The sequence below is a fragment of the Ipomoea nil genome, unplaced genomic scaffold (assembly GCF_001879475.1).
Source record: "Ipomoea nil cultivar Tokyo-kokei standard unplaced genomic scaffold, Asagao_1.1 scaffold2036, whole genome shotgun sequence".
Lineage (NCBI taxonomy): Eukaryota > Viridiplantae > Streptophyta > Magnoliopsida > Solanales > Convolvulaceae > Ipomoea > Ipomoea nil.
The window spans coordinates 836,832-908,920 of record NW_017618464.1 but is presented as its reverse complement, the minus strand read 5'-3'; the positions used below and the strand labels follow the sequence as shown (position 1 = coordinate 908,920).

Genomic DNA, 72,089 nt, shown 5'->3' with positions numbered 1-72,089 from the left:
CGAGAAAATAACAGAAATAACAGACGATGTCAACTGCCTTGCAACTACTAGGGAGGGTGAGATGATGCCAAGTGTCTTCCATCCGTGTCTCCTAAAAGCCTCCCGCAAGCTGGATTGTATAGATTAAGTAATCCAAGCTTGAAAACATAACTGAAGAAGGAACTAGGACAATAGGCTTTGGTGAAAACATCAGCCAATTGGTTTCCAGAAGTAACATGAAATAGCTTGATAGTTCCCTTTTGCAGCTTCTCCCTGATGAGATGGCAATCCAACTCAATGTGTTTTGTTCGTTCATGGAACACTGGGTTCTCAACAATAACTATAGCTGATTTGTTGTCACAATAGATAGCTGCAGCCGTGCTATGGTATATGCCAATTTCAGTTAGGAGATAAAGCAGCCATTGTATTTCACATGTGGTTGCTGCCAAAGCCCTGTATTCTGCTTCTGAGGAGGATTTAGATACTATGACTTGTTTCTTTGATTTCCAGGATATTAGAGCTGGCCCTAGAAACATACAAAAGCCAGAGACAGATCTCCTGGTATCCACACATGCTCCCCAATCCGAGTCAGTGAAGGCTTTTAACTGTAAGTTGGATGAAGCTGGAAAGAAAAGACCTTGGCCAGGGGCACTTTTGATGTATCTTAGGACCCTATGTGCTGCTTGTAAGTGTAAATGAGTTGGCTTCTCCAAGAAATGAGATAGTTGCTGGGTTGCAAAGGTGATGTCTGGCCTTGTAATGGTTAGATATAATAGTTTTCTAACCAATCTCCTGTATTGAGAGTTATCATCTAACAAATCACCTTCAGTTTTGCTCAGCTTTTGTGAGGGGACAGTTGGACTGTGAACAGGTTTGAAGTCCATGAAACCTGTATCTTTTAGCAACTCAAGGGCATATTTCCTTTGGGAAACTGAGATTCCTTTCTTTTGTCTAGCCACTTCCAATCCAAGAAAGAACTTGAGAGGCCCTAGATCCTTTATTTGAAAGTTGTCATTGAGCTGTAGTTTGATTTGCTGTATGAGTTCCAAATCAGCACTAGCTACCACAATATCATCAACATAGACTAATAGTGTCACAAAGGACTTCCCTTCACCTTTAGTAAATAGGGAATTATCAGAAATGGCTTGCTTAAACCCCATATTCTGCAAAGCACCACACAACTTGGTTTTCCATTGCCTGCTTGCCTGCTTTAAACCATATAATGACTTAGTTAGTTTGCAGACCTGTCCAGCTTTATTACTTTTACACCCAAGAGGAAGCTGCATATACACTTCTTCCTCTAAATCTCCATGAAGAAAAGCATTGTTCACATCCATTTGATGGATATGCCAATCTTTGGCTGCTGCTATGGCCAATAAGGTCCTGATTGTTGTCATTTTTGCCACTGGGCTGAAGGTATCCAAGTAATCAATTCCAAGGGTTTGGGTGTATCCCTTTGCCACAAGCCTAGCCTTGTATCTATCAATGCTTCCCTCAGCTTTGTACTTGACTTTCTTACATCCAATAGGGATCTTGTTGGGAGGTAGATCAACCAGCTGCCAGGTATTGTTTTCTTCAAGAGCTGCAATCTCACTGTCCATGTCCTTCCTCCAATACTCATGTTGGACTGCTTCTTTGAAGGTCTTTGGTTTAGTGTGATGAATGATGTTCATAACAAATGACTGAAAATTTGGTGATAGCTTACTGTAGCCCATGACTTTATGGATATCATGAGGAGATGTTTTTATCACAGAGCTGTGACAGACATAGTCCTGGAGATAGGCTGGAGTTTGTTTCTGTCTATTGGACTTTCTAGCTAGCTGATCACCCTCAAGATGTGCAGGCTGGAACTGGTTCTGATCAACAGGTTGATTGACTTCTTCACTTCTATCAACCATGATCTGTGAGTGATTATGAGTCTGAATGGGGATATCAGCAGTCTGGTTCTGCTGTCGAGAGATTTCAGTAACTTCACAGGGGATATCAGCAGGATTGTCACTCATAATAGGAAGGATGAGTGAAGGTGGCTCCATTCCAGGATTGTTACTCAGTTGAAATGGGAAGATGTGTTCATAAAATGACACATCTCTAGATAGAAATACCTCTCTGGATTGCAGATCATATAGTTTGTATCCCTTGGTGCCATTGGCATATCCAATGAATATGCACTTTCTTGCTCTTGAGTCAAACTTGGATCTGGGGCCTAATGTGGCAGCATAAGCCAGGCAACCAAAGACCTTTAGATGTTGATACTGTGGAACCTTCTTGACCAGCACTTGATAAGGGATCTGGTTATTAATGGCAACAGAAGGTAATCTGTTAATAATATAGGCTACATGTAGAGCACACTCACCCCAAAAACATTCTGGCAGCCTTGCTTGGAACCTGAGAGCTCTAGCAGTGCATAGAAGGTGTCCATGTTTTCTTTCAACTCTGCTGTTTTGCTGAGGAGTGTAAGTACAAGTGGTCTGATGAACTATCCCCTTTTGGTGGAAAAATTCCAACATATCAAATTCCATCCCATTGTCAGACCTTATGCTCTTGACATGAACTCCAAACTGGTTTTTTACCATGTTGCAGAAGCCTGTGACTAAGCTCTTGACCTCAGATTTTCTCTGCATGAGATGCACCCATACTGCTCTACTATGATCATCCAAAATGGTAAGAAAGTATTGGTGACCATGAATAGTAGCCTTTTTGTAGGGACCCCAAATATCCATATGCAATAGATCAAAACAATTAGCAGAAATAGAAGTACTAGACTGAAATGAAAGCCTTTTTTGCTTGGCAAAGTGGCAGTAATCACAAACCAATTCTTTATTCATCTGTATTGTAGGTTCTACATTATGTAAAAGCTGTAGTTTGGCAAAGGAGGCATGTCCTAATCTTGCATGCCATAGACTACATTTATTCAAATCTGAGACTGTATTACAAATAGGGGCAGAAGTAACAGGAAACTCTAAGTAGTATAATCCATTCTGAAGCCTAGCCACTCCAATCATCTTGCCAAGTGTAGTGTCCTGTATAATGCATTGATTAGCTTGCATTGTCAAGGTGCAATTGGAGTCCTTAATGAGAGCTCCTACAGAGATTAAGTTGTAGTGGAAACCAGGAACATATAGCACATTATGTAGTGTGAATTCAGCTGACAGACATACAGAACCAGTGTAGGTAATGGCCACTTCTTGCCCATTTGGCAAGCTGACATGCATGTTGCATACCTTCTTCTGGTTTTTTAATAGACTCTCATGACATACAATATGGTGGGTTGCTCCACTGTCAATTATCCAATCAGCTAAATTATGCCTTACAGAGTTGAGAGAGGGAACAGTACCTTCAGTTTGAAGTGGCAGCAGCTTGGCTGATATAACATTTGCCTGCGGTGACTGATCCAGGGGTGTGTTCAAGCTTTCTTGTGGCTTTTGTGATTGAATGAACCCTAAGAACTTCTTGAAATCATCTTGAGTAAAAGACACACCACCAACAAAATTTTTCTGATTTTCTGCCAAAGGGCCTTGTGTCTGATTTGCTTGAACTTGACTTCTTGGTCTTGGTTTCCAACCAGGAGGGTACCCATGTTTTTTATAGCACTTGTCCTAAGTATGCCCTGTATACCCACAATATGTGCACAAGGGCTTCTTGTTTCCTGCTGAGAATTTTCTGTAAGACTGATGAGCACCATCATCTGCTTTGGTAAAGAAAACATTGTTTTCTCCTGATTGCTGCAACTGGCTTTCAAATCCTATGATATGAAATTGTCTCTCCTGCTGTGCAATCATAGAATAAGCCTCACTGACTTCAGGCAAGGGTCTCATCAGCATAATCTGGTTTCTAGCACCACTGTATTTGTCATGTAAGCCCATCAGGAATATGGACAGCTTGTCCATCTCTAACTGACTGTTTATTTCATCAATCTGCTTCCCACACACTTAGGATCACAATTGCATCCTCTAAGAGGTCTTAGGATTAGTAGCTCATCCCACAGTAGCTTTTGTCTGGTAAAGTACTCGTTTAGGGAATTATCTGCTTGTTTAGCCCTGTAGATTTCACAGTTGATCTCGGCAATCCGAAAAAGGTCATGCTTGCTGAACCTTCGTTTTAAATCATTCCAAATCCCGTAGGAAGTGTTTATCTATAGAACACTGTAGCCAATGGAAGGAGTCAAGGATCAAACGATCCTAGAAACCACAATGTTGTTGCATCTCTCCCAGGCCAGGAATTTCCGATCATTCATCGGAGGTTTAATTTAGTGATAGTACCATTAACAAAAGCTATCTTATCTTTGCAGGAGAGAGCCACTGACATCGCCCTGGCCCATTGATGGTAATTCGAACCATCCAGGGGTTGAGAAACGAGTTCTAGTGCAGGATTCTCGTTCACATTGAAATAATAGGGGTTCGAGGGTGTTTCAGGTTGAAATTCTACCTCGATTGAGCTTGTTGCCGTCGCCGTCGTAGTCGGGGGAGGAGCTGTCTCTCCACTTCGCGTTGTGTCGCCTACTGGAGCTGCTTGTCGCCATGCTTCGACCACCAATTTGACGCTCTTAATCAGAGAGCTCTGATACCATGTTGCTGATTCAAGATGAAGGAAGAAAAAGGAGGAAGAATTATGTAAAAGGGAAAAACTGTTGCATTAGAATGAACACAGAGTTTATATACAGCTTGGGAGAAGCGGGAAAATAACAGAAATAATAGACGATGTCAACTGCCTTGCAACTGCTAGGGAGGGTGAGATGATGCCAAGTGTCTTTCATCCGTGTCTCCTGAAATTGCAGCATTAATTCACCCACTTCAAGTTTATAGCTAATGTAGGGGAGAATAAATTTGGGGAGAATTCATCTGCAAAATTGAGCATAATAATGCAGAAAAAGAAGAAAAAGAAAAAAAAAAAAAAAAAAAAAAAAAAACAAAACATGGGCTGCTGTGCGCGTTTTGCGCACAGCAGTCAGCCCGAGGGCGCATCAGGCGCGCTGTGACCCTTCTGTTTTTTTTTTTTGTTTTTTTTTTTTTTTTTTGTTTTTCCTCCCCTTCCCACAATCTCTCTCCTAATCACTCTTACATTATCCTCCAATTCTCCCCAACCATTGTGGATGCTCTAAGTTAATGTTTATTTCATTTTATCTAGCCATTGTATAATATCAAGAAAAAAAAAATTCTTATAGCACCAATAACAATCTATATTAATTAATTTTGAAAAAATAGTTATATATATAATTTATTTCGATTTTGATTTCACAATTATAGTTACATTTTCTTTTTTTGATACTTGACTTAATTTATTTATTTTTTACTTTAATACTTAACATTAAAACACATTTTACTTTTTATTAATAATAAACTCACTTTGTTAAAATTTCTCCTTTTTTGCATTTTGGAAATTATTACTCCAATTGTTATACAGTGGACCATAGTCCACATAGTGTTATGTGGATCACGATTGTCGAATGAAACTGTAGTACAATTAAAATGATATTTTAGTGTTGTTATAATGGAACTAGTATTCGACCAAAAAAAATAATGGAACTAGTATGTGTGAAAAATAAAATTAAAAAATAGAACTCATTCAACAACGTAGTGGGGAAAATGAACCTGGAGTGCAATATTGTTAAATAACATATATATTGTCAAATGAACATGGAGTGTAATTAAAATAATACTTTAGCATTACTATAATTAAACTAATATAATGTATGGGAAAAGTGAAACTACAAAATAGAGTTCATGCAATAATGTATGTTGTTAAATAAAATTGTAGATTTGTAGTAGAATTAAAATGATACTTTGGTATTGCTATTATGAAACTAGTGTGTGTATAAAATGAAACTAAAAACAAAGTAATATTGTCAAATGAAATTGAAATGTAATTAAAATGATACTTACTTTATGGAGCACACTATTACATGGACCATGTATCTATAAATATATGCTAACTACAAGTATTATGTGACTGCATTTAATGTATCTATAAATATATGTTAACTACAAGTATATAATTTATTAACTACAAGCATATAATATGTTAACTCGATATGCATAATATGTTAATTGTAATAGACACATAATTTATTAATTGAAAGTACATAATATGTTTAACTGCAAACACAAAATCTAAAAATTATTTTAAACTAGTGTCCAGGTCCATGGTATAACAATTGCTAGCTACCTACATACCAATGAGGGATCCCTTTTTAAACACTTGAGATTGGCTCAAAATGAGGGATCCCTTTTAAGCCTTCATTTGAAGCTCAAGAAGAGTAACTTTTTCATTTTACCCTTCTAGTCTTCACCTATAAAAGGAAGAAAAAGACAAGAGATGTCACATGGTACAACTCAATTAGTCAAACAATTCAAATAAGTTGAGAAATTTTACTTGGTCAAAAGTCACACGGTGAAAAGTTTAAATTTTACTAATTTTTTATTTTTTGCTTTTAATAAGGAGGTATGAAATTGGCTTTACATTTTACATATTCAACCATCTCCTTGGCAAAAAGGGTAAAGAACTCTTAAGTTATTATATCATATAGTAAAATTCTTGACTTGGCTTAGACCAAAAAAATTAATAATTTTTCCTTTTCAAGTTTTCACGCTAAAATCGTTGTCTTGTACTTCTACGATGTTAGATTGGACTTCTACGATTAATAGAAACCAACATGCTTATAATGATGCTTGAATCAGAATTAAAATGTTCAAAAAAACAAAAAAAAAACAAAAAAACAAAAAACAAAAAACTAAACACTATAAGTGAAATAATTCAATATCAAGCACCATTGATGCAAATATTATCTTATGAGATCGAAAGTAAAATAATTGTAACAATGTGTCAAAAAAAATAAAAATTACAACAATCGTAGCATTATGCCCACGCACGTTATTGGATATGTTTATTTCGTGCACGTATTGACGTATTGTTCAACGTTATTGACCTATATACATCGAATCTTTAATATTTTACGTATGGAATATGGGAACTTGATCTCTAGAGTTATTGTATTTTTTTTGATACATCCAAAACATATATATGAGCTAAAAAATAAATGATTTGGGTACAATAATTTTTAAAATTATATATTATATATATATATATATATATATATATATATATATATATATATATATATATATATATATATATATATATATATATAGCTCCATATATAAAAGACTCTTTCTATTCCATTTTATTTGTCAAAATAAGATATGACTAAAGTTATTTTTAATTTAAATAAAGCTTAAATAAGTCATCGAACTACACACGAAATTGTAATTGAGTCATTAAGTTTAAAAATTTACCATTGGATTCTTGGACAACACAAAATCATGTAATTTACCAGGGAGGGGGTGTAGTTTTTTTTTAAAATTTTTTTTAATATTATTACAAATAAAAATAAAAATAAAAAACATTTTTTTAATTTGGTAATTGTCATGTCAGCCATCAACAGGTAAACATGTCTGTTTTGGATCAATTGCCTAATTTTGTGTTGTTCAGTGACCCAATTATATTTTTTTTTGAACTCGATAGCCTAATTGCCAATCGTTATGTTGTGGATCCGTATGCACCATGCATGGTGCATACGGATGCTAAAACGACGTCGTTTTATTAAAAAACGCGCGTCTCCCCTTTTAAAAAAATTCAGGTTCGATTCCCAGTAACAACATTATATTGTTCATTCATTCTGGAATTTTAGTTCATAGATTATGGAATTATAGTTCATTGATTATGGAATTATAGTTCATCGATTCTGAAATTTTAGTTTATAGATTATGGAATTTTAGTTCATTCATTCTGGAATTTTTAGTTCATAGATTAGATTATGGAATTATAGTTCATCGATTATGGTATTATAGTTCATCGATTATGGAATTTTAATTCATATGTTGTTGTTGGGAATCGAACCTGATTTTTTTTTTAAGGGGAGACGCGCGTTTTATTAAAACGACGTCGTTTTTGCATCCGTATGCACCATGCATGGTGCATACGGATGCACAGCATAATTTGCCCCTAATTGCAGTTTCAAGTGTATTCTATGACCTATTTGACCCTGATTCCTTTTTAATTCAATTTTTGGAGGTCTAATTCCGCGATAAAAGAGGTCTGTTTCCAAACAGACATAAAGGTTACAAAGCCACTCGTCCCTTTTAATCCCTGCGGCCTTTTATCATTCGCACACTTAGTTATCTAACCCTTATAACCTATGAAATGAGTATTTTATAAGTACTTTTTCAATTAGTTCAGTCGCCTCTGATGATTGGTTTGTCAACCACGCTTTTTCTCCCTCAAAACAATACTCACTAATCTAGCGGCTTGTTGAGCATTTGACAAACTCACACCATCCATTTCAAATAATAGGATTTGTCTGTTCATAAACCACTTTTGCCTCGGTTGTATGTAAACCACCCTCAACATTTTTGGAAAACAATCGAATCGAGGGTTCGGAGCAGAATTGGTCATTCAATTTTGTGAACTAATCGAGTGCAAGTTTCCCTGCATGTGGCTCGTCTGTGCTTTCCGAGACGCTGCTTGTGACTCAACATGGGAGAAGAGGGGCGGAACTGCACACTTTCGTGTTCAGAGCATTGTCTGAGTGAGTAGGCAGCGCTTGATCCAGAAAAAAAAATTCCAATACTAAGATCGGCGAAAACAAGCTTATAACCAAAAGAAATTACTAAACAACTTAGAAAAACGGATATAATATTCTTCCAAAAGGCTGAACCCCAACCCTAAAGGCCCCCCACATCCCGGCCCGACAAAACGGATATAATATTAAGTTTACTATTAGTATATAATATTTATATATTTAGAAACTATATTAAAATTATTATTAAACACACAAATTCCATTTTTAAAAATACAAACAATAATAAGCAAAGAAAAAAATGTTAATTTAATTAATGAATAATAAACATGACAAGTAAAATAGATGGTGAAAGTACATGTTTGTACTAATGCTTAATTATAGTGGTACATATCTAAAAACATTATATGTGAATTCAGTTATATCTTTGATTTTTTCCGTATTTTTAAGGCTAATATGATTATTATTAAAATATTGCACATCACATTTTATCATGACAAAATTACCCCAAATCCGTTATAACACTGTTTATCTTCATTTAAAACTATTTAAGGAGTATTTATTAAAAGTAATAGAGCAAATACCAATTTTAGTCCCACGAGTATGAGCAAAATGACAATTTTAGTCCACATGTTTAATTCTTACCAATTTTTATCCACGACTATTGTTTTAGTACCAATTTTTATCCACGGTTATTGTTTTAGTGTCAAAATTCATCACGCCGGTCACCCCTTCGTTTAAGACATGCCAAAATATGAAAGTATTAAGGGTATTTTCGTCCTTTTCAAATTAAGATCTCAATATGAGTATGAAAAAAGAGATTTAAGCCTTAACATTTATCCCAATTCGCAGTTCTTCTCCTTAAAATTTATAAATTTCGGCATGTTTTAAACGAACGGGTAACCGACGTGATGAATTTTGACACCAAAACAATAGCCGTGGATAAAAATTGGTATTAAAACAATAGTCGTGGATGAAATTTGATAAGAATTAAATATGTGGACCAAAATCGTCATTTTACTAATACTCATAGAACTAAAATTGGTATTTGCTCAAAAGTAATATTATAACAATCTATTTTAGCATACTATATTTATTAGTCATTTAATTAATTGTATTCCAAAATTATTGGCTAGCATATTTAAATTACTTCTCTCTTTTTTTTTCTTTTTTTTTTTCTGTTTTCATTATAAACATAAATAATATGGTAATAATTAATTCATATTCTGATATTCAGCAAATTGTATATCTTTTTCTAAAATATAGAACTTTTACGACAACTATTACTATGATGATTTAAAAATAACATTTTAAAATTATTTTTATTGATAAATATAATTTTTTTGTGTGTAATACATTTAAGATTTTAATATTGAGCTCAAATCTTCGTGCACTGTGCATAAAAATGATTAGTAATATTATACAATTGAATTTTTTACATGTCAAATGATTTAGATTATATCTTAGTGCGATTTACTTTTCATGTGTAATTTGTGAATCATTACACAAGAATAAAATTTTTTTAGTGCACATCTTCAAATAACGGCCACAAGTTTTCCTGGTAAAAAAATATATATTAAAGTGCAATAGGTGGTCCAGATTCCAGATGGAATTGAAGCCAGTGAATTGAACCAACATCACCCAAACCAACCATTTGGCCAACTACCTCAGGCAAGTTCAAATATAGAAGTCTGAACTATCACTGTTCATTTAATTTGTTTGGTGGCCGGAAGTGTCTGATTTGATTTAATTTAATTTAATTTAATTTTTTCTGTTCACTAGTAGGAATGAAGTAAATTTAGGGGAATGCAAATCACTCATTTTAAATTTATAATGTTTTTAGAAACTAATTTGACTTTTTTCTTTGTTACATCATAGTTAAAGAAATTCAAACTCCATCATTATGTGTAGTATGGTTAGAAAATGAACAACATGCTTTCTTAATTCAAATCTTTCAAAAAAATGTGTTAAAATAAGGTTTGGGATGTTTGAAAATGAAGGGATCATTTCTCAACTAATTTTGCCAATATAAAAATACAATGCCAATTAAAATGCAAAGACATCTATGTAAAATTAAAATAGTTTTCCAATAGTATCTTATTGTAACTAGATTAATATATTGGATTGTGTAATTCTTTCAATTTAATATCTGCAATGACCATAAGGTCAAACACTTAACAAGTAATTAATTAATATCATTAAAAATAATATTAGAGTGCGTAAGGCCGAGCTTTACTAAATCCCGTGTAATCTTTTCTTGACATAGTATATATATTCCATGAACATAAAATTAGATGCATGCATGTTATCTTCTTTAGTCAATTCCACCTTAACTCATTAGTAACCATTTCATATTTTGCAACCCAAAGCTTAGTAACCATTTCATACTTTGCAACATGCCAACATACAACTGCAAGTCTGAAATATAAACTCGATCTATAAGCATTAAATTGCAGTGGGTAGTCCAGAAGGAAGCCAGCCAACTAACATCACCCTAGGAATGGATATGCACAAAACCAACCATTTACCCGACCACCTCAGCCTAGTTCAAACGTAGGAATCTCAACTATCACTTTTTATTTCTTTGGTGCCCGGAATTGTCTGCTTTAATTTCTTTTTGTTTTTTATTACACAAGCTAAGTTTCATGCCTTTGTCGGTCTATATCCTAAATCCCATGAACCCATCGATCTATCATACATAATCAATCTAATTTTTTAGACTCAACACCTAACTGTACACTCCTGCACACAAGAAATCCATCCCAAATTTAGTGAGAAGGTAGAGAATTCTAATCTAATCTAACCTAAAAATCTAGTGAGAAAAAAGATTGAAAAGATTAAGGAATAAGGTTCAAATTGGCCACTGAACGTAACCTGAAAATGCAATTAGGCCACTGAACGAAAAAAAAGTGCAATTAGGCCACTGAACACTTCAAATATGTGCAATTTCACCTGATAGCAGGTTACCCTCAATTTTAGCAGGTTATCTGTTTACGTGGCAACTGAGTTGGCATTTTTAATAAATTTTAATTAATTTTTAATAAATTTTAATAATATTTTTTTATTAAAAAAATTTTTTTAAAAATAAAAACGACTTTATTTTATTTTTTATTTAATTTTTCCAATTTTTTATAAAATTTATTATTAAAATTAATTATTAAAAATTATTTAAAATTTATTAAAAATGCCAACTAAGCTGCCACGTAAGCAGGTAACCTGCTAAAATTGATGGTAACCTGCTATCCGGTAAAATTGCATACTTTTGGAGAGTTCAGTGGCCTAATTGCACATTTTTGAGTGTTCAATGGCCTAATTGCACTTTTTTTTTTCGTTCAGTGGCCTAATTGCATTTTCAGGTTACGTTCAGTGGCCAATTTGAACCTTATTCCAAAGATTAATAATGATGATTATGAATTCAGATCTGAAATTTTCAAATAAAAATCTGGCCGAAAATTTCGGCCTCCCAATTACACCGTCATCGCTGTGTGACGCCTCGCGTGATTGGGGATCTTGACACGTTCTTCGCTGAATTTGACTGTCAAGATGTCCGATTAGCCTTTGTGGTCTTCATGAAAGTTGTATCTCTTTGAAATGCTGATCCAATGTCACTTAAATCACCTCATTTGGACATCCCTAGCTCCAGCTATGCTCAAATTATCGAACTTTCGCCAAAATGTCTTGAAAATGTCAATATTTTGTTATTTTCTACAAATGTAACCACAATTAGTCATTGTGCCTAACTTTGATCAAAATAAGCTATTCTAAGCATATAGTAGGCTTAAAGAACTCTAATTATAGCAAAATATGACTCCCAAATACCCTATAAAAGTGACACAATTTAGCACTTAACATATGTGCTTAAGGTGCATGGTTTGTGTACTTAAGGCGAGTGGTTTGTGTTCTTCATTAAGGTGCTTTGTTTGTGTGCTTAAGGTGCGTGAGTTACATGTGTACTTAAGGTGCGACATGTTAATGCTTAAGGTACTTCAACCGCATGGGAAGCATCACCCGCATCTGAACTCATATATATATATATATATATATATATATATATATATATATATGTATGTATGTATGTATGTATGTATGTATGTATGTATGTATGTATGTATGTATGTATGTATGTATGTATGTATGTATGTATGTATGTATCACGGATCAGATGTGAAAATTTGCTCAATTAAAACATAGGGTTAAATCTCAGCCATTGATATAATCTAAATCAACAATTCAGAATGAAGAAAAATAAAATAAAAAAGTGATGGCATTATGGTAATTTTGGATAAGTAAGTTCATTTGTTCTTTGTCTTTGGGTGTATTATTTTGCTTCTTCGAGTGCACATTTTCCTTCTTCGAGTCCATATGTTTGTATCTTCGAGTGCATAGTTTCTCGAAGAATAATGCATATTTTTATTGACTCTATTACAATGTAGTATATGTTCATACATACTTTCTCAACCTACTTATTAGGACTAGTATTAGGACTTTGTATTTTAGTCATTATATGACTCCCTATCCTAGTCGTCCTATGTTTCCTCTTGTATATATACCCCCTCTATGTATAGTTGTAATCACAGTTCACATAATACAGTTTCTCTCAGTTCTCATCTGGTATCAGTTAAGCTAGGGTTTTCTTCCTTTTTTCTCTAATGGCTGACGGATCTGTTAACTCCTCCGAACGAACCGTTTCCAATGCCCCTGTTTCATCTTCCACTAGCTCTGCTGTTACATCGCTTTCTACTGCTCATCACTTTGTCAGTATTAAGCTCACTCATCCCCTGTTTTTGGAGAACTCAAGTCGTATCGTTTCTTAATGGACATGGTCTCATGTCATTCATTGATGGGACCAATCCCAGATCACCGCGCTTCCTTCCCGCCGTCGAAGGAGGCTTGCCGATGCCAAATCCCGATCGTGCAACATGGTTTCGGCATGATCGGGTTCTTATGTCTATGTTGATTTCTTCTCTCAGTGAAGAATTATGCACCTCGTCGTTGGTCGTCGTACATCACATATTGAACAATCTTTGGCTTCCGCATCTCGCGCACGCTCGTTAAATCTCCTTGGCCAACTACAGCCTTTGAGCCAGGGAGATTCCACGGTTACTGATTATATTAGTCGTGCCCGTGTTATTTTGGAGGATCTTGCTTTGGCTGGTAGGCCAGTTGGGCTAGACGATATGGATCTTTATGTGTTTTGGGGGTTATGGCCGAAGTTTCAAAACCTAACCGCATCTCTCTCAGTTCACGGTGAACCCGTAACCCTAGGTGAGCTCGCTGATTTCCTTGGTGCTCAAGAGTTCATCCAGGGGACTGTTTTTGGTGGACCGCCAGCGGCGTTTACCGTCAGCGCGGTAGCGATCAAAACCGCCGTGGTGGTCGCAGTAATAACCGAGGCGGCCGAGGTCAAAATTACGGCGGTCAACGTGGAGGCAGCGATGACTGGTCGAATTCCGACAGAGGTACTGGTCACCGTGGGCGTGCGGCAGTGGTGGTTACAATGGTCCGGTAGTTTGTCAATTATGTGGTCGTATGGGGCACTCGGCTGTCACATGTTACAACCGTTATGATCCTCCTCCACAAGCAAATTTGATGTATCAAAACACCAATTCAAACCTTAATGACTCACAGACATGGATTCCTGACACTGAGGCTACCGATCATGTGGTTCCAGATATTGCAGCCCTATCTACATTGGAGGAATACACGGGTAATGACACATTGCATGTTGGTGATGGTAAGGGTCTTTCTATTAGTCATGTAGGTGATGCTTTCTTTAATACCCGGTCTCGTTCCTTCCAATTGTCTAAATCCTTCATGTTCCTAGTGTGTCTACGTCTTTATTATCTGTTCACAAATTTGCCTTAGTTAATAAAGTATTCTTTGAGTTTCACCCATCTTTTTTTTTTTTTTTTTTTTTTTTTTTGTGAAGGATACCAACACCAAGGAAATTCTGCTTAAAGTCTATAGTCATGGGGGCCTTTACAGACTCCCAATTACCAAAACATCTCCCTCCGCTCTCCTTTCAGCTCGCACTACTTTGTCAGTGTGGCATGATCATTTAGGACATCCACATCATCGTGTTTTACTTCGTATTCTTCAGTCTTGTCCGGTTAGTGGGTCTAGTAATTTTATTCGATGTAATTCTAGTCTATGTAATGCGTGTCAATTGGGCAAATCCTCTCGATTCCTATTGGCACGTGTTGAGTCTTCTAGTTCCAGTGTTCTTGACTTAATATACACAGATACTTGGGGTCCAGCTCCTCTTTTATCAATTGATGGCTATCATTATTTTGTTATTTTCGTGGATGATTATACTCACTATACTTGGTATTTTCCCATGAAATTAAAATCCGATCTGTATGTCATTATTGATAAATTTCGTACAATCGTTGAACGGCTTTTAAATAGAAAGATTAAAGCCATTCAATCTGATCTAGGAGCTAAATACAAGAAATTACATCATTCCTTTACTCAGTTAGGTATCATTCATAGACAATCATGTGCCTACACCCATGAACAAAACAGTCGTGTCGAAAGAAAACATAGACACGTAGTTGAAACAGCTGGTCTGACTCTTCTAGCTCGTGTCTCTGTTCCATATAAATTCTGGGATTATGCCTTTGAAACGGCAGTTTATTTAATCAATAAAATGCCATCTGTCGTATTAAATAATCTAAGTCCTCACTTTAAAGTGCATGCTTCCAATCCCTCATATTCTTTTTTTCGTGTCTTTGGTTGTCTATGTTATCCATATCTCAGGTCATATAATCGTCACAAACTCTCATACCGGTCATCTTCATGTGTCTTCCTAGGTTATCCTGAGTCGTTTCGGGAGTATAAGTGCATGGACTTACAGACTAACAAGATTTATGTGTGCAGGCATATAAGGTTTGATGAGACATTTTACCCTTTTGCTACTAATCTACTGTTCAGTCTTCTCAACCTGTGCAAAATATTCCATGGGCTGAATCTGTTCTTATCACACGCCATCAGCTGCTCCTCCCCGCGGGAATGTCCCGATTCCATCCGTGGCACCTTCTGATCCGCACAGCAGCGACGACACACCGCCATCACTACTGCACACCGATGCTAACCCGCCAGATGTGCCCGAGCACGAACCGCCTCAGCCAACGGATCAACTTGCCAAGCGGCCTCGCGGTCATCCTTGAGGTAAATCTATTAAGTCAACATTTCAAACTCACGAGATGAACACTCGCAGTCGTTCTCAGGCTCCTCCAACGGCTTTAATGGTTCAGGTGTGTTCTTCAGATCCTACTTGTTATACACAGGTAGTTAAGTTTCAAGAATGGCGTGAGGCTATGGACCAAGAATTTAATGCCCTTATACAAAATCAGACATGGCAACTTGTGCCGTCTCAGCTAGGTTTGAACATTATTGGGTGCAAATGAGTCTTTCGTACAAAACGAAAGGCAGATGACTCCGTTGAAAGGCATGAGGCAAGACTTGTAGCAAAGGGGTTTAACTAGGTGCCAGGTCAAGATTTCTTTGATACTTTTAGTCCAGTGGTTAATCCAATCACATTCAGGTTACTCCTTTCTCTGGCTCTATCGTCTGGATGGTTTATTAAACAACTTGATGTTCATAATGCCTTCTTAAATGGAAATCTATATGAGACTGTGTACATGAAGCAACCACAAGGTTATATTGATGCGCATCATCCAAATCATGTCTGCTTACTGAAAAGATCTCTTTATGGCTTAAAACAAGCCCCTAGGGCTTGGTTTAATCGTTTACACACTTTTCTACTATCTATTGGTTTTCAGGCATCGAAAACGAATGTATCTCTATTTTATCACTCACAGAGATCTGATTGTGTATATCTGTTGGTTTATGTGGATGATATACTTATGATGGGAAATAATCAGGACCTGATCACTCAGCTAATTGCTAAACTCTCGGCTGTGTTTAAAATTAGAGATCTTGGTGATCCAGATTTTTTTCTTGGAAATGAGGCAATTAAATGCAGAGATAGAATTTTGCTTTCGCAACAGAGATACATGCATGACGTTCTAAAACGTGCTGGAATGGCAGAATGTAAACCATTGTCTACTCCTATTTCTTCCTCCAAAATCGTGAGTACCAACACAGATTTATATGATGATGCCACACAGTACAGGAGTTTAGCATGTGCTCTACAGTATTTAACTATCACTCGTCCTGGTCTTTCCTTTGCCATCAATCAGTTATGTCAACACATGCATGCTCCTACCATTACTCACTGTGAGCATCTAAAAGAGACTTAAGATATGTTAAAGGAACTGTTAACTTTGGTTTAAGAGCCAGGCTAACATCTTCAAGAGAAATTCATGCCTTTTTTTATTTCAATTGGGCTGGCTGTCCAGAAGATAGAAAATCTACTAGTGGCTTTGCTGTATTTCTTGGTTCTAATCTTGTGTCATGGTTCTGCAAGAAACAAAGAATTGTTGCTAGATCTTCTACAGATACCGAATATAAAGCTCTAGCAAATGTTTGTGCTGAGGTAACATGGATTATGTCTCTTTTACGTGAACTTCATGTCCCAAATATTTCTGTTCCAAAGTTATGGTGTGATAATCTTGGAGCTACATATATGTGCGTCAATCCCATATTTGATGCACGCACCAAACACGTAGAAATAGACTACAAGTCAATTTCATCTCAACAGAAAGATCAACTTCCAGACATATTCACCAAAGCATTGCATGGTCCTAGATTTTCTTTTCATAGATACAAGCTACAGGTTACAAGTATACCATGCGCTTGAGGGGGAGTATTAGGACTTTGTATTTTAGTCATTATATGACTCCCTATCCTAGTCTTCCTATGATTCATCTTCTATATATACCCCCTCTATGTATAGTTGTAATCACAGTTCATATAATACAGTTTCTCTCAGTTCTCATCCTAAAGAGTCAATGCTCCCACACTGACCTCTCATTCGAGAAGCCACAGCTATGCCGCTCGACCACAAGGCCTTTGGCCTTCAAAATTCGAATACATATTTATTTTATTAGCTTCTCAAAAGATGGGTGCATTTTTTCCTTCTTCAAGCGCATATTTTGCCTGCTTCTTCGAGTGCATATGTTGTGTCTTCCAGTGCATAGTGTTTCTCTTCGAATGCATATTTATTTTATTAACTTCTCAAGAGATGTGTGCATTATTTTCCTTCTTCAAGTGCATATTTTGCCTTCTTCGAGTGCATATGTTGTCTCTTCCTGTGCATAGTTTCTCTTCGAATGCATATTTATTTTATTAGCTTCTCAAGAGATGAGTGCATTATTTTCCTTCTTCAAGATCATATTTTTCCTTCTTCGTGTACATGTTTGTCTCTTTGAGTGCATATGTTTGTCTCTTCGAGTGCATAGTTTCTCTTCGAATGCATATTTATTTTATTAGCTTTTCAAAAGATGGGTGCATTATTTTCCTTCTTCAAGTGCATATTTTTCTTTCTGCAAGTGTATATTTTTGTCTCTTCGAGTGCATAATCGTTATTAAATTAGATTCTCAAAATAATATTTACGGTGCATAACTTTGAACCTACATATGTGTACATATCTTGAACTTTGAAATGCATAATTTTAAACCCTATGATGCATAACTTTAGTTTAAACTTTATGGTGCATAAATTCGAACCTTCAGGTGCATAACTTCAAACCATATGATGCATAACTCTAGTTGATATTTTAACGCAAATTATTCCATTAAGTATTAGTAATGGTTGAATAATTTGATTGCAGAAGTGTTCTTCACCTTAATTCTGTGATTAACACTCAAGGAGAGTAGAGAGAAACTTGTACGTATACACACAGACGTACACATGTATGTATAAAGCCAGAGAAGATCAGTTCATATGCAAAACTATAATTATTATTCTTTTGCATGCTAATCTATTTCATTCCAGATTCAAACCAATATAATGAAATGCTAATTAAAAGCCACCTAAATACAAATTATGGTATAGTTCAAAAGAAAGCTCTCTACTCTCAAGCGTATAAAGAAAATAAAATCTTTCATTTTAGGCGGTTGATCTGGATTAGATCAACAACTCAAATATATATATATATATATATATGTATATGTGTCTATATGTGTCTATATATATATAGAGAGAGAGAGTGAGTGAGAGAGAGGGAGAGAGAGAGAGAGTGAGTGAGAGAGAGAGAGGGAGAGATATAGGTATATATACTAAATATCATTGAAGAATTATATACTTAGGTATTTTAATTTTTAAAATTAGGACTTAGTTTTTAAATTTTTTTAAGAATTAATTTCACTTTTGGTCCCACGATTTTTGAATTCTTATCATTTTTGGTGCACAATTTTAAATTTTTTTAATTTTGGTGCCTAACTTTGTATTTTTATCAGTTTTGGTCCTTCCAGACAAATTGACGGTAAAATATTTCCGAATTTTATATTTTAGGGGCAAAATCGTCATCCCATGAAAAGATCTTCAATATTTAAACAAAAGAAAAATCATATTAAGAGGAAAAAAAAAGAGTTTGCCAATGGTTGAAACTATAAATCTCATAGATCTGTCTGATTTCTGCTCGTCTTTCCCATTATTCTCATCATCAAACACCTATAGATATAATTTTACAGTGATTTTGTTTAGATATTGAAGATGTTTCCTTGAGATGACGATTTTACCCCTAACAATATAAAATACAGCAACATTTCGCTGTCAATTTAGCCAAAAGGATCAAAACTGATAAAAATAACAAAGTTAGGCACCAAAATTAAAAATTTTTAAAGTTGTGCACTAAAAGTGATAGAACATCAAAAGTCGTGGGACCAAAAGTGAAATTAATTCATTTTTTTAATCTTAAAAATTGTATTAATTTGATACTTTGACTAAGAGTTGACTAGAAACGGGAGTGGAGAATTTTTTCAATTTTCCACCAAGGTTGAGGATGGATGGGGAGTATACTCCCCCTTTTGACCCTGTCATTCTTATTTAAGGCTTTAAGTACCACCTTTATCAATAGATTCTACTGAAGAGTCTGGAACAAATTTTTAATTCATAATGTACATTATTTTAACTCATAAAATTTAACAACATTGTTTTAGACCGTGATTTGCAGACATGACTGGGACATATATGTATTCTTAAAAAATTTCTAAACTTCAAGTTTAGGAATATTTTTTAGCCAGGCCTTATATTCGGCCCATTTAATATGGGCTGGATAATGTACTTCTTAATTCTCTCTTTCTATCTATACATCTACTATCTACTATACTAATAAGAGCCCAAGAGAGTTAGGCCTATAATGGGTAGAAAAAATGACGGTCAAATTTTTTAATCAAATGAATGGCTCAGATTGATCAGATTTTAATTTTTTCTTAAGATTTACTAATTTATCCTTAATGAATATGATTATTCGTTTAACTTTTCCGTTAAATATTATCTTTTCCGTTAATTTCTGTTAGTTCACCGTTAACTTATTCATTGATTTCAATAAGAAAGGTCTTAAGTTCGAAGTTCGAACCCCATCCCAATCAAAGTTGGCATATTTAGTACTCTATTTTACTTTTATTAAATTAAATAATAATTTAGTAGTTACAACAAAAAATAATACATATGCATTTCGATCTTTAATTTAGAATTATGTATCTACAATGTTTTTATTCAAAAAAATTATTCATTATCAATAAATTAAATAAGAGAAATAATTTCATTAGTTATATTGTCTTTATTTTTCTCCAATATAAAAATTCTTTACATTCAAATCCATCAATTGATTATATTCGCTACATTATCCCTACAATGTCTTTATTAAAAAAAAATTATTCATTATCAACAAATTAATTAAGAGAAATAATTTTATTATATTATATTGTCTTTATTTTTCTCCAATGTAAAAATTCTTTACATTCAAATTCATCAATTGATTATATTCACTACATTGCCTATTATCTTTTTTGTGCACTATTTTTTTTAATTAAATATCAAAGTTATAATACAAAATAATGTTATATATTTATTTACCAAGTATTTTATTAATACCATGAAAAAATTAAGAAAAATATAATTAATAAAGTCAATCATATTAACTACTTGAGGAATTTGTTGACAAAGAGAGTATTCAAATCACACAACAAATTGAAGTGAGGACTATCTCGTAATGTCCTTGTTTGACAATCAGTAGTTAGCGGTTAGCGTTAGCGGATTATATTAGCTGATTTGACCAGCGAAGTATATCAACGGTTGGTAAAAAGATATTTGAAAAAATTAGTTTTTTAAATTAACATGTAAAATGACCTAAGGTATACATATATTTAATAATAATAATAATAATAATAATAATAATAATAATAATAATAATAATAATAATAATAATAATAATAATTGTTTTTTTGTTTAAAAAATAAAAAAATAATAAAAAAAATATAATTAAGCCAATCATATTAACTACTTGGGGGATTTATTTACAAAAAGAGTATTCAAATTACACAACAAATTGAAGTGAAAAACTACCTCGCAATGTCGTTGTTTGACAATCAACAATTAGCTCTTCAATATTAGTATATATTTAAAATTTTATGCCCTAATTTTTATTTGCTCCCCTTATGTCCCGTATTTGGTTTCAACCATACCTATACAATTATTTTATTGACAATTATAATCAATATTGACTATATTATCTTGCATTTGTAAACTTAGAATTACCTATTTAAATACGCAAATTCAACATTCAATTATTTATGCATGAACAATTCTAATATAATCCTGCATTGATATACTTTAAAGTACTTATTAAAAAAACATTGGGCATTATCCCAATCGCGCAATGAGCGTAAAAAACTAGTTACACAAATATATGACGAATTATATCGTGCACCAAGACAGACAATGCATTGTGCACTTTGACCAAAATGATGTCGTTTTGTATCTGTTTTTTTTAGAAATTATGTTTTCCGTTTTTACCGTTAACTTCTAAAAAAATTCCTATTTCAGATGTACATAAACTTATAACATAATACACATAAACTCATAACATAATACACATAATCTAACATAATACATAATATACATAAACTCATAACATAATACACATAAACTCCTAACATAATACACATAAACTCTTAACAGAATACACATAAACTCTTAACATAATACACATAAACATTTAACATAATACACATAACTCTTAACATAATACATATAAAATCTTAATATAAAAAATGACATCGTTTTGGGCAGGGCGCACAATGCCTGGTGCACGATATAACAATTGCAAATATATAGGTTGGTTTAGAAATTTGAAAATATTTTTTGTAAAAGATTTTTTATTTTTTATATTTGGCTAAAATTCGTAAAATTATTCTTGTATGTTTGGTTTTTTTTTATAAGATGAATAAAAATTCATTATAAGATTATTTCTTTAGAAAATAATATAATATAACGATCATATTATAATAGTTTGAAAAAATAAAAATTAATACTATTGATTTTATTAGAAATAACTGAATATCAACTCCAAAATAAAATTTAAATTTGGCATTGAAAATAAATGGTCACGGGAAAAGAGTGGGAATTGTAAATGTGAAAAATCATAGCTCTTTCTGGGCTTCTCCAACCATACTTTCATATATTTTTTTCTCCATTATTAATCATAACGACTTACAAAATAAGGCGCATGTTGCACGTATCACGTGTGACAAATTCCGGTCATTGATGGGTGGATCGTTATGTTGTGCAATCGTGTGCACCATGCAAGGTGCATACGGAATTAGATTCATAATTTTTATACTATAAATTCATAATTTCTATATTATAGATTCATAATTTTTATACTGTAGATTTATAAAATTTATACTGTAAATTCATAATTTTTAAACTGTAGATTTATAATTTAAATACAGTAGATTTATAATTTCTATACAGTAGATTCATAATTTCTATATTGTTCTATACTGTAGATTCATAATTTCTGTACTGTAGATTCATAATTTCTAAACTGTATAGTTATCAAATTATGAACATATAGTTCTGTGATTTGTGAACACAGAGTTCAACAATTGGGAATATGAACATCGAAAATTATGAACATAGAGTTCTGTAATTATGAATATAAAGTTCAATAATTATGAATATGAAATTCAAAAATTATAAATATATAACTTTATAATTATAAACATAAACAGTATGCATCATGCATAATGCACACGGTTGCAGAACATAATTTGCCATGTTTCTTTACCAAAAGGGACCAAATGTGGGCTATCTATCGCCCATTGTTATATTTGGTCATTGCAATTTGCACATGAATTTTGATCGATTATTGTCTCACAATGATTTTCGGGAATATTCTATTAAAAATATTCCACATTGAAAAATAGAGTGAATAATAAGTTTATAATATTTTAAGTAAGATTAATTAATGTATCAAATTTAAATTTTGTAATGTAATTTGACCTATGAACCAGTTAAGTGTAAATTATATTGTTATATAATAGACCTTTATTCAAAATGGAACCATTTTATATTAAAACGTTAATTGTGTCAATTAGTATATCATATATAATAACATTCATATTTTTTTTTTTTGAAAATAATAACATTCATATTATATTATATTCATACTCAAAAAAAATATTCATAATATTTGTTTTATGTTTATAAATCTGAACTTTAATAATATACATAAGTACTAAACTACAATACGTCAAATCTATGACACTACTCTATAGTAAATTCATACTATTTTTTCTATATATTCATAAAAAACAAAATTTAATATATTTAATGTACTTAAATATTACAATACAGTATATATGCATCATAATTGTAATGTACAATGAAGGCACTTAGTTTAGTTGTAATGTGCTATAAAAAGAAAATAAAATAAAATAAAAATAAAAACAAACGACAACGACATAGTTTTGTACTACTTTAAAACATCATTTTGAATTATAAGAACAATGATCACTTTACAAAGTAAACCATCCAATACTACTTTAAAACATCATTTTTGAACTATAAGAACAACGATCACATTACAAAGTAAACCATCCAATATTACCAATTGAGTAGCCCGCACAACTTAGAGAAAAGATTAAAGTTTAAACTTTACAACTACTGTGTGAAAATTATATTCAAAGTGGACAGATCTTTTGTATGCACAACAATTTGATCGTGACTGTTAAACTATTGAGACACGTGATTTACATCCTCCTAAATATTCTGTCAGGTCATTGAGCTCAGTATTTGAAAGAAACCATAATTTAAACCTCAACAGTTACAGTGTGAGAATAATATTCAAAATGAATGATCTTTTGTGCGCACAACAATTTGATCAGGACTGCTGAGCCATTAAGACATCGTAATTTACATCCTCCTGAATACTCTGTCAGGTCATTGAACCTTGGGATTGAGGATTCACCAATTTAGTAACCTCAACCTAATCTTACTTATCTTTTATTCATGTATTATGTGATTTAATGTAATGTTTCTTTTACAATGTATTAAAAGAATAATGTGAATAAAACTACTGTGTTTTGTGTAATGGAAAAAAAGGGTAAAACAAAATTAGATAGATAAAGAAATCTAGTTTGATTGGAAGGGGAGAGCAAGAAATCCTTTAGATACAGCATAACCTGATATAATTTACACACAACTGACAACACCAATCAGAATCCACACAAGTACAGTACATAACATCTCAAACGAAAAAGGGAAGAAAAAAAAATGAAAAGAAAAAGATAATGGAAGCATTGGCTTCATGGTAGATTCTTCCAAGATTCTTATGCCCTGCTCTTGAATGGAATCGCTCTGATAATGATCTGGTGGTACACTGCAGCAAGAGCAGCTCCAATGAAGGGTCCAACCCAGAAGATCCACTGCAAAGAAACCCGAAAATTTTTGCATTTCATCAGCTTCTTTCGAAGATAAAAACGTAGTAAATTAGTAATAATGTGATGTGTGATTTATATTGCTATATAGAACTTACGTGGTCATTCCAGGCGTCGTCCTTGTTGTAGATAATGGCGGCTCCGAGACTCCTGGCAGGGTTGATGCCAGTTCCGGTAATGGGGATGGTGGCCAAGTGAACCAAGAAAACTGCAAATCCAATGGGAAGAGGGGCCAGAATCTGCAGTTCAAATCCACAACAGTAAGTTAAGAATGCGCCATGTTGTTTTGGTTTGATACCAAATTGAATGACAGGATTTCATCTCAACTAAAAGTTTAAGCTGATAATAAGACAACACATTTATATTTTACATATAAAGTGCTCAACAATGTTGCAAAAGACCTAAAAGTTAAACTTATTGGCATTCTTGGTTTGAGCCAGTCAGATATGGAGTGCAGAATTCCATATTTACCTCAATCTGGTCCTTTACCGGCTAGGGTCAGATTCAAAAACATATAAACATATGACAACTAGAGTGCAGAATTCCATGGCTAGGGGCAATGGATTATGGAACAAACAAACAATTAAGTACAGCTAAGCAAGGAGATAAAACTATGTGCTAACACACTGATACATGGATTAGTGGGATTGTGGGGGGATTGAATGCTCTACATACCCACCCCTAATCATAAAACTTAGGGGACCCACCATCTTATATCATCATGTGAGTCTCACTACCAGGGGGTTGGTATATGGGTCCCACAGTAATAAAAGTTACAACACCTCAAAAGCAGCTCTACCAAATCAAACATCATCAGCACATGGCAAAGCCTGAAGATGAGAGCATCTTTTTGCAAGACCAAAATCCAAAAGCAAATTCCATTCAGAAGGCAGAAAATAAAAAGCCAAAATTGTTCTTGCACAGTTGCACTCCACAGACCACAGTACACAGTTCTTTTATTAAGATATAGATGCTTCATATCACAACATTAATAAATGCTTTTTTTCTTTTAATTTAAGGTTGACATGACTATTATTAAATGTTAAAATGGTATGTTTGGGGCTCAGGCAAATCCACAGTAAAATTTGTCTTTTCTGAACTGAGATAATATAATCAAGTTGATATTATCACTGCAGAACATATAATCAAAGCAAACAGCACATATACAGGTTACTTCATGATCAAATTTGTATATATATGTTGAATTAGAAAGCAGTAGAGGAAGAAGGGTAAGGAGAGAGAGAGGGGGGTTCTTACAGGAACATGTGAGTCTCTGGCATTTCTCTTGGCATCAGTTGCAGAGAAGACAGTGTAGACAAGGATGAAGGTGCCAACAATCTCAGCACCAAGGCCATCTCCCTTGGTGTAACCATGGGCTACTGAGTTGGTACCACCTTTGTAGAACATGTATTCAGTCTTCTGGAATCCCTTCACCACCCCAGCACCACAGATGGCTCCAAGGCACTGCATCACCATGTAGAAGAGAGCCCTAGTCAAGGACAGTTTCCTTGCCAAGAACAACCCAAAGGTCACTGCTGGGTTGATGTGCCCTCCTGTTCAATTCCCAACAAAGATTCAGTTTCATAAGCCAAAAAGACTGGATCTTTACACACAATTCTATCATGGGCTAGGAAAATAAACCAAGATATTCTTGAAAGATTACATCTTTAGCTAAGATAGGGGGAAGAATGATGATCTGACCTGAGATACCAGCAGTGCAGTAGACAAGGGCAAAGATCATCCCACCAAAAGCCCAAGCAATACCCTGAATACCCACAGACTTGCAGATCCCATCAGACCTCTTCACACCCATAACAGTCAAGATGGTGATGTAGAGGAACAAGAAGGTGGCCACAAACTCAGCAATCCCAGCTCTGTAGAAGGACCATGAGGTGAGCTCACCAGGCTCAAACAAGGGGGCTGGGGGTGGCTCCTTGTAGTCCTTGTCTGTCTGAGCTGCTGTGCCCAGTGGTTGGGTCTCCCTGAACTTGTTGGCTCCAAGCTTAACATCCTCTTCCTTGCTCTCTGCCATTTTTTCCCCTCACTCTCTTCTTGACCTCTTTCTCTCTCTCAACACTATGAAAAAGTAAAGGTGGTGAGTATTGGTAAGCACTGCAGGGTTTGTGGGGTTTTATATAGTGGAGGTGCCTTTGTTTTTTTAATCTATCATCACTTTTCAAGTATGTCTTATTTTACCTACCTTTGGTTTTTGTTACTCCAACAGTAACTCTAACCTTATTCCCCTCTTTTTTTTTTTTTTTTTTTTTTTTCACTGTTGATCCTATGTTATCATGTAATATCTGTTTATACATATTTTTTTATTTTTTTTTAATTTAAATTTATGATCTTTTATTTGGAAAAGCTATATATAGTTATAACGCTTGACTATATGATTGTAAGATAACGGTAACTAAATTAGTCATGTTGTTAACATAATAATAACAAGATTACAAATTCAACTCCCGACAAGAATAGTCTATTAACTACTTAGGTTGAGCTAGCGCTTATCTTGTCAATCAAAAAAAAATTATCATGAAAAAATTATTAAATTAATTACTTAAACATAATTTTCATATTTAAACATTATGAGTTTGATTCTTACTAATAAACTTTTTTTAGCCTGTCATATAAAGATTTCCTAATGAAATTTTCTTCGTTTATGTGATCTGTGAATTAATGTAATTTATTTTTTTATACGATTTGTTACTATATGAACTGAATTTACATAGTGCGCATTTTAGATAATTGTAAAATATATATATATATATATATATATATATATATATATATATATATATATATATATATATATATATATATATTGAAGTGTGCTTAATGTAAGAGATGGTTCTGGAAAGGGCAGATGGATAATGAAAGATTCCAGAATGGTATTTTTGTTGTTCTTATCCTCTATAGAGTTGGTGGCAATGTGGCATCATCGAGCCATTATTTTATTCTTTTTCTAATGTTATTTAAGACTAATAATGTGTGGGGTTTGATTAGCTGGTTTGCCCCAACTCATACATACCCTAATCACTATGTAACAATGTGGGCAGCTAAGCACTATATCGTTTTTCGTTCATCTTATTCAAATAATTCCATGCCAACAACATTTAGTGTGGATTAAATCTTTTTCTCGAAAATATTATTTTCTCTTCTTATATTTATTTTTTAACGTTCAAAGTTTGATATAATAAATTTGATATATAGTTGTGACTTCTCAAATGAGAGGTCTTAAGTTCAAATCCTAGTGTGAGAGTTTTGATTTATATTAAAGAATAAAAGTGAGAGAGTAGAAATAGAAGTTTATGTAGTAGAATTCATTTCAATTCTCCTATTTTTATATCTATTCTTTTCTTCAATTTTTCAAATATCTAGTATTTTTTATTCTCGAGGGTAATCCTGGCAGAATTTGTCTGACATTATTTTGGTAATCACAATGAATCAAGTTTAACTATATATGAAGCTGTTTATTGACTTTCTTGGTTGGTTGTCTCCTTTTGATCATATATTTGCTAGGGCCACAAGGTGGGTTCACCCAAAACACACTTTCAAATAGCGATTGCGAACTATATGCTTAGTTTTCAATTGGAGAAACAAATGAGTATCAGAAAATTTTGTTTTGACTACCCTAAATAAGATTTATCTTTCTTATGTTATTTGGAAGCTATTATGTATGGCAAATTATAGAGTAAATACCACCTATGGTCCCTCGAGTTTGGTGGCATCGCCATCAATGGTCCCTAACTTTCGTAATTACCATCCGTCATCGTCCGAGTTGTGAAAGGTTACCTTATAGCGTCCTTCCGTTACTTCCTCCCGTCTTAACCGTCAAAATGGAGGGTAATATTGTCATTTGACTTATACGAAAAGAGTTAATACCAGCCAAGGTCCCTCGAGTTTGGTGGTTTGGCCATCTTTAGTCCCGAACTTGGCCAAACACTATTAAAGAAAGTTGGTGATTTCTCAACTTCCAACTCGAACTCCCTCTTCTCCTATACAATATTAAAGAAAATTTACAAATGTATAGTATTCTCCTCTTCAATTTCTCTCAACGCCATTGCCTACATATTAGCAGAATTCATATATATTCACACAAAAAAAAATTTATGATATGATAATGAGAGAAGAAACTTAAACTTGGGAATAATGGTATTGAGCAGTCGGATACTCTCTAATATACATCCTGTGGAAATCCGTGGGAGGAAGAAGCAGAAAATGCTTCTCCCCCGTGATCACGGCGTATAGATTTTCATAATGGTCTTTATGGAATGATGTCTCGGACAAATCATTCCCAATCTAGAGGTTCACGGCATCAGGAAGGCATCCTAGGGCCTCGGATGCCCAGGAAAAATGGGGCTCACAGTCCGAATCGAGAGCCTCATACTCCAAACGGAAGCAATCATTCTGTTGCTGCAGGTAAGTGATGGTGGAACTGTTGTCGAATTGGAGAACCTTTGACAGAGCGTCAGGGAAAGGGAGCTGCTCGACATGTGCTGAAGCCAAGCAGGGGGAAGAAGGGGAGGTGGTTGGGGTAAGGTGGAGGGAAACGGTGGAGGAGGAGAGGGCGTCGAGGAGGTACTGGGTAGAGTGCCAGAGAGTGGCGGCTGGCCAGTGGTTGATGGCGGAGGAGATGAGGCATGGCTTGTTGGGGGAAACGTAGTCGCGGAGGAAATGAAGAGGCGTAGGTGGACAGAGGAGGCGGTCGATTTGAGAGGTCGTGCCTAGGCTTAGATCCCGAACTTCTTCCTACAGGTTCTGTAGAGTTTCCTCCATGATCACTGGGGAAATAATCAACTGAAATAAAATCTTTAGAAAGGTATTGTGGAACAGACAAATGCTTTAAAAATAAAAAGATAGTAACCAAGCAGAGGATTCACCTCAGCAAAATTCCTTTGAGCAGCAAAGCCAGCATAAAAACAGCTCCTCGTAGCAGCCTATCACAAGAAAGATATCAGAGTGCATTATTGAACAAAACTTGCATTTCTCCAGTGACAATACCTATTTGGTGGAACATATGTGTAGAGAAATACACTTGGGTTGAAAAGTTTACCTGTATTAGTGCAGCAGTTGATCTCCCTGCTCCAGCAACCGCACCAACATGTACAAACAGATGGGGAAATGCTGGAGTCAGTATCTCCAGTCCATAAGCAGCATTCTCCAAGAGGTCAGCAAACAGCCTCCAACCTTTTGGACGGACATCAAAATGCCTGCCATAGTTTGACAACAGAATCTTGCTAAGATATCCAATTCCATCCTTGAGCACCCAAACTTGGGACTAAAGATGGCCAAACCACCAAACTCGAGGGACCTTGGCTGGTATTAACTCTTTTCGTATAAGTTAAATGACAATATTACCCTCCATTTTGATGGCTAAGACGAGAGGAAGTAACGGAAAGACGCTAGAAGGTAACTTTTCACAACTCGGAGGATGACGGATGGTAATTACGGAAGTTAGGGACCATTGATGGCGATGCCACCAAACTCGAGGGACCATAGGTGGTATTTACTCGCAAATTATATTATGGACCAGGGTTTCAACGTCCACACTGTAGACCCTGATTCAATATACAGAATTTGACTTCATAATATACAAAATTCATGTTCATAATGCACATAATTCATGTTCATAATGCACATAATTCATGTTCATAATGCACATACACATAAACATGATATAATGAACATGAATTCTGTGTATTATGAACATGAATTCTGTGTATTATGTTAAGAGTTTGTGTCCTCAGCTATATAATACACATAATTCATGTTCATAATGCACATAATTCATGTTCATTATATCGTATTTATGTGTATGTGTATTATGAAATAAATTATGTGCATTATGAACATAAATTCTGTGTATTGGATCAGAATTCAAAGTACATTGTGGACCTTGGTCCACGATATAACGATTGATTATATATGATCATTGTTTATTTCATTCATATCCTTAAGTATTGACTGTGAATTTCTCCCATGCCCAAAACTAATAAATAGTTTTCAAATTTAATCTGAAATACTTTTTTTAAAAAACTAATCTGAAATACTTAAACTTGAAAAAAAAAATGATCATAAAGCGCAAAATTTTGAATATTTTAAACGTAATCTTTTTGGGAAACGTGACAGCAAAGGTTGTAATGTGTTTTTAATTTGAGAGGAATAAATCACGACCACAAGTAAAAATAAACGCAATCGAATGGCTGAAAAAGAAGTAGCGGGTTTTTAAGTGACCGTTGGGGGAAAGTGAAAGCGACTGCCCTCAGCGATCACATGCTAAAGGCCCAACGGCTAAGATTTCGGCCGAGATTACACTTCATCATTCAACAGTATATGGGGTCCACTTTTGTATGACAACACAAATACTACCTATACATTTTTAGTTTCTTTTAATACTTGCTAATCTTAATTGGTTTTTTTTTTTTATTTTTTTTTTATTTTATATTGTGTGTGTATATATATATATATATATATATATATATATATATATATATATATATATATATATATATATATATATAGCGTTCAAATGCGAACACAATATGACTCCTAAACATGCCTAGAGGACGCACGCGGGTGGGTTTGTGTCGTGAATTCGTGTAGTATTTTTGTGCATTCACGTAGAACATACTGTGCATTACTAAATAAGTTCGCAGGTTCGCACATAAACGAGACCCTATATATCTACAATTCTAATAAGAGCCAATAATGTTAAGCCCTTAACTGGAACAAAAAAATATGGTTAGTATTGTTTTTTAAAATGAATGGTTCATATTATTCTTATTTTAGTATTTTTTTAATAATTCTCCTTATTTACCCTCTATTATATTATTTTCTTCCCTTAAATAACCTAAATTCCGTTAGAATAAACTTTAGTAACGGAATACTCCGTTAACTATTTATTATTTTTAACTTACTCATTGATATCTATAAGAAAGGTCTTAGGTTCAAACCCCATCCCAATTAGAGTTGGCATAATTTAAACATATACTACGAATATGTTAAAATGTATTAAAAATATATATAATATAAAATTTAACATAAACTTTGGTCAAATAATTAGTCCGACAAAATACATAACATTTAAAATTAAGCACCAAAGATTATAAAATTAAATAAAAATAATAAAATAAAACGACGGGGTGGTCAGCCGTCATTTTTTTTAATTTTAAAAATTTATTATTAAAATTTATTAAAAATTATTAAAAATGACAACTCAGCTGTCACGTAAGCAGGTAACCTGCTAAAATTGATGGTAACCTGCTATCAAGTGAAATTGCATTGGAGTGTTCAGTGGCATAATTACATTTTCAGGTTACGTTCAGTGGCCAATTTGAACCTTATTCCTTTGAATTGTTTATTATCATATTCTATTGACAAGAATTGGTAACAATTGTCATTGACAAACCCTCAAAACAATTTGTCTCAACAACGAATGTAAATTAAAAAAAAAATCAATGATTTCATTATTGTAGATGAAAAGTATGTACGCCACTTTATTACTCTTATTAAATTAAATAAATTAGTAGCTACAACAAAAAATAATACATATACATTTAATTAATTTAGAATTAGATGTCTATAATGTCTTTATTTAAAAAAATTATTCATTATAAAAAAATTTAAAAGAGATATAATTCCATTAGTTATATTATCTTTATTTTATACAATTCAAAGATTCATTACCTTCAAATTTATTAATTTATTATATTCATTACATTGTCCATTGTTTTCTTTGTACACTATCTTGTAATTAAATATTAAATTTATAATACGGAGTACAAAATATGTTATATATATATATATATATATATATATATATATATATATATATATATATATATATATATATATATATTTACCAAGTATTTTATACAAATATAATAAATATTAATATTTTGTTTAATACTTTCACATGATAACCTACGACACATCTCACAACGCATGAAACATGTAGGGGAAAAACTATCACTACCAAATATCAATAGGTCTTGTAAGATAAAGAGTTAGTAGTACAACTAATTAAGATCTCATCATATACACAATAAGACAAATCTAAAGCTTCCTACACCATAATCTGATTGCACAATGAATTCATCTATTCTATTGCCAGTAACTCAATTGCACATGACACACTATCAATAATAAAAAAAAAAAAAAAAAAAAAAAGACATATACTGAAAATGAAGACAATGACAATGTTACCCAAAAGAGAATTTAGAAGAATTAGAGAAATTTAAACTAAAAGTAGTATTTATTTAGACTATCGTTTTTATATTAAGTATTTAGACTAACGTTATTACAAAGTTGCAAACATTTATTTTAATTCTATATAATCAATCTCTCATATATTATCTTGCATTTATATACTTTAAATTACCGATTTAAATAAACAAATTCAATATTTATTTACCTATGCATGAACATCTCTGATATAATATTGCATTGATATACTTTGAAATACTTATTTAAAAATTATTCCATTCGCGCAAAGCGCGTAAAAGAACTAGTATTACACACACACTAGTTATAATTTGCGCATTGTGCAATTAAGTTAATGTCCAACATTAAATTTAAAATAATTAAATACTTACTACAAATTTTAAATATTAAATAATTAATATAAAATAAAAATAAGTATTTTCAACTTGTAATAAAAGTAGTTGTAAAGATGAGTATTATTGTAAATAGTTATAACTAAGAATAAAAGCGATGTCTTAGCAATTTTATATATTAAAATAAACTAAGTCTTCTTAATGTAATATTGATGAGCCAATAAATTAAGTTTTCTCAATGCCCATCACTGTTGTTGTTGTTGTTGTTGTTGTTAAACAATTAGAATGGGTAAGTTAATAATAATAAATAGTTAACGTAATATGATGCTGAGTAAATTTCAATTTTGGTCCTGTGACTATAGGGGTCCTATTAATTGCAGTCCACAACTTTCAAAAGTGTTAATTTAGTACCTGGACTATGCAATTTTTTTCAATTTTGATCACTCCGGCCAATTTCTCGGTCAAATTTCACCGTGAAATTTATATAGTTAAAATAATAGGGATATTTTAGTCTTTTTGCATCTCTTTTCTTTCTCCCCTGCAAATTTGTTAGAGAAGTTTGCCGGTAATGGTGAATTCAACAGAAAATTGATTCAACAAAAGTCAAACCATCCCCCTACTGCTGAGAGTTGGTTGCATCGACGTCAACTTCTCGTCGTCGTCATGAGAGTCTCGGAAAGGGCTCTGTACATAGTAAACATGGATGGAAGGTGACGACGCTGCTAAGCTTGTTACATTTGACTCCGATTTCACAACTCAACTGGCGACCGCGTAAAGGTCATTAGGCTGGATTCGGTGTCTGTTTTCTCTTATGCTTTGGATGGTGGAGTTGGCATTGGAGTGTTGTTGCTCCTTAAGCTTTGGCCGGTGCTGGCTTTTTCAATTCTTCACGTCGCGACTAGGGATGTCAATTGTACCCGCACCCGACGGGGAACCCGATTCCCCGCCCCTACGGGGACGGGGATGGGGATATAAATAGGGGATCGGGGATGGGGATGGGGGCAATTTTGAATTCCCCGTCGGGGACGAGGACGGGGATGGGGAGTACTCTCCCCGCCCCGCCCCGTCCCCGATGTATGTATGTATGTATGGGGAGTACACACACATATGTATTACTTTGTATACAATATATATAATTTTAGAAGCATTCTTGTCATTGTTTGTCATGCTTATGAAATGCATATTTAAATAACATGTTTAATTGTAAAATATTGAATACTATTTTAAATTGGGGATGAATATATATACGTTATTTATTTAAATATTTTTGAATATTTAATTTTTAATTTTTTTTATAACTTATTAATGGGGTGGGGATTCCCCGTCCCCGAATAATCCCCGTGGGGATGGGGATGGGGGGAGTTTTCCATTCCCTGGCGGGGATGGGGACGGGGACGGGGAATGGGAAAAAAGTCGGGGGCGGAATGGGGGGTATGTCCCCCGCCCCCACCCCGCCCCGTTGACATCCCTAGTCGCCACTGAGGGCAATTGGCGGCAGTTGTTGGCGTTGCAGCGAGGAGATGCGGCGGAGGCGAAACTGGATTCCCCTGCGACGTCGCTGCTCCATTCCCTCCTTCGGGTAACGCTGTCGACGGGTTGTTGATGCTCCTCAAGCTCCATTCGACGATGAAAGAGTCACAACTTTGTAGTTAAGATTGACAACACCGGGCTATGGTGTTTGGCGCTGCAACGAGGCGAATTGGAGGCATATGCGTCGCGGTGAGGACGACGGCGAACGTTAGCTCTGCGAAAGGAGAAACGGTGGAGGTAGGCTAGCGGCTTGCTGCCGTCGTCTCCCCTTCTTCAGGCGACGCTAGCTCTGGCCGTTGCTGCTTCTTCCTTCAGGCCGTGTCGTCTCTGCCCCTCGTAGCTTTAGTGGCGCTGGTTGATTCAAATGGCTACTAGGTTTGGCTAATTGAAGAAGATGATCTGAACGTACTTAATAAGAGAAAAACAAAATGTTGCATACGAAATCGGAGTCAGATGTACAAAGTTTAGCAGTGTTGTCACCATTAACGGCGACCTTCTCCGACGAATTTGCAGGGGAGAAAGAAAAGAGATGCAAAAAGACTAAAATACCCCCATTATTTTAACTACTAAAATTTTCTGGCAAATTTTGGTCAGCAATTTGGCCAGAGTGACCAAAATTATAAAAATTGCATAATCAATCAAGGTACCAAATTAACACTTTTAAAAGTTGTGGACTGCAATTAACATGATCCCTATAGTCACATGACCAAAATTGAAATTTACTCAATGATGTTACTAAAGTTTGTATATAAATGAAAAAGTAAAAAGTAAAAGTTGATATCTTTGAAAATGTCTTAGTATTGTACAAGGAATAAATCAAAATGTACAAGAATAACTTTATTACACTAACATAATTTTTATTTCCGTTATCACTTTCATCTTCTTCTTATTATATATATATATATATATATATATATATATATATATATATATATATATATATATATATATATATATATATATATATATATATATATATATATATACTAGTATTTTTTATGCACGATGCGCAAAAAATAGGTGCCCAATATTAATACTTTATATTAAAATTTTAAATTTATTTAGATTTTAGATATTTAAATTATTGTAAATAATAATAATAATAATAATAATAATAATAATAATAATAATAATAATAATGTAAATTTTTTTTATATAAATTTGATATTTATATTTTAGAAAATAATTAACATATAATTCTAATATATAATGTGTATATATTATTATTATTATTGAAAAAGATAAGAAAATATATGGTGGATGCATGTGCATGATAACAATAGTGGAAAAGATAACGGAAGTTATAACGGTAGGGGTATGTTTGTCCAAAATATTGTAAAGTACAACTTTTATAGCATAATGTATAAAAAAAACTTAACGGAAAAAGGGACATAAATGAAGGGTATAACCTTCATTCACACTTATTATGTTTTTAGATATATATATATATATATATATATATATATATATATACTAGTATTTCTTATGCGCGATGCGCAAAAAATAGGTGCCCAATATTAATATTTTATATTTAAAATTTATTTAGATTTTAGATATTTAAATTATTGTAAATAATAATAATAATAATAATAATAATAATAATAATAATAATAATAATAATAATAATATACACATTATATATTAGGGTTATGTGTTAGTTATTTCTTAAAATATAAATATTAAATTTGTAGAAATGTTTCATTATTATTATTATTATTATTATTATTATTATTATTGAAAAAATAAGAAAATATATGGTGGATGCATGTGCATGGTAGCAATAGTGGAAAAAATAACGAAAGTTATAACGGTAGGGGTATGTTTGTCTAAAATATCGTATAGTACAACATTTATAGCATAATGTATCATAAAACTTAATGGAAAAAACGGACATAAATGAAGGGTATAACATTTATCCACATTTATTATGTTTATATATATATATATATATATATATATATATATATATATATATATATATATATATATATATATATATATATATATATATATATATATATATATATATATATATCGTACTTTTTTTTTTCTTTTAATAGAATCAGAATATGTAACGATAAGAGGTAACTCCAACTGAGTTGGTTTGGTAACCAGAAATTTCAGTGAGTCAATTATAGGCAACTAGATTGATTTATCTCATAATAGTCCTTTACCGACTAAGGTCATAAGGCATGCAGTAGCCTCTACACCTCCCACAAAAAGATAAATTAACTTAAATTGTCTTTAATCGATCGACTCAAACCAAAAAGACTAATAAACAATTCAAATAGAAAATCACACTTGAAATATTTAGTTACCAAAGTAAATATTTATCCAATGTGTTGAGGTTTCCCCACATAAATCATTTTTCTAATATTAATGATGAAGGTTGTGATACCAACTTCTTTTGGAGTCGTGAGAAAAAGTGGAGAGCCCAATGATGGGTATACAACTCATAAGAATGGGATGCTCAATTGTGCATTGCCCCTACTCACATGCATATTTTCCATTCCTAACCCCACAGACAAAACAAAACAAAACCCACCAAGTTTTTGTCCCTCCCTATAATATATCATTTTCCTTATCTTGTGACCCATTTTTTAAAGTAGAAATCGCCCTTTTTGTCTCATAATCCTTGTCTCAAGAATGTCATTATTTCAGCTGGACTGCCATTACTTACACAAAGTTTCATATGTATTTACCACCAAAATATGATTAATGGAGTGATCAAAAGCCAAACAGACACAACCATGCACCTTGATAGGAGGGGTGTTTTGGTCATTGTATAATAATAATTATTATTTACTTTTGACATTGAAGAATTTAAGTTCACCTTCGAACTTAAAATTATAGGTTAATACCGCTAGACTACAAAGCTCTTAGAGCATCCACAATAGAGATTTTGGTGTGATTTTTGAGAGAGTTTTTACTGGAGTGGAGGAGATAGAGGATTTGGGGTTCTCATGCAACGCTGCATGCACTTGATTTTTCAACAGTGCAGTGGGCCCCACAAATATGAAAAAGAAGCCTCCGTCTCGAATTAGTTATCACATTTGCTTTTTGCATGTTTTTTAAGGAATTAAAGTAAATGATATGTGTTTTTCAATTATGTCCCTTACTTTTCTCACTTTTGGAAATAAAAGCAATAAAGAAAGCAAAACTCATGTAAATTGAAAAAAAGTAGAATGATGGTCATGTTCAATTTTGGAAATAGGACAACATTTTAGAACAAACTAAAAAAGAAGTAAGACAGTAAAATAAGACAGAGAGAGAGTACTATATTATAAGCCGGTTATGTTGTAAGTTCAAATCTCATTTTTATTTTTGTTTTAGCCTTTAGTTTCAAATGATTTAAAAAAAATAATAATAATAATTCGAATCAAAAACTTTTAGTAACGAACTATTCATTTTTTTTTTTAATTCTAAATTGGAACCGACAATTTTATTTTTAAAGAACCCTAATCCTTTTAAAAAATTTTAAAGTTCCAATTAATAAAATGTTTGGCTTTAGTTAAATAGTATAGTTTGAATCAAAGAGCCAATGTCGTAACTACTAAATGAAATAGACTTCTTAAAAAAAAAAAAAAAAAAAGAAAACAACAACAACAACAACAATTAAAATAAGTCAAATTAAAAATTCCAAACATGCATTGATTTCTACTCTTTCAAATTCTAAGAGTGGCATCATCATTTTATCTTTTAAGGAAAAAAAAAATGAAGAGGATGTACTTGTTTAGTTTAATTTAATTTATGTACACCTCATAATAGCCGTCCAAACATTATCGTCCTTTCATTTGTACTTAATTATGATTTGGAGATGATTATTTTGTGGACCATGATCTACATAATTGTGTGGATCATATTTTTAAATAATATTTAATATATGAGTAGTGTATTTTTAATATATTAAAACTGTACATTATATTTTAGAAAAATACATTATTTGAGTATTAAAAGTACATAATTTAATACGAAGTATAATGTCTATTCAATATACTTTTTAATATATTAAAAAATATATTTTTTTATTATGATTTACAGAAGACTGTGAATTATGGTACACAAAATAATTTGCCATGATATGGCACCACAAACTTTTTCTACATTAGTTTTTTGTAAATTGATGGGTCAGAAACAGCCGCCTAAACCAACCCCTCTCAATTATTAATGTTGATTATACAATATTCTGGAATGATCATTTATTCAAAATAAAATATAAAAAGAAAAAGAAAAAGAAAAATGAATTGAATATAGAGACTTTGATAGGTGGCCTCCACCTAAATGGATTGGGGGTTGGGGACTGACAGCGAAATGAAATGTTACTCCCGTAACTTAGTTTAATTAATGAACAAAAACAAATAAGTATAAGCAAAAATTTTGTATTTATTTATTGGAAGTAAATTAGTTTATATGGAGGATAAGGAGGGGAGAGAGAGGGGCATTTTTATTGAGAATATTATTCATTGGCTACATATTTTAAATTTAAAAATATTTTATAATTAAATTATTTAAACAATTAATAAAAAAACATATAATGTCGTTGTTAGTTTATTGGGTTAGTAATTTTGACTAGTTGATAACATTAGCTGATTGTAAAAAGATGTTTAGTAAATTGTTGTTAGCTGATAGCTGATTACATGCAAAATAAATTTCTCAAAAACTGATCGAAAAAAACTACATTTAGCAGTTTTTTGAATTTAAGCATTTTGAAACAATAAGTTGTTACAAAAACTTAATTACTCAAATACTCATATTAATTGTTTAGCCAAAATTGACTGATAAGTTAACTATGTTACCAAATAGGCCTTCACATTTTAAGTTTAAGTTTTTTTTTTTTTTTTGAATGCTTTTGACTCTATTACAATGTAATATCTGTTCATAACTACTTTTTTCAACCTACTGAAGCACAAAGAGTCAATAATCAGCATAAAATTTTGAATTTAAATTTCGTAAATGAAACAACCCGCATTGAAATAACTCCACAAATAGGGATATTTTAAAAATAAAATCTTTCATAATATTTCAAAATTGTGAGTGATTTTAAACTTTTTCTGGTCATATGTCTCTGATATTTGATAAACACACTAAATTTTGATTAATTTGAAATCAAAACACTATCAAACTCCACATAACAATTCTTTTAATACTTGATCTTGTACACAATACTCCAACATAAAATCTTATTTAAATAAAATGAAAATTTTTTTCCCACTTAAATCATACATGATCAATTCATCATTGACTTCAATTTTAATTAAACAAAACATGCTAAATGTCATTGAGCTAATCATTGTCATGTATCCTCATCATGACAGGAATGGGATAATATAAATATATGAAAGCCAGCTCTCTCTCTCTCTCTCTCTCTCTCTCTCTCTCTAGTGATTTGTCCCTTTAGTCCTTTAGAAAACAGCCTGAACACAAAGGAAAAACTGGAAAGAAAAGCAAGTTGAAGCCCCACTGCAATGATTCATGGGCAGATAGACTGATAAGAGTAAACAAAAAAGAATTAAAAAATTGTCCATTAACTTGAATATAAGTGTTCATATCATTTGCAGATTTAGCCAGACAATAAACAGCTGGTTCCTGTTTACCATAACATTTCTTCGTGGCAATAACATATGCATTTTAGCAGCTAATTATTAAGAGCTATACACTTCATTTTTCTTCATCCGATTCGTGGGTTGATTCGAGGCGTATGTGCGGGCACACCCTTTCCGGTTCTCCCCTCGTCCACAGAATCTTAAGGTCTCCTCGCTTTCTACCCAATGCCAGAAACGTCCCTGCATCGTGGTGTTGTAATGTAAGTTAATTCACAAACCAAAACTTCGGCATTTCACACGGATTTTACTTACCGAGGGTAAATGGAACGATGTAAAGAAGTGCGGGTTGGCCATGGCCATCCATAAGGTTCAACGCTACATATGTAACGAGAAGGCCTGCAACGGATATCAGATGGGACAAGTTCAAGTCTTATCTTTATGATTATACGGTTGAATAATGTGGCTATAAATCGAGTGTCAGATTAGGTACCTAATCCATAAGCAAGCATTGCCCACAGAAAGTAACCAGCTCGGAGATTCTTCTTTGCAAGCCAATCATACCTGCAAGGGACAAAAAACAGTGCAACACTAATTAATCAAGAACGAGAACACTATGTTCTTGGACAAGACACGAGATGACAAAATAACAACTGCGACTAAAGGTTTGAACTGAAATCCAGCAGAACCGAACCTCAGTGAAAATGAAACCAGCAGTCCTGGTAGAAGGATGTCGCCAAAGCCTATGATGCTATAACCACCCCAGGGATCAAATAGGCGTGGAATCTTCAGTAGCATAGGAATACCATCCTCGCCGCTTCTATCACCACGAGCTACCTATAAGAAGAAAGTCTACGTAACCCATTCATTTGAAAGCAAGTTGGTCTAATAAATTAGGTTATTACCCACCACAATCATCACACTTTCATGGAACAGCTTCTTGGAAGCAAACACCCAAAATATGTCGTACAAGAAGGCGCAACCCAGTAGTACTGTTCCCACCTGATTGAAAGACCAGAAAATATTGTGGGACGTATAAGCTCATTTTTCAGTATTGTTCCACATGGAAAAAGACATCACAAAATGGTTTGCAGAATGATTTTTTCATACTGTAACTGGGACCACAATGGTCTCACATAACTCTTTTACTGCTATAATTTTTTTTTTTGTGAATTTTTAAATTCCCTGGTGTTCACGGCAAAATGCCCATTTTTAATGTGTTTTCCTCTCTCTCTCTCTCTCTGACACACCTCCTTGGACAATTGTGTGTTTGGAATCCATATAGTTTAACTGAGCACTAGACAATCATGACTATGTGACATTCAAAGTTTCAACCAGTTAACCATATATATATCTTAACTCTTTTAATTTTTAAAATAATGGCAACTGCATGACATAACCATTAGAAAAATCATGGATGTTTATATCTCTTAAACGTAATTAATTTATAGTTCCTGGAAGGTTGAAGTATTACCTTAAGATTAGGTATCCGTACAATCTGAAGAACAGTGATAATAAGCGCAATGCCCTTATAAGAAAGATCAGAGAACATGGTTAGAAGATCAGCAACAAAACTAAAACAAGCTTTACGCATGCATGTCACACTCAATTATTATCAAAACCAAAAATGCAGCTTCTTACATATTTGGTGTACAACGGTAAAAAATTGTTAGAAGTTTTTTCAAATGGAAGTGAGGACTAAACCCACATTCACCTCAGTTCCATTTATGCCATAGCAAACCAATATGGACTAAATTTCAGGCATCTCTGTTAAATTTTTAGCCATAAACTATATTCCAGCTGCAAGAAAGTGAATGTGCCCTACATCTTTAGACACCTTGGTAAATGAGCAGAGAAGAATTCTTTGAAGTCTTGATTACGTAGCACTTCAGGCCACATATTTATTGACAGTTACTTCACCAATGTATATCTTGTAACAGGTATAAACAGTTGGCATCAGAGACGTGGCCTCCATCAACCTTTGAAAAGGGAGGTGAAATGTGTGTGATGGGTGAGTGGAGGGGGGGGGGGGGGTGGGGTGGGGGTTTTACATAACTAAAAGTTGATTACAACCAAATAAGGTTTTAATTGATATAAACTTGCAGTTTACAAGTATTGCATTGTCAGCTGTGAAATCTGTGGCATAACTTGAATAATTCATGGAGTGAGTAGTGAGTCATTGAGTAGAAGATTTAATTTCAATTTGGAACAGGATGTTCCCAAAAAAATTATTTTCAGAATTTTGACGGTTGCATAAGAATTACTCTGTATTGCCAAAGTGAATAAGCATTTGAAATACTACTTAAATTACTAAAAGAATAACAAAAAGGAATTTCCACTTACAAGTACATCTTGACCTATCCATGCAAATGATGATGTTCTGTAGACTGCCCATAAAACTGCAATAGCTATGCAGAACGGAGACACAGCCAAAGTAAGGTATGATACTGCTCCAAAAATAGGTACTTTAATGAATGAGTCTCCCATACGCTTGAACCACCTGAAACATTTATATATCACGATGTTTTCTAGCTCTAATGGCATAAAAAAATAAAATAAAATAAAATAAAATAAAAGATCATTACGTGAAACTCTATTCTTCACACCTCCAACAATATGATAAGGGTGTGACAAAACAAATTCTTTTATCTTCTCTATTCACTTTTTATTTGTTTTACCTATTTTTTGTCTTCCTAATGTCATATTAAAAATATATGGTCTCACGCCTTTCTAAAATCCACATGAAGAACAGTGTACAGTATAGTGTTTGAACTTATTAAGGAATATTGAGTTAGAAGGATAATAGGGTACAGTGGACATTTGTATTTGTTAAGTAGACTAATATGAGAGGAAGTAATTTGGAAAGGTTACAATATGAGTAAATTAAGAGACTTCGCAAAGCACTTTGCTTGCCAACAGATCTTAAGATGGTCTTACTGATTACTAGACTTCTAGCAGAAACAATCTACTCTTAAATAAACAGTTACATATCAAGACAAGTTCCCACACAATATGTTGCCATGATTTGCTGAAGGAATTCAAGGAAATAATCTAATTCAGGTAAGTGGATATTCTTTTGGACCATCTTGTAATAATAATGTCAAATAAAATCCGGGACAGTCAAAGTTCAAAGATTTAAAAAGCCTCTAGGATCCTTTAATCAAGCTAAAATATAGGAATTTTGTTACTCATCAAAAGAAACGAAATTTCTTGCTCCTCAAGCACTAGTTGAAGAAAGAAGTAAAAGTCAATATCTCAACTTTCTTCTTCTACTTCTATCTTTTGACTCACTTATTATCCCTAAAATTTATATAGTAATTAATACAAATTAGGAAATGCATGTTTGTCTGCATATATCAAATTCTCGTGAGAACCAATGCCAAAAATATAACCACAATCTGAATTTATGAACAACAAAGCAGCTTCCTAACTTCTTGCCATGCACTTTGCAGCCCAGTTTTAAACTTATAAAACAGCATGGACACATTTGTCAAGTTTGTTGCATTAGCACACACTTCACCAATAGATTATCATTAAAATTTAATCTGCGAAAGTATGCACTCCATAGAGCATCATGAAACAAAATACATACTACAAAAGTACAAAATGGCATACCGTGATAGCAAGGCCACTAAACAAGTTTGCAAGCCCTGTGGAGAAATCAGAATATGACCGAGTAGTTAAAAATATAGGCTAAATTGCATACTTATAAAGATAAATAAATCTAGCAAAAAAAGAAATAAAAATGTAAGCATGCTTCTTTAGATAGAAAATCCTGCTAGTATGTAAATAAACACGATAATATGTAAAAGGAAATTGTATGTGCAAGCATATTTTTGTTAATAGTACTTGTAGCTTGTTATAAGAGATAACACACACCTCTGCACCACCAATGCAAAAGACTACCACCAAGAGTTCAAAGAACCATGAGAACCTCATAAGTTTGTACAACAAGATCAAGAAGCAGGATGCAATGGCAACAAATAAGACTGCTGAAGTCATGTTTATATCCACCACACTGCTAGTATGAACAGGTCCTGTCTCTGGAATGTCATCTGAAGCATCCTACAAGAGAAAACAAATTGTCAATTTAAATATAAGAAATGCCAAGAGATGTACTTCTCAAATTGAGAAATAGAAGGATAACCTTTAACAACTTGTCGTGTTCTATAGCTGCTTCTCTAGCACTCCAAGCAGACCAATACGATGCACATAACACTGTACCAACAGCCATCAGCCATAAAAATACTTCTGCTATGTCAACTATTGGCCGCTTTGGAGAGTAAAGCTGCACAGTAACTTTAAAAAACATAAAAAGATTCAGAAAATCAGTACTCAATGAAAGAATCAAGAGAAACATCCTAAGAGAGAGTTCATGAATAGAGTTCTTATGAGGCCTTCTAGTACATGCTGATAGATGAAACCACTTGAATTGTTTAGAATTTTTTAAGTTGTCAGAGAAGGAATCTTCTATCAAAAACTTAAATTGAAGGTATAATGGTCTTCAAGTTAAATATTAGTTATATACCATGAAGCAAACAATCAAACATGCTTCTGTCATGCACAATAAGCTTACATTCAAAATCTTCCTGCATTCTCAACAATGCATTTTGGTTATTTTCTGCCAAATGGCTACCTAGATATCTACAAAGCCCAAGATTGATACAAGCTGCAAGTGAATAACCAGATATGTTCTGGATTGGAACTTTTATTACTAATTTGTTATTTCAAGCAGATAAGAACTTGAAAGAAAACATATTGGTCTCTATTTAAATTACTTAAAAGCATATTTCAAGGGATAGTTAGTTGGCTGTGGACTGCAGTGGACTGCTAATCCCCATACACTGCAGATCACTGCTATGTGACAAAGCAATTTGTCACCGACAGAAAACTGAATGTAATTGTGTAAATTCTTGGAGTTCCATGTTGATATAGCTATCCATAATGAGTGAATTCCATTTTTGGTCCTACTGTTATAGAGGTCATTCCAATTTTAGTCCACCATAATTATTTTTGCCACATTGCGTCCACTTTTATTAAAAGTGTTCCAATTTTAGTCCACGAAAAATCTTAAAATGGACTAAAATTGGAACACTTTTAATAATAGTGGACGCAATGTGGCAAAAATAATTATGGTGGACTAAAATTGGAAAAGCACCTATAACAATAGGACCAAAAATGGAATTCACTCTATCCATAATAGATAAAAAAAGCATGAATGATGATGAATACCTAGTGTCACATACGGAGAAAATCAATCTTTATTATCTACGACTTCATTCTCTTAAGACTTGTACCTTTCAACCGAAACTAAGAAGGTGATAGATCGATCTAACAATTTCCTTTAGGCATTGCATCCAAGAGAAAAATGCTTACCTGATGAATTACTCGATAGCATTTTCTCCAAAGTTGCACCAGCATCTTGGGGAAGCATGACAGCAGGTATCTTTATATCTAGGTCAGTTTCATCAGGATCACAAACCATCTTGTAAAGTTCTGCAGGAGAAAATGAACCTCAGAACACTAGCAGAAGTGAAAGATTATTAGCAGATCATGAACCACAAATATTTTCAAAAGGCATCTAGACACGACACCACAGAGAAGAAATTTTTGTTTCCTATCCTCCTTCCTAGATTCATCAGGGGAAAAAGAAACTCAGAAACACCAAGGAAAAAGCAAAAGTTTATTAGCATATCCTGAACCACCAAAAACAGTCAAAGAAAAGCATCTAGACACTTAACCACAGAAAAGAAGAAAGATTTGTTTCTTATCCTCCTTCCTAATTGAGAATTCGTTCTACTGTAATTGTCAGAAAAAAAAGTGCAAATCAAGCACTGTTGAATATTAGGAAACCTTTGTTGAATATTAGGAAACTCCTAGTAGGAGTGGGCTTAGCTTCCTATTCCTATTAGGGTTGATTTAGTCCCCATGTTCCTATAAATAGAGTACACAAAGAGACAATCTATTGTAATCTTTCATTATAATATATTCGTTCTATTCTCGTTTTCTTTGGTTTCACACATATTTTGCTTCCACCTAACTGGCGGGTGGTGGTTATTCTCCACCCCCCAGGCCTTTCAATCCCTCAATTTCAACATGGTATCAGAGCCTACTTTCCTAGGCTATTTTTCTTCAAATTTTTCCGGCAACACCTATTTTTCGGCGTAAACAGAAACCCGTGACTGTCTCTTAGATTCCGACGTTTCTATGATGGTTTGCTTCAAGATCTACCACCACGGGAGTGTGACTATCTACAATCAATCGGTGTTCTACTTTACTTATTTTACTTTGTTTTCTTGGTGTTCTACACTTCTACAGTTCTACTTTACTCTTATTCTCATTGATGCCATTCGGTTTGTTATCTTCATCACGTTGCTTTGGGTTTATCTTCATTACTATGGGCTCTACTGCATCCTTTGCTATTCTATTCTTTGCTCCCTTTCGCCTCTACCACTCTTGATGAAGACTTTTTTGGCATGTCCTAGAGTGTTTATGCTGTGTTATTTTGAGGTTGTTCATGTTCAACCCGTCCTTGGTGCGTTCATCTTCATTCCCAAAGATTGTGTTCAACTTCGTCCTTGGTGTGTTCATCTTCATTCCCAAGATCGTGTTTAGCTTTGTTCTTGGTGCGTTCGTCTTCATTCCCAAGGAATGGTCACGCATAGCGCCATCTCTTTTGAAGCCATCCAGCACTTATCCTCTAGCTGCATTTAATCTTCATTTGTAATTTTGAGTGAGGTAGAGTGCTTATTTTAATCCAAGCTAGGAACTTCTAGATGTTCCACCTTGCGGGGGAGTGTTGAATATTAGGAAACTCCTAGTAAGAGTGGGCTTATTTTCCTATTCCTATTAGGGTTGATTTAGTCCCCAAATAGAGTACACAAAGAGACAATCTATTGTAATCTTTTATTATAATATATTCTTTCTATTCTCGTTTTCTTTGGTTTCTCACATATTTTGCTTCCGCCTAACTGGCGGGTGGTGATTATTCTCCACTCTCCAGGCCTTTCAATCCCTCAATTTCAACAAGCACAAAGCAGAAAATAGAAGATAAATGCAGAAAACCTTTTTGGTTGTTTATTATAAGGACTGCTGAAGCCCCAGCAGCTTCTGCATAATTAGCTTTTGCAGTGAATTTGCAGTTTCCTCGATCTACCATGATGACATCTCCAGCAAGCTAACAAAAACCAGGACCAATTCACCATTAGAACTAAAAGTACTGAGCCCAATAATGCAGAATAAATACTGCAAACACATGTGAACTCAGAAATGAGAACCTTGTTCTTTGGAGTACTGCAACAGTCTCGAGGGTTTGACCGAGTTAGAAGAGTTTGATGTGCATTTTTCTCCTTCGACACAATTGTAGTGCCAAATCTAGCACCAACACCAACAAACTCAGCATCTTCTACCCCATCAACCCATGTTTGAATTTTCACCTAAGAGAAAATCCGCAGTTTGATAAATAAATGCTCAAAGTAAAATTAACAAGAAAATGCATGAATCATATGCATGTGCATATGAAATATGGCACATCAACAAATTTTTGTGCCAACAGAACTAAAACCAGAACACAATCCTGACTTCAGTGAGATTATTTTATATAAAGATCACAGGTTATGCAGTATAAGTACTAAATTATAACTTCAGCAGAGGAGGAACAGGAATCAGAAGCCATAGCTCAATCTCACTTATAAAGAAAGTCATGACTCAATCAAATTCAACTAAGCACAGAGTTTCCTTCTTTGTTTTGCCCTCTCTGCAATTGGATTAAACCAAGTTCCAAAAGCTTCAGCTATTACACCCTCAAAATTACCCCAAATCTCTCAACACCTCCTGAACAGTTTTAGGGCATCCAATCCAATACAAATTTCAGAACCTTACACAATTTAAACTATTGGACGGCTGAACCCCAAAAAGAAAAATCAGGAATGAGAAACCTACTCAAATTCAATCAACTTAAAACTAACCACAAATCAAAACAAGAAAGCAACACCAACTGATATCAATCATGAACAGCTAAATTATCATCTCAATCATTACAATAACTAAAAACAGACTTCAAAAACAAATTCTACTACAAATGAAAAAGATGACAAATTTCGATAAAATAAAGAAGACCCGTTTTAAGGAATCAGGAAAAACGAATTGGGTAGAATAGAAAAGCAGCAGAAGATGAAGTACCAGCACAAAATCATTCTCACAGCCGGGCTTTTTGGGGGCTAAATCGTCGTGATGAACAATGTCACCGGCGGTCACTGCAGATGGGATGCTGAAGACTACCACCAGCACTGAAACTAGGCAAATTAAGCAGCTAATCTTCCCAAAATCCATCGGATTTCAGAAGCTCTGTAAATATCAAACGCATACATAAACAGTAAAATTCGTGTGTATGTATAGAAAGAGGAAGAATTAAAAAGCACTTCTCCTTCTTCTGTGTCAATAATGAAAACCTCTTTTCATTGCCAGAAATTATTAAAATATTGCTTAGTCTAAATGTAGCAAAGTGAGATCAAAATCAAACAGTGGACTGTTGTTGATCCAGTGCGCTGCCTTATTTGGGGTTGACATTTACAAGACGGAAATCGTCGTACGCTGTCGTTTTGCTTTTTATATTCACTCTTTCATTTTCGCTAATATTCTTTTCTCAGTTTTACCCCTTTTCTGGTTGGGACTATAAATTATCAAAGATAATTTCAGATGGCCCCCCAAAGTGTTTAATGGTAGCAGCTGAGATCCTTGTTTTCTTCAAATATTATACTCAAAACCCCAAAGTTCTGACAATGATTAAAATAATTTGTCAAAAGAACGATCAAATAAACTCTTAAACTTTGCCAAAGACCTTATGGTCAAGCGGCATAAAGTGACTCTTCCAAATGGGAGGTCATGAATTCGAGCCTTAGTGGAAACGGTATTGACTCGTTGAGCTTCAGTAGGTTGAGAAAATATAGTGTTGGAGAAGATGGAAATTTAGCCGACTTCTTCATCTTCTCTAGTAACCATTATTGTATAATTTTTTAAAATGACATATTTACATGTTTTACCAGTTAATTAACTTAATTATAACAATTTAACAAATTATCAATTCAATCACATTAAATTTATGAGTTATATATTTAGATGCATTTTTTTTTAAATTCATGGTTTAAATTTTTTGTTATAAAGTTCGAGTGTTTGTTTGAATTTTTTTTTTCTAATACTCCTTTTTAAAACCATTTTCTAAAATTGTACAAGATGGGTAAACAACAACAACAACAACAATAATAATAATAATAAGGTGAGGGTATAAATGTATTATTTTATTTTTGTATTCTCTTCTTTAAGATGTAAATATTCTCCACAATTTCAACTTTCTTATCACCTCCTTTGTTTTACATTCATCCAATAATAGCTTTATGTGTTTTTTTTCTTTCTTTTTGCACCATCAATATATGAGAATCATGTTTCATTCATCAACTTAAATATAGTTTAAATAAATTAGTTTAAGACTATCGAAACTATTATTGAAAATAATATGAATTTAACACAACAATTTGCAACGGTTGTAAACGGATTACAACTGCAACTACAAGGTCAGAAATTCAATTCTTGTAAAGGGCCAATCTAAATTAGCCTCACAATTTAATGGTTGGAATACAAAATGTTAAATGAAAAAATGTATATATATTTTAATTTGTATGAAGTGTTCTTTACAGTTTTTTACTATTAAAGAACATTTTATATCAAAATTCAACATTTTAAATTTTCACAATATACTATATACTTAAAGAATAAAGATCATCAAAAATTTAATTCCTACAATATACAAATTGTAATTACACACAGCATGTGTACTATTTAATCCTTTGGAATTTTGAGTCGAGAGATATTTATATATGACATTAACATGTTTTGATGATTGGTTTCATGTACGTCATAGCAGAATTTGTATTACGACATTTGATAAAATAAAAACAAAAATGTTGATGTTATTTGATAAGTGTAAGTGTAATCATATATAAACATCAAATCACATTATGGTTCAATCACTAGTATGTGTAATCATATATGTATTCATAAAAATACAAAGGTGGACTTTTAATGTGAAATACTACTTATGTGTCATTTTATGTGTTTTGTTTGGTTAATGAGACTTGATGAAAGTTATTTATAATTCAAATTTTCATAATATTAAGTTTAAAATTAGTATGTGTGCAGTGGCGGAGCCACATTTAATGTGCCCCCCCCCCCCCCCCCCCCCCTCCCAACCAATTTTTTTTTTTATTATTATTAGTATAGTAGTTTTTTTTTTGGCCCCCCTCACTAAATATTTGTTATTTTGCCCCCTCCAAGCAAGCTTTTAGGGTAATTTAGTGGATTGCTAATTTGCTATATAGTTAGTTTTTTTAATTTGCAAATGAAATACATTGCAATTGTGTTTATTATAATTTATAATAATAAATTGTCATTTTGCTACCAAAATCTTTAAATTTCTGCTACTTTAATCTTTGTCTTTTTTAATTTGCAAATGAAATACATTGCAATTGTGTTTATTATAATAATAAATTGTCATTTTGCTACTAAAATCTTTAAATTTTTACTACTTTAATTTTTTATCTTTTTTAATTTGCAAATGAAATACATTACAATTGTGTTTATTATCAGTAAATTCATTTACAAGTATTGAGTCATTGAATTTTGGAAGACGTTCCAAAGTTTATTAGATTTGTAATATAATGATGTGTTTTGAAATATGTTAAATAAATATTTATATGTTTTATTATTCCCTCTCAAATTGTAATTGGCCCCCGCACCAATCAATCCTAGCTCCGTCCCTGTATGTATGTATGTATATATATATATATATATATATATATATATATATATATACTTAGAAACTACATGAAAAGTACTATTAAACACAAAAAAAATAAAAAAATACTAATGAAAATAAGCAAAAAAGAAATAATTGATTTGATCAATAAATAGTAAACATGACATAAAATGAGATAGGTGTAGTATTTACTGACCAATTAAAAATATATAGCAATGATAGTGCATAATATAAGGAAAAAAGCTAATCATCCCTATAATTGTCACTCACAAACAACCATTCCGTGATGTGACATTTTGCTGCATCACAAACATGCAATAATTATCAAAACATGCAATTGGCACATCAAGAGTGATTGTTTGTGACTAGTAAATGTAGGGGTATGTAGCATGGTTCATAATATAAAGTCGGGAGGAGCTTAAATAGCGAAACCATAAAACAAAAGTGATGTGACATTATTTTGGCGCATCACAAACATGCAATAACTATCAAAACATGCAATTGCCACATCATAAACATGAAATTACCAGATCATGAGTGACTATTTGTGAGTGGTAAATGTAAAGATATGTATCATGATTCATAATATAATGTTGGGAGGAGCCTAAAGAGTGAAATCAGAAAACAAAAGTGATGTGACATTTTGGAGCATCACAAACATGCAATTGTCACATCATTAACATGGTTCATAATATAATGTTGGGAGGAGCCTAAATAACGAAACCAAAAAATAAAAGTGACATGACATTTTGGAGCATCACAAACATGCAGTAACTATCAAAACATGCAATTGCCACATCAAGAGTGGTTATTTGAGTAGTAAATGTAGGGGTATGTAGCACAGTCCATAATATAATGCTATGAGGAGCCTAAATAGCTAAACCAGAAAACAAAAGTGATGCGACATTTTGGCGCATCACAAACATGCAATAACTACTAAAACATTCCATTGCCACATTACAAACATGCACTTACCACATAGTGAGTGACTATTTGTTAGTGGCAAATGTAAAGATGTGTAATATATATATGTCTCATAATATATTGTTGGAAGGAGTCTAATAGCGAAATCAAAAAACAGAAGTGAACAAAAGTGATGCGACATTTTGGAGCATCAAAACATGCAATAATTACAAAACATACAATTTTCACTTCAGGGAGTAGCTATTTGTGAGAAGTAAATGTATCTATCATGATTCATAATATAGTGTCGGGAGGAGACTAAATAGTGAACCAAAAAAACAATAGTAAGAGGAGTATATCCAAAAGGGACAAAACAGGAGGGGTATGTACATAAATGTGGCATATGCAGTGAAGCTGCTCTCCGCAAACACCGGCCATATGTCACAGCGATCAGTTGGACCGAACCATGTGACAATTAACTCCTTTGGTCGTCAATGATTGGGGATGGAGGCCACCATGCTTTTCTGATCAAACATTATGCTCACGTCTTATAATGCCAAGGATCATATTTCTCATCCTTTAATTTAATTTGCACACATTGAATCTACCCTTCTTCTTGATTACTTATCCCACTTTTTACACCCCATCAATAGATATATCACCCAAATCCAATCTATTCATCATCCACTCAATTTGTTTACCCATCCCAATGTCAATCTTAAAAAAACAAAAAACAAAAACAGTTAATCAGTTAGAAGGGTTTGATTCTAAAAGATAAATACTAATAAAAAAAACTTATACATCTTGGATAGGAACCCGACTCTCCGTCCCACCCCATCGAATATATATATATATATATATATATATATATATATATATATATGTGTGTGTGTGTGTGTGTGTGTGTGTGTGTGTGTGTGTGTGTGTGTTAGACCAAATGAGAATAAGTCTTTTTTTTTTTTTAAATGAGAATAAGTCTTTAGGAAAAAAATAATAATAATCAACGAAAAATTGCTAGAGTTTCAACGAAAAAAATAATATGTTCTTATTAAAAGTGCATTTTCGTCTAACTATTATTTTTCGTTGAAATTCCGATAATAGTTGGCCGGAAAATTAGACGGTAGGACTAAATGTGATACAAATTACAAGTCATAAACTTAATTTGAAAATATTAATAATTAAGAAGCAAATGTGATACAAATTACATAGTCATACACTTAATTTAAAAATATTAATAGTTAAGAATCAAATTTGATACATGTCCAATAGTCACGAGACAAAAAGTAAAAAAATTTTCATAAAACCATCAACTTCCACACTCTCACTTTTACAAAGAGAATCAATATGTGCCACACATATATAAAGAGTAAAAAATAAGATAAAAAGTGAGAATAAATATAAGTATAACAAACAATTTCTATCTTTATCTTTACTATATAAGATGCAGTATTCTGCATTGTAGATTCCAAACAAAAAACAAAAAACAAAAAACAAAAAAAAAAAAAAAAAAAAAAAAATCCAAAGCACAGTCCTCGAGAATAACTCAAGAATCTAATAAATATTATATTAAGCCGGAATGGACCAAAAAAGCTGACTACCAATACTAATTTCATTCTCATGATATTTATTTGGCTCTATGAAAAGATCTAACATCTGATATACATTGCATCAGGATGAGTATTTGACAGCAAAATATGAGGCAATTCCACAATGCAGAATAAAGAGCAGAAACCACATAACTAATCAATCTTCCCATGTTCTTCTCAGTTCACTTCCACAGTAAAAGCATTTCCTAATCTTTCTCCAAACTATTTTGTAAAACATGGTTTTCTTTGTAATTTTGACATCTAAATGATACTAGCCCCCTGTTTCTTCTGTAAGCCATATGGCTGCCCGCACTATTAGAGATAAAGCATTCTGCAAGAGCAAGATTTCCCCCAGAGAAGCTTAGAGTTCCACTGTTCGTCCCCAGGACTAATCTGTTATTCCCTTGGAAAGTGTTCTCGGGAATGGCTTGACTTGAAATGTTGGAAGTATTATACAGCATATGGAGGGGTGGTACCTGGAATGCCATGTTCATGCTGCTTTGATCATAAAGGCAAAGACTTTTGGAGTTAATGTGGGTAAAACTTCCAGTCCCAGATGGTTCCTCCTCCTGGCTGCCAAGAATGTAACCAATATGATTGTTTGCATTAATGCCCAAACTTTGCTTTTGTATGATTGAGTCTTTGTTAGCCGTGATCACGGTTGGTTGAATTTGATTCCTCAAAGGGACCGTGTTGTTCAGATTTTCGACCAGCGCTTTTGTCAAGACAGTAGGCAAAGCTGGATATGAATCATTGACTAAACAATTTGGCTTCTTCAACGATTGATCAATGTTTACTTGCTCTATGCAGATTGTAGAACAATTGGTAGAATCAAGATCCAGTTTCTTCTCCAGAGACCTAACCGCTGGTTTGCAAGAGTGACTGCGATTTCTCCTGGATGGTTCACTTTTGTTCTTAGACTGTCTTTTTACAGTATTTTGTACTTTCCTTCGGGGCGTGGGAGCTGGTTTCTGAGGGCTCAGTTTTGTCATGTCATCTTTCATCTGTGTGAACATAGTCTCTCTAGCAACCTTGAGTTCCCCCACAACCGACTCTCGGAAAGTCTTGAGATCATCCCATAATGCACTCTCCATGGCGCTACTCTTCTGCTTCTTCGGGCTGTGTTTGACAGGATCTCTCCTTTTCACATTCTTGATAGCTCTACAATGATTGCTTGATCCAATGTGTTTTTCTGTAGCTTCCATGCATCGAAAATTAACATCCGAATTACTATCAAGTAGATTCCTCTCCTGAGACAAAATAATTCTGGGAAGTAAATTCTGTTTCATTCTACGTGCATCACAACTGGAGCTTGATTTGGAGTCATCACTGGAAGAATTAAACTCATCATCTCTCCTCCTAAATTCCCACCGCTCCTGGAACCTTGGGTCCTTGTTCATATTCAGGCCAGGAAAAATCACGTCTATGATGATACCAAACCAGAAACCTGATAACTTACTGGATTAAATACCCCCAGAAGTGCCAGCCAGTAACTAAATAAATACGGAGTATTATTCTGGCCAATGCTCCCCACTCGGGCTTAAATTTGCACTCGTTTCAAATATCAATGAAGGCTCTTGGTAGAATCCTCTTCTTCACCTATTAAATCCTCTGAAATGGTATTCAAGAGAAGAGACATTTGGTGGTTTCCACTTTCCATGTTTCTATTGGCTCCATCTTTCATATAAAACAAGATTAAATACTTGATCAATCAATATTATTCTACTACCATATTCAACACTGGACAATGCTACATGGACCAAATCTTTTAGACCTAATCTTGTACCATCTGTTGTGGTTTCATAGATCAGTTCATGATGGGATAAGCCAAATCACAGATAGCCAATGAATATGAAAGGTTTTAACACTTGTCACAACGACAGAACCCACATTATTTGGTCCAAATAGCATTGTCCTCTAACCAAATTCAGTGACTTTGATATACTAAAGAATATGAAAGCATGAAAATTCATTAACTCAAACACACATGCCTTGTTTTTCGTCAATAAAATGCGAAGTTGAGAACAGACTAGTTTGGCCTACAAGTAATCTAGAAGCTGAAATAGAGATGGAAAACAAAGTGATATCATATCATATCCCTGAACCCAGATGAACAATCAGACCAGTGAATAACACTCAAAAAAAATTGAAAAAGAAAATGAAGAATGGTTTTACCGTATTTCTCTTCACAACAGCCAGTCAACCTGTCTTGTCCTGTTGTCTCGATTAGTGGGATACAGATTTCTGTTTGCACTTATTCTCTGCTCAATACTCTCAAGATAGAAAGAAAATATCTTATTTTTATGCGTGTTTGTGATATTTCTAACCGAGAACTGGTTTACCATATATGGATGAGAGATTAGTTGGCGAGTGTGAGGTTGTAGTGCTGGCAGAGTACTGATGAACATTTTTACTGAATGAATGACAATTACCCTCTCCAATGAGAGGATAGTTAAAATGTCTAATAAACCCAACAAATGATAGAGTATCATTTTAATTACTTTCATTTGGATTAAATAAAATCCTAATGTAACCAGTTTAACTTCTGCATCACACTTATATAATTGAGTTGAAAAAACAACCACTTCAAGAACATTGAAAGAGAAACACTATGGAGTATGGACAGTTAAAGCAAAAGATTGAGTGTATCGATCAACCAATCCCCTCATCTTATGAAAAGACTTTGCAACTACCTGTGCCTTCTATCGTTCCATAGATGATTTGGAGAGAATTCTTCATGTTTCTTTAACACTTCCTTTTCTCTATGAGCACTCAAAGAATTGTTACATTTGTTAGAAAAACCTAGAACACTTTCTTTATTCAAGAGTTTCAAGGGTCTCTCTCTTTGAATGATGCCTATAAAATGAAGCAGCCAGCACTAAATTGGGGTCTTTCAGAAACCAAGAAAGCCAAAAGAATTGCTACAGGTGACTGGCTCAAACCAAGAAAACCAATAGGTCACTATCTCTAGGTGTCGAACTTGATATTGTGATTACCAAATCAATTGTCTCAGCAACTTGAGAGGATGTCCCCAAATTCATTTGATATCATGTGTGATTGTATCCTTAATTGATTGATTATATTAGCTAATAGCCATTGTTCTGATAACATTGTAAAGGTATATTTACAACAAATACTTAATCTAAAAACTCAGCTACAGTCAATCTAAACTTAAGCTCCGGAACTCTTGGCCATTCCAAATTAATCTAATTCAAGTGAATACAAACATGAAAAATAAGCAATTTACCAAATCCAGTTACCTTAGAATCAAACTTTTCAGAGCTCTCGTTTTCACTTCGCCATCTCCTGATATGTCAGTTAGCCTCTGCAACTTAGTGAACAGTTCCAAACCCGCCACTTCTTCAGGCTCGGATCATCAACGCCATCGAATTCGCGTTCCAGTTGAATATGCATTTTCTCGAAATAGCTTTATCAATTTCTCCAGATAAACAATCCTAAGAGCTTTAGAGGGCATGTCCTCCACGCCTGCAATGGCATTCTACAAAATGGACAGCTCGTTCTTGATGAACGGAAACTCTGAAACTTGCCGAAATTTAATAAAATGTTTAATGCATTTTACCATTTAAGAGTCATGGATATGGGAACTGGGAAGTTCTAAAGACTTTAAAACAAAGAGACAGAAAAAAAATGATGTGATATTTTTATAAATAATTCAAATTTAAAATGTAAATAATAGACAGATTATGTATCTTTGGTTAGTGAATAGTGATACCTTTCTCCTAAAAGGTTCTTCACACTTTGGTCTAACAAATGACAGGGTCAAAAACTCGAAATGTAGGTATGCGCACTAAGGATCTGTCTATTTTAAGTCTCACACTGTGATTGTCGAGTTTCGAACATTAGTCTTTTCTCTTAAATACTATCTATTGAACGAGAGTTAAACCTGTGCGAGCATGTTTAGTTATATTCTATATAGTATAGAAAGTTGCACTTTAAAATTTAAATTATTTACAAAAATGTTGCCACATTTTCCTCTTTCTAATTGCTTTAAATCGATCTTTTCAAATTAACAACTTTGATTGGTTCTTGGATCTGTCTTGGGAAATAGTTATCACCAAATTGTGCCCCTATACACACATACACACACAATTTGTTGTATTAGCGGTTTTGTAAAAAACATGTTTGATTAAAATTAACTATTTATCATTTTTTTAATACAACTATTTATCATTAGTAGTTTATATATAAAAAGATCTACAATAAAAAAAAAAAAAAAAAACACACACACACAATTGTGCTACTCTACAAGAGAAGCTCAACGTCCCTCTTTCTTTTTTTTTTTTTTTTTTTTTTTTTTTTTTTGGGACAAAAGGATGGATTACTCCCGGGTGTAAAACTAATGAGTAACTCCACGTTGAATGTGTGCGCCACTCTTTGTCTTCCCACAGCAAGATCTGTACTGGGGTTGGAGGTGAATCAATATTCCGGTTGCCCAAGGTGTGATCAAGGGCGGAGGCGGCTAGCCAATCCGTCACTCTATTTTGCTCACGAACAATGTGTATGTACTCCACCTCCTCAAGTTTTTGCACTCACGAACGCAAGCCCGCACAATGTTCCGCCCTCTACCCACCTCTTAGTTGGCCATCTGGAGAGCGTTAATCGTCCCAATCGAGTCACTCTCTATAATCAGTCTCCGAGCACCGTACGCAACTGCCATGTGAAGCCCCTCCAAGACTGCCCAAGCTTCAGCTTCCTCCGCCGAGCACGATCCAATGTTATGAGAGAACCCTCTTAACCAAAGCCCCTGGCTATCGCGTAGGACACCCCCACATGCTGCCCTCCTAGTAGCGTCCTTGCAACGCTCATCAAAGTTTAGCTTAATCCATCCCATACGCGGTTTCTCCCAAGCAGAAATTTTCTCGCCCAGCCCTGCTCGTACTGCCGCCGGTGACCATCGTTTTTTGAACGCAGCCTGCACCTCATCACACTGATCTTGTATCCACTGACGGCGAAAAAGCCAAGTTTACAGACTTGCATTCGAAAACCCTTGCATTGCGCCATCTCCAGCACCACCATAAAACAATCCCAAATGTCGCATGCCAACCTTCCAGAAAGCCCAGTCGGCGTGTTGCCTTCAGGTTCGTAGCCAGCCAATCTGCCCAATCTTTTGTTTTGAGTAAGTGCACTGTCGTTGCGGGGAGAAGCGACTCCCAAAGCCCATTATTCTCTGGGCAGTCTCGAAAGATGTGGAGTAATGTCTCCGGAGTACCTACAAAAAGTGAGCACGAGTTATCAGCAGTAAAATGCTTCTTAAAGCGTTCCTCATTTGACATCACTTTGCTATGTTTTACTGAAGTGAACCATTCTGCTTGGGATCTTGATTGCCCACAAGTTCTTCCAGTCACGATCAACCATTCCTGTTTGTTCTTCCTGAATGGCTTCATAGGCTAACTTGATTGAGAAAGCCCCATTCAACTCTCTACTTCATCCCCAAGTATCCTCCTCCTCATCATCCTCTAAAACGACATAGGCGTTGATCCTTGCTTTCCATTCAGCTGGAAGCACCTTGTCAAGCAGCTCCCAATTCCATCTGCTTCCATTTTCCCAGTAGTCAGCTACGTACGCATAAAGCTCCGTTAGGGGAAGATGTTTGCATTTGTGGTCGTAGAGCCTATGGTCTGTCGCTCAGGCATCCAACCAAAACTTCATACTCCGACCATTGCGGATAACTCTCGTGATGCCTCAGTCCAGGACGTGTGAAGCACAACAAATACCTCTCTATACATTGGACAAACGCTTGCCCGTCTCTGCACGTCTGCCCTCGTCAATCGGTTCATACTTGCTCCTCAGTACCTTGATCCAAACATTGTCAGGTTCCATTAGCATGCGAAATCGTAGCTTTGCCATGAAGGCCAAGTTGACATCGTGGATTTTCCTAATACCCAATCCTCCGTCCTGTTTGGCTTGCGTTACTTTCTCTCATTTGACAAGACTCAAGGACCTGGTGGCATCCACGTGAATAATCTTCTATAGCTCATCGCAAATCCCTTTCGGCAGCCACATTGTTTGCATGGTGTACGTGGGCATGGCACTAAGAACGGCTTTGGCCAACGTAACCCTTCCAGCCAGTGCGAGGGTTTTTGACTTCCAACCACCCAACCGGGCCTTCACTCTATCGAGAAGATCGGTGAAGGTTCTTTGTATGACGTGCCTATGGATCGATGACACCCATCCCAAGATAGCGGCCCAAGTCCTCCGTTCTTGCGACTCCAAGTGCATTAGAAATTTGCTCAGCCAAGTCTGTATTCGTATTGCTGGAGAAGTGGACCTGCGATTTCTCAAAGCTTACTTTTTGCCCAGAAGCTCCACAAAAGAGCTCCAAGCAGGTTTTGATAACATCAACTTGGTCTATGGTCGCTTGAGAAAATAGGACCATATCGTCTGCAAAGCATAGGGACAACACCAGGCCTGATGGTGCCAGTCGGATCCCTTTCCACGAACCTTTAGCTACCTCAACTAAAATAATCTGGCAAAGACTTTCCAAGCAAAGTACGAACAAAGTCGGGGACATCACATCCCCTTGTTTGACTCCCCTTCCCGGTTTAAAACGTTCCATGCGTGTTCCATTCCAAACAATAGACATAGTAGGTGTGCGAACGCATTCCATAATGACCCGGACCCACTGTTCAGTAAACCCTGCATCAATAAGATTATCATTAATAAAATTCCAGGAGAGTCTGTCGTAAGCCTTTTCCAAGTCGATTTTGATGGCCATCATGCCCGTATTCCCTTCTTTGACCTCATAGTATGCATGACTTCCTGGTGTACAATCACATTGTCCGTGATTTACCTCCCTGGAACAAAAGAACTCTGGCATGGTCCAACGAGCCCTGGAAGGATAAATTTGAGTCGATTAATAATAGTCTTAGTTATCAGTTTATAAGAAACGTTACACAAGCTTATAGGCCTGAATTGTTTTATAGTCTCCGGCATCTCGATTTTGGGGATAAGAACTATCAATGTATCATTAACTGTGTCGGGAATTTTGCCCGTTTCCACAGCTGTCTTCACCATTTTAAAGACGTCGTCCCCCACAGTTTCCCAGATTTGCTGGTAAAACGCCGCATGAAGCTCGTCCGGCTCTGGCGCCTTCATCGGGCTCATGTCAAAGGTGGCTACCTTGACCTCATCCTTCGTAACCTGCCTATTAAAGCTCTGCCAAGCATTAGGCAAGAGGGTGGGGAAAAGTCCCCTCAGTGTATCCTCGGTGCTCTCGGTTGAGTCGTTCCTAAACAGATTTATATAGAAGTCTTGGACATGTTGTTGGAGGCGACCCTCTTCGAATAACCAATCACCAGGACTTGTCTTTAGGCCCCTGATTTTGTTACGGGCTCTACGAACCATCGTCGCCGCGTGGTAAAATTTGGTATTTCTGTCCCTCGACACAATCCAGTCATCCCGTGATCGTTGGAACCACATTAATTCTTCCTAATAGAATACGTCTTCAAGGTCAGCTTTTAACTTCCTTTTCAAGTTTCCATAAACCTATATGGAAGGAATCCGCCATAATTCGTTGGATCCCTCCAATCCTGGCTAGCAAAATTTTCTTTCTTTCTGCTATACTCCCAAACACTTCATTGTTCCAAGTAACAAGATCAGTCTGGACAGATTTTATGTTTTCGGGCATGCTCAAAGTTGGGTTCCAGGACTGATTCACCACGTCATTGAAGCCATCATGAGTGAACCAGGCAGCCTGGAACTTAAACTGGGCACCTAATTCCCTTATGTTCCCCATATCAGTGCGGATTAAAAGGGGTATGTGGTCTGAACAAACTCTCGGCAGATGTTGGACGGAGGCGTCAGAGAAGTCTCCACTCCACGGTACACAAAGCCCAATCATGCCTTGCTCCTTTTGTTGTAGAGGCATTAACCCCTCGAACCCATGTGAGCGTGAGGTCCGCTAAACCCCAAGTCAATCAAACCTTCACTGTTAATCCCGTTGACAAAATCCGTGCTCCTTTGCGACGAGTAAGCGATGTAATTGAGCATCTCCGCCTGGCAAGTGACCGCATTAAAGTCCACGGCTACCATCCAGGCACCGGAGATCCCTATTTTGAAGGTTCGAAGCTCGTCCCATAGGCGTTTCCTTAGGTGATGCACTGGGCTACCATAGACGATCACGAGGTGCCATGGTTCCTCGGTCCCTTCCCGCACCTGCAAAAGAACAAACTACGGATGAGTGTAGATCACATCAATAATTAGGGGGTTATTATAGAAAATCCAGATGCTCCCGCTAAATCCCACGGCCTCAACCCGAACCCACTCATCGAATCCAAGTTTGGAAGAGATGGTGTTCGCATGTGACCCCGACACCTTCGGCTCCACTAGTCCGACCAGGTTCGGTTTGTGTAATTTAATTAGGTGCTTTAAGACGCGGTGGAAATCCCTTCCTCCTGCGCCTTGACAATTCCAGATGAGGCTAATCATAAAACCTACAAAAAAAAAGAAAAAGAAAAAAAGGAATAAACCAGACAAAACGATAAAAGCAAATAACAAGCACACGGTTAACCCAAGGAGGCTAATCATCCGGTTAATCTCGTTGGTCGTCATCGGAGTAACAGTCATCTCCTTCCAGATCACCCAAGGTTAGATCGATATTTGCCACCGTGTTCCCAGCTACCGCATTTCTGAACGACAAAGGTGGCAGATCGCATCTTGGCCGTTCCTGCGGAGCCTCGCACTTGACCATCTCATCAAGTGGTGTCTCCGGCACCACCTCGATAGCCTTCTCAGCACTCGCTGCCAGTTCGCCGACGTCATGCTTGGACTTCTTCGTGCTCCATTCGAGAAGATCCTGATTTTCCGACGAGCGTTGGTTTGAAAGTTTTCCGAGAGCGTTTTCCATCATTCACACATTAAAAAAAGAAATGCGCTTCTTGACAACAAGGTTGCAAATGATTAAGTGTCCCGAACTTACGCATCTTATGCTTCGAACTTATGCACCTTTAGCTGGAAAATAATGCAATTTAAGCTTTAAACATACGCACCTTAAGAGTTAAACTGATCCACCTAAAACTAGAAAGTAACACGCACCTTAAGCTTTAAACATACGCACCTTAATTTATAAACTTACACACCTTAAGCTATAAACTTACGCACCTTAAACTTTAAACTTAAGCAACTTATGCTTTAAGCTTAGGCACCTAAAGCTATAAACTTACGCACTTTAAGTTTCGAACTTATGCACCTTAAGCTTTAAACATACGCATCTTAAGAGTTAAACTGATGCACCTTAAACTAGAAAGTGACGCACCATAAGCTTTAAACATACGCATCTTAAGCTATAAATTTATATACCTTAGACTATAATCTTACGCACCTTAAGTTTTAAACTTAAATACCTTAAACTTTAAACTTAGGCACCTAATACTATAAACTTACGCACCTTAAAAAGCAAGCAAGCTCGAAGCCTCTCATGTGAAGATTCATGGAATAATCATTTCCATGTCAATTTGGAGATTCCTTAGAGTTGCTAAGGGTGCACTATATATTAAGGTCAAATTTCATTCTCTATCCTTTAAATACCTAGTAAAAGACTAATACAAAGGTGTGCAATAATTTTGATGTGTAACATTAATTATTCTTTTTTTTTTTAATGTTATGGAAGAAATATAACGTCATGATATATTCTATTATATTACTAATACATTATGTTGCTATTAGTCACTCTGATCTATTTGTCAAGCGAACCAGCTTGCGCATACTTTGCCTAAGACCATTGATTATCAATCTGGACTACTTTCTTGGGAAGGTACGAACCCATAATTATACAGAGTATTTAACATTTGATTTCTTTACATTAATAATATACTTTGTAGTTTTGGTTTTAAAAAATAAAATATAGTACTAGATGAATTGTGATCTTTTTAATTGAGTAAATAATTATCATAACATATACTGATAGAACACATTCCAGCTAAAGGAGCATAAACTAGCTTAGCCTTCAAGGTTATTTTTGTCTTTTCCCCTTGTGGAAATTATAACTGTTTCTTTCCCATTGTAATAAGCAGTATATAAGCTTCCCCCTTGTGATTGAAAACACTGTTACATTCATTTTCATCTTTGATCCTTCTTCCATCCACAGCTCACTTAGTTCGTATCAATGTGATTGTAGCAAAAATAAGATGTGAGCTCGGGTGTGTAATGTCGTCCTCAGGGGATTGAGAGTTATGGCACGCAATATGCAATCACAAGAAACTAGGCACTAGTATAAAGAAATCAACAAGAAGCTAAGCAAATAATAACGAGATTGAGGCTACGGTAACTAAACAAAGTAACACAAACACATATAACAAGATGTAAACACGAAATAAAGAAATAGGACTCAAGCTAGGGAGCATTATCTTCTAGATACATAGCACAACCTAAGGATTGGGGAAAACAAGTAACCAAGGAAACAAGCGGGAATGCACGTAGGTATCCTAGTCTACGAACCATTCTCGTGATTAATAAACAAGGATTAGAACAAGGAATTGCCCCACTTTCGTGGTGAATCAATTCCAAGTCCATCAAGCACACAAAGCATTAAAGCCCCCAATTTCCCCTATTTTCTTAGGAAGAAATCGGGTCTATGCAAGGGGTGGCTTGGATTCATCACCCAACTCTCGTTGAGGCAAGGAATCCTCCAAAAACAAGCTAATGAATGTGTACATCAAACATTAACAAGATATAAATACAAAACCTTCACAAACACATGAACCCTAGGTTGGAGTTCTTCACCCTTTTTGCAATAATCACAAATCAAGCATCAAGATAGATAATACAACCCTAACTCAAGTCCATAAACTAACTACTCATGATTAAATAGCATAAAGAACACAAGAACACAAGCATGAAACATAAATCTTGCAAAATAAAGAGATAAAAGGAAGAAAAGCTTCTCTATTGAAAATGGATGGTGGAATCTTGAAATGTTGGAATCCAAGCTTCAAATCTAAGATTACAAGCTTCAAAAGTGTTAAGAAACATAAATCTAAGTCTATTCTAACCTAAAAATATGAAGGAGAATGAAAGAGAGTGTCTAGGGTTCTAACAAGAGTCAAAACCAAGTAGAAATGACCAAAATTCGTGCATATATAAAACAGAGCGCAGGTGACACGGCCAGGGACATGGCCGTGTCCAAAAACAGCAGTGAACACTGGAATTGCACAGAAAATACACGGCCATAGACACGGCCGTGTACTTGGCCGTGTCTTTTGGCCTTCAAAAAATCAGAATTTGGAACTATGATCTTCATCAAAGTTGTATCCCTTCAAGTCTTCTTCTATTGGCGCAAGAATCACTTCGTTTAGATATTCCTAGGCCGAGATATGGTCCAAAAACCAAACAGTGGTCAGTTTTGAATTGTATGTTTGGAACTTCAACTTCAATGATGATTTTGACCCCTGTGGATTCTTTTTTAGGCTTTGATGTCTGAATATGAGTTGTAGATCTTTGAGTCTTCTTTCCAATGGGACAAGAATCACATAATTTGGATATTTGTAGACCGAGATATGGTCCAAAAATAAAACAGTGGCCAATCCATGCGAGAATTTCAGCTTGTTGACACTTGTTCCACTTTTGCCTTTGGTTTAATTTGTCCATATGATCAACACCATTGAAAACATCACTCTTTGACTCCTTTAGAAGTGTTGCATCCATCTCCTTAGCTTCACCTTGACTCCCCTTGACTCCAAATGCATCCAACATGATCTAAAATCCTTCATTTCTACTCAAAGATAATGAATTGTGCATAATGGATCAAATGAGCAAAATAAAGATCATTTTGAACAACATTGTGACACTTCATAAGCAAAACAAAGTTAAATATGGGGTAGACACGGGGTATAAATATGAACAATTATGCACTTATCACAATGTTATTTTTGTTTCTCTCCATTGTTCAAACCCTAGTGTAGCTCTGGCTAGCTCATCATGGTATCAGAGCGCACCTACGTCGCAGCGGTGGTAGCAGATGCAGCTGGAAATAGTCAACCGACGATGCAAACCGGAAACACTTCGAATCAAACACCGGTGAACTAGTATCAACGGAATGAGGAAGTTGATGATCCCCTGTTCCTTCACATCACGGAGAATCCCAACCTGAGCCTTGTTTCCATGCCATTGACGGAGCTCAATTACGCCTCCTGGGGTAGAGCTATGCGAATCGCACTTGAAGTTAAGAACAATTACGGTTTTGCTAATGGAACCATACCAATTCCAGGAGAAGCCGATCCAAGGATTGCATCATGGAGAAGATGCAATCGTATCGTCTCCTCTTGGATCCTGAAGTCACTAAGCCCTAATATTGCGGATAGTGTGATGTACTATGAGAAAGCCTCAGACATTTGGAGTGCTCTTCAAAAAAGGTATTCTCAATCCGATCCCCATAGGATATCTGAAATTCAGAAAGAAATCTTCAAGTGTGTTCAAGGCAACTTAACAGTCAATGAGTTCTTCACCAAGAGCAGTGCTCTGTGGCAGCAGATGAATGCCTTGAGACCCTTGTTGCTATGCGAATGTGTTCCCAGATGTACGTTCATGTACTTTACTGAGTAGGATGCAGAAGCAGAGAGAGGAGGATCAAGTGATTCGATTCCTGGAAGGATTAAATGAGAAATATGAGGCTATCAAGTCTGGAGTCCTTGTCATGGACCCTATTCTAGATCTTGAAAAGGTACTCAATATGACATTGAAGGTTGAGAGGAAAATCAAGGGGTCTCTTAGTCAAATAAACACTGAATTTGCTCAGTCCAATGCCATACGGAATCAGGTAGAGGAAGAACAATCTGTAGTGGCAGTATCAGCAGCAAACAACAAAAAGAAATTTACCAACAGTGGGGGAAGGAATGTTCCTAAATGTATTTTTTGTGGCATGAATGGTCACACCATTGATAAATGTTATAAGAAACATAGATATCCTCCAGGGTGGATTCCAGGTTATAAAGCTAAAGCCAAGCAAGCCACAGACACACACCAGCCATTTAGTGCTTCTGTGAGTCAAGTAGGAGATACAGGTTTGTCAGCTGACCAGTTTCAAAAGTTGTTATCTCTTTCGCAGAATCAAGCTAAAGGAAATTTGGGATCAAAGTAATGCAGCTATGACTGTTAATACTGCTGGAGTTAAGCCAGTTTTTAAGGAGGCTGGGGAAGCTAGCGATGAAGGTAGTCCTATTTCTAATTTCCATATAAATGCTGCTCTTAATTCACATGATATATGGATATTAGATTCAGGAGCCACAGACCACATAACATATTCTTTAGGTTATTTTGAGGAATACCATAGTACTCATGACATCTCAGTGAGGTTACTTAATGGACAAGTAGTGGAAGTGAGCCGTGTTGGGCAAATCAGACTTAATGACAACATAATGCTTTCAAATGTGTTGTTTAATTATCCCAGCTTTTACCTTTAACATTGTGTCTGCTAGCAAATTGACCAAACAGTCAGGTTATAAGATTGTTATGGAAGCTGAATCTTGTTCAATTTAGGGATCTCCTGGGACCATGGGTGGTTTTGCTAGACAGGAGAATGGTTTATACTTGATCAATCACCCACCAAGCAAGAGAAAAAGAAAGTCCAATGGTTTATTTTCTGAAATTCAGTGTAATAGTGTGACAGTTGAGATGTGGCATTGTAGATTGCGACATTACCCTATCAATAAGATACACTTGCTAAATGGAATAAAATCTGTCTCTTTTCATAAGCAGCTTGACTTTGTGTGTGATGCTTGTCACCTTGCTAGACAAAAGAGATCCCCCTTTCCTGTTAGTATTTCTAGAGTAGAAAAATGATTTGATTTGTTGCACATGGATGTTTGGGGTCCTTTTGCTATGGCCACCTTAAAAGGGGAACACTATTTTCTCACCATTGTGGATGATTACAGCAAATTCACTTGGATATACATGCTGAAACACAAATCAGAAGTTAATACTGTATTTCAGTGATTTTATGATTATGTTTCCACTCAATTTTCTGCCAAGATTAAAGGGGTGAGAACTGACAATGGCACTGAGTTTATGATGGACACCTTCTTTAGAGAAAAAGGAATTTTTCATCAAAGGTCTTGTGTTTACACACCTCAACAAAATGGGGTGGTTGAAAGGAAACATCAAAACATCCTAAGTGTGGCCAGGGCCCTAAGATTCCAGTCTGGAATTCCCATACAGTTTTGGGGACATTGTGTGATACATACATCCTATCTTATCAATAGATTACCAACTGAGGTTCTTAATGGTAAAACCCCTTATGAGATGTTGACTGGGAAAACTGCATATTACAGTCAACTCAGGACCTTGGGTTGCCTATGTTTTGGTGGAACAATCTCACATGGGAGAAATAAGATGCAGCCTAGGGCAAGGAAGTGCATTTTTTTGGGATTCCCAGCTAATGTAAAAGGATACATTTTATATGACATTGTTGATAAAGGTGTTTTTGTTTCAAGAGATGTCAAGTTTTATGAGCTTATATATCCTTTTAAAGAACAAAGTGCAGATTACAATGATAATTTTCATGCAGTAGAGGGGCTCAACCCTTCTTTACCTTGGTTTTCATTGACATTGAAGCAGAACCTACTGTTTTGTAACCTTTTGATATCCCAGCTGATGATGGAATCATGACAGATAGTCCTGCAAACAGACATTCAGAAATTAGAGATCATCTGTCTTATGGCAGTATTATTCCACATGACAATGACATTGACCAGTCCTCACAATATGTTCCTGTTGAGGTTTCCAATGAGGATGTTTCTAACAATTTGTCACCAGAAAATGAGGTTGAACAGCCACAACCTAGGAGATCTGGAAGACAAAGGACAGTTCCTGCCAAGCTCAATGATTATTACTGTCAGACTGTTTTGGGAAATAAATCAGGTCTGAGAACCTCTCCTCACTCCATACATAAATTTATTTCCTATGATAATCTGCATCCTAGTCATAAGGTCTGTGTTGCCTCCATAACCTCCACACATGAACCACAGTCCTACAATGAGGCAGTGAAACATGAGACTTGGAGGAAGGCTATGCAAGATGAAATAAAGGCCTTAGTTGAAAATAAGACATGGACATTGGTGGATCTGCCTCAAGGGAAGTCACCCATTGGATGTAGATGGGTATACAAGGTCAAACACAAAGCTGATGGATCTATTGAGAGATATAAATCTATATTAGTAGCTAAAGGGTATACTCAACAATTGGGGGTGGACTATATGGAAACTTTTTCCCCAGTTGCTAGAATGACTACTATCAAAACCTTTTTAGCTTTGGCAGTGGCAAGAGGCTGGGATATTCAACAACTTGACATCAACAATGCTTTTTTACATGGGGATCTTGATGAGGAAGTATATATGGTGTTACCTCAAGGTTTTGAATGCTCCAAGTCCAATCAGGTTTGCAAGTTACTTAGATCTTTACATGGCCTAAGGCAAGCTAGTAGGCAATGGAATACCAAATTAACAAAGGCCTTACAAAATGATGGTTTCCAACAGTCCACTGCTGACCCCTCATTATTCACCAAGATTACAAAAGGTTCATTCATTGCCCTTCTTATTTATGTGGATGACATCCTTGTAGCAGGCAATGACTTCTTTCAGATTCAAGAATTGAAACAGATGCTTGACACTTCCTTTAAGATCAAGGACCTAGGCCAGCTGAATTTCTTCCTTAGCATTGAGGCTTACAGAACACCTGAAGGTCTCAACCTATGCCAAAGAAAGTATGTTTTAGAAATCCTACAAGAGAATGGTTTTCTTGATGCAAAACCAGCTGCAACTCCTTGTGTCACAGGATCAAAACTCACCACAACTGATGGTATATTGCTTAGCAATATTGAAGTTTATAGAAGATTGGTTGGTAAGCTTTTATACTTAACAAACACAAGACCTGACATTACTTACTCAGTTCAACAGCTGAGCCAGTTTGTGGACAAACCAAGGGATTCTCATTTAGTTGCAGCTCACAGAATCCTGAGATACCTTAAGGCTTCTCCTGGAAAAGGCTTATTCTATGCTGCTGATTCTCCAATTAATTTGACAGGATTCCCTGACTCAGACTGGGCTACTTGCAGTGAGACAAGAAAGTCTGTGACAGGTTTTTGTGTATATCTTGGGAAATCCCTGATCTCTTGGAAGACTAAGAAACAAGCAACTGTTTCAAGATCATCTTCAGAGACTGAGTACAGGGCTTTGGCCTCTACTATCTGTGAGATTCAGTGGCTTTTGTATCTAATGGCATATCTGAAGGTGGTCATCAACAGCCCTATACCTCTCTTTTGTAACAGCAAGCCTGACATTGCTATAGGAGAAAACTTTGTGTTTCATGAACGTACGAAACACATAGAGATTGATTGCCATGTTGTGAGGCAAAAGGTTCTTAATGGGGTTGTCAAACTACTTAGCATTGCTTCACACAACCAAATAGCAAATGGCTTCACCAAAGCTTTGCCCAAACCTTTGTTTGACATGTTTCATATTAAGCTGGGACTTCAGAACCTTCATTTTCCAGCTTATTGGGGGGAGGGGGGGGGGGGGGGGGGGGAGGGTGATGGAACACAATCCAGCTAAAGGAGCATAAACTAGCTTAGCCTTCAAGGTTATTTCTGTCGTTTCCCCTTGTGGTAGTTATAACCGTTTCTTTCCCATTGTAATAAGCAGTATATAAGCTCCCCCCTTATGATTGAAAACACTGTTACATTCATTTTCATCTTTGATCCTTCTTCCATCCACAGCTCACTTAGTTCGCATCAATGTTATTTTTGTTTCTCTCCATTGTTCAAACCCTAGTGTAGCTCTGGCTAGCTCATCATATACAATAGACGAATTGTGTTTGGACTTAAAAAAATAAAAATAAAAATAAAAAAATAATTAAATAATAAAAAAAAAAACCTGGCTGAACCCAAAGAAACAAGCTCAGTTCCAGCATACATTCTCCTTTGCCAACAAACACCCAAACAACCCATATGATAAAATTGACACAGAACCTAGTGGAGGGCCACAAATCACAATGTCCACGGGCTAGTTGGACAAAAAGCTTTGAGAAGTCCGCACGGGCTTAAATCAATGGTTTAGTAGACCAATCGTTATGATGTGAGCATGTGCCCATCTTGCATGGTGCGACAAATCTATATCCATAATTTTTATACTGTAGCTCCATTATTTTTAGACTCTCGATGAGCTAAAATTTATACTTTAGATCCATAATTTACATACAGTAGATCCATAATTTCTATACTGCACTGATTTGTGAAAACATGGTTCAACAATTGGAATCTAAAGTATAAATTTTAGCTCACCAAGATTCTAGAAATTATGGATCTACAATATAGAAATTATGGATCTACACTATAGAAAATATTGATATAGATTCGTGCGCACCATGTGCATGGTGGGCACGTGCTCAATGCATAATTTGTCTCAGCAGACAGTGTTTGGACGAAGAGACCAAGGTTGGAATCTTGGCAGCGGCGACGGTGTGGGGATTATGCCCAAAGTGGACATATCCCTTGCGTGCACCGACATTTTGCCATGTCTGCTAAGCCATTGAGTCACCCTGATTTACATACCCCAAATGCTTTGTCGGGCAGGGTGTGGAGGTCACTTAGGCTTAAGGATTTAACCTTTTGAAAGAAGAAAAAGCTTTGACAAAAAAATAACAGTTTTATCGTGTTTACGATAGTCATGCACAATTTATAGACATCTCATTATTATTCTATGAGATAACTATAGACGCCCACATGAATAGCTCAACTGGTCATAAAGATGAAACTTTGAAAGAATGAGATAACTATAGACAAATTATTTATGGCAAGAGTTAGTAGTACAAACATTTCATATTTAGTTCCATTATTATAAAACATTATATTATATGTGTTTTCATTTAATAAAATGAATAATGGTTAAATTAATCATTTGAAATTACACATGAAAATATAATTAGGTCATCCAGTTTTTTAAAAAATATAATAAACTCCTTGAACAAATCAAATTGATGCAATTAGACAAGAATGACTAGTATTTCATAATGTGATGACGTGACATTTAATTTTTTTTTAATTTTAACAATTTTACATTTATTAAACAAAAAAAAAAGAAAAAAAAAAAAAAAAAAGAAGAAAACCCCACACCCTCATTTATCTCTAGGCTAGCCAAGAGATAAATAACTTTTCTTCGTCACCTGGGCAAAAATGATTGAGGAGGGTGGGTGGGTTTAACCACCACATCATCATCATCATCATTATTATTATTATTATTATTATTATTATTATTATTATTTACACATTTGGTTTATAGCATAAACTCTCCCAAGAGGGCAAGATGAGATAAAACATGAGTCCGTATAATAACTTTTTAATTTTTAATTTTTTACCACTATCGCTGAAGCAAGACTTCTAAGATAACGATTGAACTATTAAACTAAGTTCCGCAAGGCATCATCACATTATTTGAAGTACTAGTCAGTGTTGGTCTAATTACACGGATTTGGTTTATAAAGAAATTAATAACAATAATTATACTTTTGTGTATAGTTCATTAGTTGGTAACTAATTTGATCATTATTTTTAATTTGAATAAAATAAATGTTCATTATTTATAAGTGATAATAATGACACTTCGAGATCTAAATGTTCAAGAACGATATCTTTAAAGTTCATCAATGAAAATTATCTGATCCACTTTTCCTATTAACATATTTTATACGGAGTATTTTGAGACATGTCACACAGTATTAATAAAATAATAAATAAATAAATAAATAAGCATAGCCCAC

General features: G+C 34.8%; 4 protein-coding genes and 1 pseudogene across 6 annotated transcripts; 1 reads left to right on the top strand and 4 right to left on the bottom strand.

Annotated features, from left to right (window-relative positions):
* Positions 1–24,080: 24,080 nt before the first annotated feature.
* Positions 24,081–26,528, bottom strand: LOC109148096 (probable aquaporin PIP-type pTOM75). Its single transcript, XM_019295874.1, has 4 exons — positions 26,105–26,528; positions 25,661–25,956; positions 24,502–24,642; positions 24,081–24,391 (listed from the first exon to the last, which is right to left on the bottom strand). Exons 1-4 carry the CDS (start codon positions 26,433–26,435, stop codon positions 24,296–24,298), a joined length of 864 nt encoding a protein of 287 aa, XP_019151419.1. The 5' UTR covers positions 26,436–26,528; the 3' UTR covers positions 24,081–24,295.
* Positions 26,529–28,537: 2,009 nt separating this feature from the next.
* LOC109147750 lies at positions 28,538–29,543 on the bottom strand (annotated as a pseudogene).
* A 10,440-nt stretch (positions 29,544–39,983) lies between these two features.
* On the bottom strand, positions 39,984–48,561 carry LOC109148176 (signal peptide peptidase-like 2). The gene is made up of 14 exons (XM_019296011.1): positions 48,210–48,561; positions 47,306–47,464; positions 47,094–47,205; positions 45,405–45,524; positions 44,176–44,327; positions 43,908–44,093; positions 43,644–43,678; positions 42,372–42,528; positions 41,503–41,556; positions 40,938–41,030; positions 40,723–40,865; positions 40,522–40,592; positions 40,344–40,427; positions 39,984–40,271 (listed from the first exon to the last, which is right to left on the bottom strand). Exons 1-14 carry the CDS (start codon positions 48,357–48,359, stop codon positions 40,147–40,149), a joined length of 1,641 nt encoding a protein of 546 aa, XP_019151556.1. The 5' UTR covers positions 48,360–48,561; the 3' UTR covers positions 39,984–40,146.
* A 4,719-nt stretch (positions 48,562–53,280) lies between these two features.
* Positions 53,281–56,847, bottom strand: LOC109147703. Of its 3 annotated transcripts, none has more exons than XM_019295342.1 (2): positions 56,588–56,847; positions 53,281–55,004 (listed from the first exon to the last, which is right to left on the bottom strand). In XM_019295342.1, the coding sequence occupies exon 2, from the start codon at positions 54,725–54,727 to the stop codon at positions 53,534–53,536; it is 1,194 nt and encodes a 397-aa protein (XP_019150887.1). In that variant the 5' UTR covers positions 54,728–55,004; positions 56,588–56,847; the 3' UTR covers positions 53,281–53,533. The 3 variants fall into 3 exon arrangements, with proteins under 3 accessions (XP_019150887.1, XP_019150889.1, XP_019150888.1); XM_019295344.1 differs by having other exon boundaries at positions 53,281–54,774; XM_019295343.1 differs by lacking the exon at positions 56,588–56,847 and adding an exon at positions 55,503–56,222 and having other exon boundaries at positions 53,281–54,774.
* Positions 56,848–66,427: 9,580 nt separating this feature from the next.
* Positions 66,428–67,946, top strand: LOC109147749. The gene is made up of 3 exons (XM_019295406.1): positions 66,428–66,658; positions 66,819–67,094; positions 67,311–67,946. Exons 1-3 carry the CDS (start codon positions 66,428–66,430, stop codon positions 67,944–67,946), a joined length of 1,143 nt encoding a protein of 380 aa, XP_019150951.1.
* The last annotated feature ends 4,143 nt before the right edge of the window (positions 67,947–72,089 follow it).

What these genes read in the sequence shown, in the direction of transcription:
- LOC109147703 (XM_019295342.1), bottom strand. Translation starts at nt 54,727, where the DNA reads ATGAACAAGGACCCAAGGTTCCAGGAGCGGTGGGAATTTAGGAGGAGA.
- LOC109148176 (XM_019296011.1), bottom strand. Translation starts at nt 48,359, where the DNA reads ATGGATTTTGGGAAGATTAGCTGCTTAATTTGCCTAGTTTCAGTGCTG. An exon ending in TATAATAAACAACCAAAAAG is followed by an intron (nt 45,525 to 47,093) that starts GTTTTCTGCATT and finishes TTTCTCCTGCAG; the next exon opens with AACTTTACAAGATGGTTTGT. An exon ending in TTAGTGGCCTTGCTATCACG is followed by an intron (nt 42,529 to 43,643) that starts GTATGCCATTTT and finishes TAAATGTTTCAG; the next exon opens with GTGGTTCAAGCGTATGGGAG.
- LOC109148096 (XM_019295874.1), bottom strand. Translation starts at nt 26,435, where the DNA reads ATGGCAGAGAGCAAGGAAGAGGATGTTAAGCTTGGAGCCAACAAGTTC. An exon ending in CTGCACTGCTGGTATCTCAG is followed by an intron (nt 25,957 to 26,104) that starts GTCAGATCATCA and finishes GGAATTGAACAG; the next exon opens with GAGGGCACATCAACCCAGCA. An exon ending in ACGACGCCTGGAATGACCAC is followed by an intron (nt 24,392 to 24,501) that starts GTAAGTTCTATA and finishes GTTTCTTTGCAG; the next exon opens with TGGATCTTCTGGGTTGGACC.
- LOC109147749 (XM_019295406.1), top strand. Translation starts at nt 66,428, where the DNA reads ATGACTGTTAATACTGCTGGAGTTAAGCCAGTTTTTAAGGAGGCTGGG. An exon ending in TTAATGGACAAGTAGTGGAA is followed by an intron (nt 66,659 to 66,818) that starts GTGAGCCGTGTT and finishes TGTTCAATTTAG; the next exon opens with GGATCTCCTGGGACCATGGG. An exon ending in AAAAGAGATCCCCCTTTCCT is followed by an intron (nt 67,095 to 67,310) that starts GTTAGTATTTCT and finishes TTTTCTGCCAAG; the next exon opens with ATTAAAGGGGTGAGAACTGA.